This window comes from Ictidomys tridecemlineatus, chromosome 13 (genome assembly GCF_052094955.1).
Source record: "Ictidomys tridecemlineatus isolate mIctTri1 chromosome 13, mIctTri1.hap1, whole genome shotgun sequence".
Lineage (NCBI taxonomy): Eukaryota > Metazoa > Chordata > Mammalia > Rodentia > Sciuridae > Ictidomys > Ictidomys tridecemlineatus.
This window is the reverse complement of record NC_135489.1, coordinates 72785327-72857415: the sequence shown is the minus strand read 5'-3', so window position 1 is coordinate 72857415 and position 72089 is coordinate 72785327. Positions and strand designations below refer to the sequence as shown.

General features: G+C 35.8%; 1 protein-coding gene and 4 pseudogenes across 1 annotated transcript; 2 read left to right on the top strand and 3 right to left on the bottom strand.

The window, feature by feature from the left end:
• Window positions 1–917: 917 nt before the first annotated feature.
• LOC144369689 (grpE protein homolog 1, mitochondrial pseudogene) lies at window positions 918–1552 on the bottom strand (annotated as a pseudogene).
• An 8407-nt stretch (window positions 1553–9959) lies between these two features.
• On the bottom strand, window positions 9960–10811 carry LOC144369688 (complement component 1 Q subcomponent-binding protein, mitochondrial pseudogene; annotated as a pseudogene).
• Window positions 10812–28130: 17319 nt separating this feature from the next.
• Window positions 28131–31620, top strand: LOC144369911 (heterogeneous nuclear ribonucleoprotein U pseudogene; annotated as a pseudogene).
• A 1652-nt stretch (window positions 31621–33272) lies between these two features.
• Window positions 33273–35455, top strand: LOC144369910 (uncharacterized). Its single transcript, XM_078030407.1, has one exon. The coding sequence runs from the start codon at window positions 33635–33637 to the stop codon at window positions 35168–35170; it is 1536 nt and encodes a 511-aa protein (XP_077886533.1). The 5' UTR covers window positions 33273–33634; the 3' UTR covers window positions 35171–35455.
• Window positions 35456–50414: 14959 nt separating this feature from the next.
• Window positions 50415–52638, bottom strand: LOC144369687 (ras-related protein Rab-6A-like; annotated as a pseudogene).
• Window positions 52639–72089: the final 19451 nt, after the last annotated feature.

Sequence of the window (72089 nt, the reverse complement as noted above, 5' to 3'; positions counted from 1 at the left end):
AAAATGAATGATCAACTTTGAAATAGATGTTTCCCCCATAAGATGGGTAAGTAAAAGATGGACTCAAGGTACACATTCAATGACCTGAGAAAAAATTCTTGCAATTAAATTCTAAATGAAGCTCACCCTTGGGCCAGTCTGACACCTGACGGAATGTCCAGGGGCCTTGCTGTGCACTGCTTTCAGTGTTGCTGCAGTCCAGGAAGGCTTTCTGAATACTATTATGTCATGTTTACCCTACTTCTCTCAGCAAGTACCAGTTCATCCTATTTTGTTTTCTCAAATATTCAAAGATTTTATCTTTATTTCAGTATCTCTCATTAACATTACCTTTGTTCTTCTTTGGAACACCTGCCTGTGTTCCAAGTCCTTTTGGTATATAAAATGCCATTGATAAAGCTATTTTACTGTATAGATCTGGACACAGAAAATAGAGGATTCTGAAAACATACTCAATAATGAAAAGCAATTCTAACAGATTTTCTTAATTTTGCTTCAGATAAACATGAGAGTACCATGGCCTATTTCCCTCACTGTTTTGTATGTTATAGAAACATTTCAAAGAAGGACTGAAGGAACAAATTCATATGCTTGGCATTCCTAAATCTCAGATTAAATAGCAGATCATTTTATACAGAATAATTATTATATGTTTATTCTTTTTCAAACTATTTCCTGGAAGTTATTCACAATTATCCTGCTAAATTAAGCTTCTCAGTATGTGTCATATCTTGAATTTTGTCACCAGGTGATCTTCAGAGATGTGTCTTTCTTTGATTGGATTTTACATTTGCTTTACCATTTTATGGTTTAAATGCCTGGATATAGCAAAAATTAGGAAAAGACAGACCGCCTTTCAAGAGTTACAGCAAGTGACTTAAAAGCCAAAGACCCTGAGGTAGGCAGTTATGCTTCCTTCACCACCCCACCAGGACAGGCCTGAGGATGCGCCCATGCAGCTTGTACTCCACCTTGCTAACCAGCACCATCGTGCTGTCTCCTCGCCGTCTACTGGTGTGTGGAACAGTGCCTCATGTTCATAAGAGTCAAACTTGGCTCCAAGGGGGTTCAGCTTGAGCAAGCCGTGCTTTGTGAACACCTTTTGGATCTGCACCTCGGTCAGTACCAGCCCCTTATATAAGGCTTTTCAGGTGAGGGTTTTCATCTGTAATCTCTTTGGAACACTCTGCGTTCCTTTCTCCAGAATGTCCACAACCTCCAGCAAGTCTTTGCAGAAGCCCTGGATGCCATATAATTTTGCCTCTTCCACCAGTTTTTGGCTCCTCTGTCTAAAGTTCTCAGTATCTGCCAAAGCTCTTTTGTATTTTTCCATAGTGTCAGCTGCTATTCCAACTTGACCTTCTCTTCCAAGGATGCTCTGTCTTCTGCTCATTGTGACCCACATTCTCTTCCAGGCTGTGGGCATTGTTCTTTTGTTTTGTAGCTGTGCACAACAACCAAGGAGAGGGCCTCAGAGACAATGCCAAAGCTGGGATATTGTGCTGCACCAGCCTCACACACCGAGCCACCATGACTGCCGCTGTGGCCTCCATCATGCACATACCGGCCAGATTTATTCTTAAAAATACAGAAAAGATAAACAATCAAAAGAAGGAAACAAAAATACAATCACAAATCTTAAAATATTAGTATATTTTTTCAAAACACCACTTATGCTAAATTCTTTTCCATAATATAGATTTCTGTTTATTCTTGCCTCAGCACTTTTGCTATTGCACGTTTATAATGTGTCAATAACTAAAATTCAGATATCCATGCTACTCTACCTACTTCCCCTCCCCACTGCCCTTTGCTTTAAATTGCATTATATCTCTATAAGACTCTTGGAAAGAATTTTGTATCTATCACACCAACACAGGAAAAATTTCTGCCTGTGAGTTTTCTGTTGCTTCAACTTCCCTTAAAAAAAAAAAAAAAAAAAAAAACAGATTATACAAACCTTCTTCTGGGAGAAGCACCCACCATGTTTTTTTTTATCTGTTTGCTCACTTGTTTATTGTGATCTGTGCATCTTGTTAAGTGACACTCCCCTATCCCACCTATCTAGGAGCTATTAGTGGGAGCCTGCACAGAAAGGAGAAATAAGCTTCCTTAACCTAGAAATAAAGAACAAAGAAAGGGAAGGAATTGATAAAGGCAGGAAGGGAGGAAAAAAATAGGGTGGGAAGGAGGGAGGCAGGAAGAAAGAGGGATTTCTTCTAATATAGTCCCCTTTCCAGTTTTAGATTTTCACCACACCCCACCTCACCACCAGCCCATATAACTTAACCAAAGAATCTTTGTAGCCTAAAAAGAGCCTTAGTCTGACAGATGGCAGCAGAATGGTCTCTGAAATGGTAGCTGTACTAATAAGAGAAAACAAGAAGGCTTTCATTCTGCATTGCCTGCATGCTGACTCCACTCTAGTTTGATCAAAAATTACAATGATACTTAAAGTCTTTGTCACCACATTAAAATGCACAAAATTCTGTTTTCTAAGGTTATCAGTGTTGGTAAAATGTGATGCATAAATTGCAAAATTAAATTATTTATCTCTCAAGAGCTTATGAAGAAATTATATAGATTTTTTTTTTGTTTAGAGTTTTGGATTGAAAAAAAAGAAGTATTATCCTGATGAAAAAATTCTAAGATCTAATACTTCCTTTCTGTTAAGAAATTATCAAAAGCCTGAAAATAAGATAAAGGCCATATGTCTGTTGTTATTGTATTTTTTCCTCATTTTTTAATTGGTGCATTATAGTTGTACATATGTACATGGACATACAACTTTAAATGTCTTACTGAGCATTGTTTGACAGACACATTCAAAAATTCAGTTCTGTTAGGGATGTATTTCTGTCACACTTAGTATTTACTGTTTGATTAGGACCTAATTCTGGGAACATATTAAGTTATATTTTTTTTTCACTAAAGGTGCATATTTTTCTCTCTGAAAAAAGATTGTTTTATTGCTCTATATTATATTAATCAAATTTGTCTCTAACGTACAACTTAATTCAGCATCTTTTTGAGATGGATGATAAAACTACTGTTTATAAAGTTCTCACACCATTGTATCATTTTGCCAGTGTTCATTTTAATAACTAAAAGTCTTTGACATATTTTCAATTTTTTAATATTTATTTTTTAGTTGTATTTGGACACAATACCTTTATTTTATTTATTTATTTTTATGTGATGCTGAGGATTGAGCCCAGGGCCTTGCATGTGCTAGGCAAGCATTCTACCACTAAGCCACATCCTCAGCACATATTTTCATTTTTTATGTGTGTGAGATTCACATTTTAAATTTTTGAAATCATATTTTATTTTTAAATATATTTTATCTTTCATATATGTCTACATGCACAAAATGACTAAATGAGGTTATTCAAGCAGTATTAATAAAATAATTCTATGTTGGTTTTAATTCTAAAAGTGTATACATGTATGCATATATGTACATGTATATTTATATGTTAAGAACATTAATACCTTTTAGAAAAAACCTACACAACAATTAATGTCTGAAATGAATTTGCTGAAAAAATATTAAAGAAAATAAAATATATAGTTATATATTGTATCCTTTTCTGGAATAAATAATGTATAGAAACATTTTTCTGAAAAACTAAAACTTGGAATCTAGCTTTTGAGTTTAAGGCCTGGAAAATTATTTTAAAATTTTGTTCCCTCAGAGTATATGCAACAATTCTTTATCAATTTTTAATTCAAAATTTCAATACTTAGAAATAAAGTAGTTAAAAAAATATTTTATAATAGTAGTCATTCACCATGTAAAAATGTGGTTTCTGATTATTTCTGGCTTTTAAAATGTTACTGTGACATCATTGGATAATCTTAAGGGGTAGTTTAATTCTCTTTGAATGTATGGACCTCAGTAACAGATCTAATATTTTATATCTAATATTTCAAATATAAATTTATTTTTATAGCCCTCTTAGTTCCATATCAGAGTCTTAGAAAAATTTTTATTTAAAGAAAGTTATTAACAAGTAATCTTAGTTTGAGATTTTTTAACATTAATAGAGAATAAAAAAGGTCTTAGGATGTGTATTTCATATTTATTCCATTGTGTCAGTTATCATCAAATATCCCAAAAATCAAAGTTCTGTTGGCATGGAAACTGGTAGAAATGTACTGGTCAATTGTATTGGCCTTTATCAGTTTTCCCTACACACAATAAAATTTTTCAGCATTTGCTTTGTTCAGAAATTTTCTAGTTTATGTCAGTATGTTATTTAAAATGTAACTTGATCCACATGTGAAATATTAGCCAAATAGATTTTAATAAGAGGTATGAACTTCAAATTTGGTATGCATATTTTATAAAAACAAGAGTTATGTTGATGTTGTAGTAGTGGATTATGGCTATGATGACAAGGTTGGAGAACCTGATTCTAGACCAGCACTGTCTAATATGGTAGACACTGGCCACGTGTGAATATATGTATGCAAGACAAAATTAATTAAAATTAAATAAAATTCAAAATATAGTTCTCTATGGTACTAGCTACATTTCTAATGCTCAATATCCTTATATTGTTTCTGGGTATGATATTAGACAATGCAGTTATAGAAGATTTTATTCACTATGGAAATTTCCATTGCACAGTTCAGGTCTAGACTTGTGACATGTAATATGCTTCTTTCTCTTTTCAAATGTTAAAGATAAATTTGTTCTGATCTATCTTAAACAGTATGAGATTGGACAAATATAAGAATGCAAACTACAGATTCTTACTTTATTGAGCATGGAATTACTGTCTGAATTACACATTTATCTCTATATTAAGTACACAAAAATCATCTACTTATTCCTAGATTAAAATGTATAGAATAAAATTCATTCATTCATAAAACTTCTTACAATTGTTTCAATTTTGAATAACATTTTAATATTAATTAAAATTAATAAATATTCAATAAAAGAGATACTCACAGAAAATACATTTTAGATTAATTCAGAATTCACTTATTACCAACCCCCCAAAATTAGAATATGGATAATTTATCCCATGATATCTTATTTTTTGCAGACTGCACACATTTTTTTCTAATTTCCTTTAATATATGAATAATTTCCATTTCTGGACAAAATGTGGTTGTCCTTACTTAACTAATGACTAAACATACCCATCCCCAGGAATCTAACTGCAAGAATGAAAGTTAAAATCAGCTGTTGCTCCAGGCATCTTTTTACCTATCCATTCTAATCATAGTCAGGTGAATTAAACTGATAATAATTGCCATAAAGTAACTTAATTTAAAACATTTCTGATATTTAGACAAAGGAAAAATAAATTATCTATTATTTCCCATCTAGGCATTTCACATGACATCACTCCTGAAACTTAATCATGTTTTAATCCTTTTGTAAATCGAGTTATGTTTCATTCATTTTAATGGAAAGAAAGTAGAAACCCTATAGAATGTGTGAAGAAAGCATCTTTTGTATAAATTTATGGACTTAATGTTTGACATTTAATAACAGGGATTTGCATTAAAAGTAATACAACTTTCTGAAAAATTGTTTTTAAGCAGTCAACACAAAGTTCTGTGCCACTTGATTGAAAAACCATGGGAAGACAGAGAAGTTACTGATATGCTTTCATAAAAGAGGTAAGCCTACATTATATGTGCAGGCAAAGTTAACTTGGGTACTGAGCTTGAGACTCTGATTATATAAATGCTGTTTTAGGAAATAAGATACATGATGAAATGAAAACAAATCATCTAAATCCCATAGGTATCTCATATACACATGATCTCTCATATTAAGAGAGCTTAATCAAATAATATTAAAGCCAAGTATTTTAAAAAATGAAAAATAGAAACCAAAATTATAATATATATTTTTCATTAAATTATACCCACTTAAAAAACTGCTTCACATTTCAAGTGACAGATGAAATAGTGTAAGTTCATAATAATGTCTAATTACAGTAATCAAAAAATTAAGTTCTAAGTCTGAGAAAATGATTTTATTTCTTTAAAACGCATCAATTCCCATCATCTTTGTTAAATGCACTGTAATTTTTAACCATCTGTTTGAAACAAAACAAAAATATATGACCTGGAAAGATTTAGTGCTGGTATAAAAGACTGGTTAACTATCAGAAGTTAATTATCAATATAATTAACTACATTACACGACTGAAGGAGAAAATAGAAATGTGTTATCATTTCAGAAGATATTTGGAAAAAGCATATGATATAATAGACACTAAATTTAATTTAAAAAATAAAATCTTGGTAAACAAGAAATAGAAGGATATCATTCTAACCTTATGAAATATATTTAGAAAAAATCATATGGAAAATATCACATGAATAGTGACATTTTGGTTGTAGTACTATCAAAGCAAGAGTAAGATAATTGTGACTGTTAGGTCAAACATTGTACTGGAGATCCTTGCAATAAGACAAGATAAGGAATAAGGGCACAAGAATAAGAACAAAAAAGACAAAATCAAAAAGGTTTTCTTTAGTAGCAAGAAAGGAGAGCAAATTTCTAGGACAAAAGACCAAAAATTAATAGCTTCCCAGTACACAGTGGAAACTAGTTAGAAAATACTATTGTAACAGCAGGAAGTAAAAAACAACAACAACAAACATCAAGCAGGACTTTTGTTGTTGTGAAGGTTACAAACATTGTTGAAGGACATATAAGAAAACCTGATTAAATGTTAACATGCCCTAAGTTCACCAATGGGGGGACTCAATATTATAATTAATTATCCATTAACTCTTGTGGAAATTAAGGCAATTCAAATTAAAATCCCACAGGATTTTATATGCAACCAGATAGCACTTGACCAAATTAATAACTGTCACATGGAAGAAAAGAAAATGTAAGCACCTACCTCATAACAAAATTAAATTTCCAGTGCTTCAAGAATCTAAAATGTGAAAATTCTTAGAAGATCTCATGAAAAGGATAAAATTTTAAACTTCAGATATCATAATCATAACAGAAATATTAATACATATCTTCACCTATACTTCTCAATAACTTTTGTAGCCAAGCATTTAAAATTACGGAATCAATTGGAAAAGTAAAAAAAAATACATTGATGGTGAGTAGTATCTCTAATCAGAAGATTTCTATTCATTGAGAATTAGTTTAATAGGATATTCAAGCACCTAGTATCTTTATTAGTATCTATATTTTCTACACAGAGCCTGGCATGAAAAGCATAATATATGTCCTCTAAAAATTAAATATCTCTTTCTTCCCATGATATTAAATCTGCATATGTCTGTCAAGGCACTCCTATCCATTGGACACTTACTATTTTCAAAACAATGTAAACACCCCCAGAACACAAAAGTAATCTTTCACAAAAATGGGCATGAATCAGTCAACTGTGCTTGCTCACAGAAAACAATTACTTTTTTGAAGAGCATTAGGTTACAGATGAAGCATCCCTGTATCATTTTGCAGAAAGAATTATAAACATGGTCAAACTGAACATGCACAGAATATGACATTTCTTTGCATTGTTGTTTTAAGACAAACAAGGAAAACATTTTAAGTATGTTGTATGTTCACAAAATGATGCTAACATTGTAATCCTGCCTCAGAATTTCCATAGTTTAACAATCACCCTAAGAGAAATATATTTAAATCACATGAGCACACAATTCACAAACATGAAATACTAATGGTTAACAAAAATGGTAGGTTAAACTTCATCAGTATTCCAGAATATGCAAATCAAAACAAAGACTCTAAACCTATAAAATGATCAGAGCAGAGCAGAAGACATTCTTTGAAGTTCCTAGTGCAGACATATATTAAGTCCCTACTGTCTACATGGAATGTTCATCAAAATGGATATTTGAAAAGAAAATTTAAAATCATCTAATAGACAAATCTTTTATTTTTATTTTTTATGGCAAATGTCATGATTTTATACTACATCCATGTCCTGGTAGATGGGCTACAGCGAGAGTGCTCTGTTAATACAGTTCAAATATATTTTCTAAAAAAATAGTTATGTAGAAGTTTAATTTGTTAGAGATTCTATAAATAATGGTACGTTCTTAAAATTTGCTATAGAAAATTAACTTGTCACATAGGAAATGGAAGATCACCTCTTAAATTGTATTTGAGTTCAAAGCCCAAATAATCTCCCAATGCCCAGAACTAAATCTTCACAAATCCACTGTATGCAGTACTTTGGTACTTAAAAAATGAGGAGTTGTCCCGGTAAAATATAAAATGTACATTTCATTTTCTTTGGTTCAATCATTGCAAACCCCAATTCATGTTATATAGAAAGGCAGATCAGGTCAAATTTTACTGGGAAGGAATGGGAAACTAAATTTTGGTGCTTTTTGAAATTATTAGTTTCAAAAATACAGAGAAACATAACTTTTCTTAGTAGATGCTGTGTATGCCAACTAATGCATTGGCACTTTAGCTTCTAGCTCACACCAAATAAATGAATCAAAGAAAAGTAAAAATGCAAAAGTATATGAACAATATCTTTACCTTTTTTTGTATTTAGTTGCCAATTGGTTTCTCAGTGCAACATTTTGCTTGCCACCATTTCCTTACAGAGGTTAAGTCTAACAATATATTCTAATAACATAATTTCAATAAGAAAATGGTCTCTTGAGCTAGTGTTTAAAGTATTATACAAATGTTTTAAGATCCCATGTTAATATAATTATCACATCTGAAAGTTACTACCAGTGCTTTGGTATACAAAAAGAGAAACAAAACAAAACAAAAAAGCCAGTAATGGTTTAACAATACTACAAAACAGGTGGGTTAATCAGTGTACTCACTCATTCATGCTTTACACCACCCATCCCCCAAGAAAATAAAATACATATTTTTCATACTTACAATTTTTTTAAATTTTTGCTACCTAGATCCAATTCATTCTGCACTTGATTTGCAAAACAGTTTTTTTTTAATTATCTCATTGCTTCTTCATTTATTTATTTATGTTTTTATTGGTTGTTCAAAACATTACAAAGCTCATGACATATCATCTTTCATACCTTTGATTCAAGTGGGTTATGAACTCCCATTTTTACCCCAAATACAAGTTGCAGAATACTCACAATTTTTTAAAAAATCAAGAGAAATGTTTTCTTCAAAGAATTTTTCCCCCTCCATTTTTTTTTGCTCTGAAAAAAGAGAATTATTTGTTAGCAGCAGCATTTGCTGAATGAAACATTTCTTGAGATAAAGTTGCATGGCAGGTGGAGAAGAAATTTTGCCACCTGTTTGCATAGTCATTTGAATTTGACTGCTAAATCTTTCAAAGTATTTCCTTCCACCCTTAAGAAATTAATTAAAAACTGGAGATGGTAGAAATAATTTTCATTGTTTTCCAGATATATTCAAATTATGCATACAACATTGAATTCTAAAGATATTAATAACTTTTCTACTGTCCTTCATCACCCCTCCCAAACAAAACTTGAATGTTAGACCACAAGAATTTTTGCAAAAACACACACAGGCTCATCTTCTGTTATGAAGAATTAGGAGAATATTTTAAATAAAAATCAGACTTAGAATTTTCAACTCCTGAAATGAATTAACATCTATAAAATAAACTTGTCTTGTTTATTGAAAAAAATGGGGGAAAAACCTTTAAATCTTTGAGCATTGAAAGATCTGTCCTCCAACTAAAGTGTAAAATGTTATCAGGTATCTTTATATGAAGAAATTACAAATATCATACGAACCTCTTTTTTTGGAGATAAAAGAATTTTATTGTCCATCATTATGTTATACAAAAATCTAGAAATAATAGATTTATACGGGAAAACTACCAAATGAATAGTAAATGAGAGCATGATAGCAATAATTTAAATGTGCTTATTCTGCCCCACCCCCATGATGTTAGGATGACATCCAATTCAAAGCACACAGTCTGGTGTAAGGGTAGTTTTTGTTCACTGGTCAAAGCTCACCATAATATTAAGGCCTTTAAGTGTCTCTGATTGCTCCAGCGGCTCTTGACAAAACTTTTGAGGTCTTCAAGAAAATTAATGTACTCCTGGTGCCAGGGCTGTGCTGAGTTCCACCACCTCATCTGCAAAAGTGTTGTCCACCCCTCGGTCTGCAAGGAAATCCATTAGGTGGTCATACAAGGCTCAGTCTAAGGAATCTGTGTTCAGAGTGTAAATAGTCTTTTCATTCAGACTCGCCAGTGGTTTGAAAGTTAACTTCCTTAATAGAGAAGATGTCATTCTAGGCTTCCTCTTCTTGTCCAATCTCATCCTCTGGATACTGACAGTCTAGTACAAGAGCTTTCTAGCTATCGCTCTCAGTAATTTCAACCACACAACTGGGAGTGGATCAGTTTAGGCTCCTGTTCTTCAACCTTCTGCCCTTCTGAGGCCTCTTCCTCACCATCAAATGTTGTTGGGATTCTATTGTTGATGTTGAAAGTAATCTTTTCCCCAGCAACTTTCTGCACTGATTTAGCTTCTGTCCCATTCACTCCAGATATCTTGGGAATGGATTTATGCTTCTGGATTTTCTTTTCTTCCTTAATTTCATTTGTCAGGAATTCGACAAAAGCTTTATCTCCTTCCATGCGCAGCGTGCGGTAGCCAGAGCCAAGGGCCCAGAAGGCCGCAAGAGGCCTGGCTGCTGCTCCGACCTGGCTCACACAAAGAGCAGTCTTTAGGGCCCAATGCTCGGCCCCAGGTGCCCACTGCAGCAGTTGCCAGAGGCAAGAGCCGGGCGTGACAGCACAGAGGCAGGCTATGGCGGCACCGGGGGTTCTGGGAAGGCAGCACAGCAGAGGAAGCATCCCAAAATTGGTGGCACAAGTGTGGGAGCTGCAAAGGACAACCCCAGACAAGGCCTGAACCTCTTTCAAGAAGGCATAAATTACTTGTTGCTTAAGATGCTATAAAAAAAAACGTATCTCCTTAATGTGGTGTTTGCCTATAAGGATTCCAGAGAGACAAAGTTTTAGATGGTTATTTGTATTTTTAATGACATAAGTATAATTAGATATCTATCTGTGTGAAATGATTTCATTAATGGAAACCTGTACCATAGATGATATTTTATAAAATACCTGCTATCTTCCCAAAACTTTCTTTTTTGATGTAGCTATACCAGAGTCCACCAAAGATCAAGATGGTAGGATTATACTAGAAGATGATTTTCCAGAGTAGCTATTGCACATACTTCTTATATGTCTGTCAAATTTAAAATTGAATCACACTAATTAATAGCTCATGTTTATTTTAATATAAGAATAAGATCATTTACCCAGCACCTGCTATGTACCAGGCATTGTGCCAGGCACGTTGTAGTATGCTACTTAATCCTCATGACATCCCCATTCTAAAGACAGGGAACTGAAGCTTAGAGAGTTTAAGGCCTCACTATGAGTCTGATTTTGAACCCACTTCTGAACCCAGAACCCACATTGTTCCCAATGCACAAAACATAAAAATTAAAAATAGCAGATAGTAGAAACTATAAAAAGCAATTCCTGTTTCAACACTTAATTTATAAATACAACAAGGATATCTGAGAGATTCTGTTAGAGGCAAGTGATTTTTTTAGTTTAATTAATTCAGTATAAACACACCTGCTTTGTGTGTCAGGGAGGGGGATAGAGGAGAGGATTGCTAATAGTTATTCAGTACAATTAAATAGGGTAACTGTGGTTGACAAAATAAACTGAGTGTTTTGATGTAGCTAATAGAGGATTTTGAATGTTCCTAACACAAAGAAATGATAAGTGTCTGAGGCGGTAGACATGTCAATTACCCAAATATAAACATTACACACACACACACACACTGTATCACATATATGTGTACAATTACTATATCTTATTTAAAAATGAACATATATTTTTAGGCTGCGCACAGAACATGCCCATAATACCAGCTACTTGGGAGGCTGAGGCAGGATTGCTTGAGTCCAGGAATTCAAGATCAGCTAAACAACACAGCAAGACCCTGCCTCAAACAATAAAAATTAAAAATATAGTTTAAAAATAAAAAAATCATTGAAGTTATGCACTTTTACCACTCCATTTCCATAAAAACAATGCCAATGCTAAAAATTTCTATTGCATATTGAGTGAGGAGATTGAATGTCCTAAAATGTAACTCAGATTAAATATAGGGAGAATTTTACATTATTGGTATCAGCATTTGAAAGAACAGATTCCACATTCCAATGCCAACCATCACAATCACATAAATAGCACTATGATACAGATGAGAGAATTAGGCTAGATCAATGGAATGATAAATGACATTCCTTAGATAATTAGAATAGGATGAAAGTTAATTATCCAAACTGAAAAGCATATGCACTGAATATCTCAATCCTGCCCTTGAAAAACTTTAAAATTAATGTTTGAACCCTCTACTTACCATATTTCAAGAGTTTAGTTTTCCTTCATCTTATAAAATCCAGATTCTACTAAAACTATATAGAGTCTCACAATGTTGACCAATTAATTCTTTTTTTAAAAGTAGTTGGACACAATACCTTTATTTTTTTTTTAATTTTGATGTGATGCTGAGGATTGAACCCAGAGCCTCACACATGCTAGATGAGCGCTCTACTGCTAAGCCACAGTCCCAGCCCCCAAATAATTCTGTTTAGGAAGACTGATTTATCTATTATTTTTCACTATTAATATTTCTTGGACTATTCTGGTGGAAACAAGATATGTAGACAAGCAGATGGACAGATTGGTAAGTGGATGGATGAATAAGTGGAGAAATGGATGGTAGGTAGGGAAATAGAAATAAAAAATTAAAAAATTTTTAAAAAGATATGTAAGAATTCACTCTATTTCCTTAAAAAGGAATAAGCAAATAAGAAAAAATGAATTGATGAATATTGATTCTATATTGACTATGCAATCAAAAAAACAAACAAACAAAAAAACAAAATCTCAAAGCTCTTCTTGTCCTTAAGAAGCCACATAAAATAAGGAAGTGTACAAGTGACAGTGTTTTGTTTTTAAAATATTGGGTGTTGTATCTGTTGTATTAAAAACATATGGCTGATTTGATACTGAAGTTTTTCGATATTCATTGACATTAGAGATGCCTCTATGTGGGAAGATGGTGATATGATGTAGGTTGAGAGAAAGCATGTGCTTCCATTGCTGTCAACAGTCCCTCTCGCAATGCACAGAGGAAATGGTTACAATCCTCTGGCTGCACATAAACCCTCTACCACAATCCTCCACCCTACTGCTAACAGCATGCCTGCCCATTGAGAAGTGTGACTATACCTACAGCAACAGCTTGCCTTCTTCAATCCCAGAATGAAGAAACTGGAACAGGCATTTAAATCCCTCCAACACCCAGGCCAACTTTTTCTAAAGGAGTTCTGCTTCCAGATGATATGGTAATCAATGTGTCATTTTACTCCCATTATCTGTAGCTTACCAATTCTGAAATGTCACAATTGTGCCATGGTGTGTTTAAATTGAAAGTCATGTTATAAACAAATTGGGTTTCACCTGCATAAAATTTCAGTTTTTTAAATATTCAAACATCCAAGTTATCCAATTTTAGTGTTTATTATAAAGACAGATTTCATACACCCAAAAACCAATTAGAAATCACTGGGACAAATCCATTTGGGAGAAGGAAAAGCATTAATAAAGTACTTTTAAAAAGATAAAGAAAATCCTTTCCTTTTCTGAATTTCCCAGTTATATTCAACTTCACATAATTCATGACCAGGTCTTAAGGGAATGTTTATTTCTCTCTTAAAGTAAACATACATCCAACAATAAATATCAGAAATCACAACCTTCAAACTTACCAGCATCTCTAATTATATCAATGAATATAAAAATTTCAGTATCAAATCAATCATATGCTTTTAATACAATTGCCAGTATTGTTTAAAACAAGAATGAATAATATAAAAAATGGAAGACAGGCTCTCAACCTCATAAGTTTGGGAATTCCACTTAGTATTGTTCTCTCAAATTCATCTCACATATGGGGCTTATGGAAGCAAAGATTCTAAGTTGTCATTTTTCTCCTTTTTTATATCTGTCTTACAATTAAAGGTACATTACATTACATTAAAGGGTATTTTTTTCTTAAAAACTTTGTTATAAATGTGAAATTATCCTTCTGTATTTTATTTCCACTTAATTCAAGAATTTGAATGTTTGATACATATGGCAATATGTCATCAAATGATATGGTCATTTCTCCAGAAAGAAACATATATATTGCTGGCCTTAAGCTATTTGTTAGGAAAAGCAAAAATCCATACTATCACTTATAGTCCACTCATCTATTCAAAAACAATGATCATACTTCAATTTTATAAATGCAGTTTTTAATCCTAGAAATGGTATTGGATTTTTCTCCTAAAATGCCTTCCAGACCATTTTACTACACTCCTAGGAAACTATTTTAATGAAGATTACTACAGTGCTAACTTCTAGATCACAAGTAATTTCATATTCTAGCCACAGTAAATTGTGTTAAGTGAATAATGAAAACTGTTCTTTAAAAACTCTTTTATAAGTCTTTGTCCATAGTGCATTAATTCTAAGGAAGGAGTCAGTTGGGCAAAGTATTTTTGTGCCATGCAGTAAAACAATTAAAATTTCTTAATAAAATTTTTAATGTTTCCCTGGAAGCCAGACTGGTGTATGGGGTGGAAGAGAGATGAAAATTATAAATCACTGGGGAGTTTATTTCTTTGAGAGTAAGATTTTTTAAGAAATACCATGGGCTCTGGTTTATTAGGTAGAAATGACATCATTTATACAGACCATATCATTTGATGACATATTGCCATATGTATCAAACATTCAAATTCTTGAATTAAGTGGAAATTTAAATAAAAGATAATTGGAGCATTTTGGGTTGTATGAGTATGTGTTTTGAAAAAGCATCCTATTAATTGTGAAATAATTAAGTATAACCTTATTTTGTCTGAGATAGAAGCATTTATTTCTTCCCTCAATATAGACATTTAAACAATTGTTTCACACCTAAATTATAATTTCTGACTCTCAGATTGGAGATAAGAAGCAGACAAAGGAAGTCAAGAGTCAACCAGAAAGCGAGAATAGCAGGGAGTTGAGGTGTTAAGAGTCTGCCCAGCTAGTTGGAAGATGTTATTCCAAAGTTTACTGCACTCATCTCCATGAGCTATTTCTTGAAGTTATAATCACTTTTAAATCTTCAAAATCCAGTCTTTTCATAGACTCAAGATACTCTACAGGGGAATGCATTTCACTACGTATTTCTTAATGGCCATTCTGGAAGCTTGGTTAGTCAAAAGAAATTTTAGGAATCTCAAATGTATCTGATGTCATACATTCAAGAGAGACATACAAAGAATATTTTGGATTTTTTAAAAATAATTTTAGTTGTAAATGGACATAATGCTTTTTTATTTATTTATTTTTATGTGTTGCTGAGCATCAAACCCAGTCTCTCATGCTGTGAAGCAAGCATTTCACCACTGAGCTGCAACTACAGACCAAATATTTTAGATTCTAAAAGAAAATTGTTATCATCAAAATACTTGTCATCTTTGACCACTGATTCTTCCCCATCTCTCATGTCTAATCAACTTTTTTTTTAAATTTCAGATTGAACTCGGGGGCACTTAACCACTGAGCCACATCCCCAGGCCATTTTTTTTGTATTTTGTTTAGAGACAGAGTCTCACTGAGGTGCTTAGGGCCTCAATAAGTTGGTGAGGCTGGCTTTGAACCTGCAACCCTCCAACCTCAGCCTCCAAAGCCACTGGAATTACAGGAGTAAACCACTGCAGACGGCTTCAACTTTTAAGTACTACATCTCTCTAGAAAGTTTTTACCCTTCACCTCCTCTTCACTGCCTCTACCATACTTCTAGTCTCTACTAAAAGTTACTTGGATTTGGTTATGATTACAAATTTCATAAACATTGTGGCATAGCTTTACATATTATGATTATATTTATAGCTTTGACTATAAAATGATTGATTGTAAATCATTCCCTTGCTCAAAACTATGCAATGACTCACTACTCTCTAAAAAACAATCAAATCCTACACTCTTATATTTAAAGTTTCTTCACCAAGCTCTCTTTGACTGATTCCACATTCCAACAAATGATTCAAAAGAAATTATATATATATATATATATATATATATATATATATATATAATTAGGGAATAAACAAAAATATAAATTAATATTTCAACATAATAATTTTTCCTTTAAAGTACATTGCTTATACATATTCACAGCTATGACTTTTTGTCTATTGCTAACCAAGTAATGTGGAAAAACCATTTTATTTAAACATTTTTAGTAGAAAATTCATTTCATGTAAATCTAATATCTGCTAATCTTATAATTTAACTGCATTGAAGTACTTTAAGTATAAAAACTTCAAACATAAGTAAATGTGGATGATTTTTTGAGTACTAATTTTAAATATATTTCTTCTAAACCCTAGTCAGGTTTCTTTTTCTCCTAGTCAGCCATTCTTTTTATCAAATTCCTCACATCAAACACACTATCCTTTAAGTGCAAGCATACTAGCTTCAAGATATAAATTTGTCTCAAATAGTTTTCTCTGTTTTGATAAAAGATGTGAAAATAACTCAAATAACTCCTAATTTTAAGAGGAATTGCAACCTTCCAGCAGATTATAACATTATTTTCTTTATCAAATTACAATTTGGTGCACCATAACTAAGTATTTTTGTGACTGCCAAACTATTTCTAATGGAACTACTTCCAGTTTGTGCTTGCATCTGAATATTTATCATCAACAATGAATAGAATCGAAATTTTGTATCCATTCTTTAATAGGAGAGATACCCTAAATTATTACTCTTCAGTAAGATTGTGATATATATATAAACACTGCTACAGACTTAAAAACTAGCCTCTCTAAATTCACTCATACATTCAACATTCATTCAGTAGCTGCTACATGCCAGGAATTGTATTAGGAAACAAGAAAAAAAAAAAACAGCAGTCAGGATACTTGCTAAGAGATCAGCATCAAATAAATAATTACTTTCCAAAAGATTAACTGATATAATAAGATAACATTATCTACCAACAAATATCATGTTGTATAATTCATATAAACAATAATAACAATTAATTGCAAATTTTGTTCCCAGTCCATTAGGGTATCAGTTCATATTTGAATCTTACAGTAAACTGATCTTTAACATTAACTTGTAATACAGGTGATGAAATGGTATTTTTTAAAAAACGAAATATAAACTAAGATTGGGTTGAATCATCAAATAAAAATGTACCTAGGTGTAGGAAAAGTGATTAGGCATTTCAAAGTACAACCAAAAGAGTGATTTATAAGGTGCCTTTGAGCTCTTGGATTCAAAGAGCTCGTAACAATATAATTATGCTCTTTTTAAGATTTCAAGGTCTCATCTCATTGATTGGTGAAACACTCTATATTTTTGAAACCAGAAAAATGAAAAATTAAAATAGAAGATGATACAAGGAACCTTGAAAATCATGAATAAGAATCATTTAAAATTTTTGAAACACCTGCAGTGAGAGATTTAAATGTGAGAAGGAAGGAGTCAGAGGGATAGTATAAGCATAAGTTTAGCACAACTATCCACATACCCTAGACTCAGCTTGCCACTTCATCCATTATTCTCCTCACTTATGGTTCTTAAACTTTTGGTACTCAAAAATACAGTATTTGAACTTTTTGCAATCGTAATCAAGCCCTTGCAATTCCCATGATAAGAAACAGTGTCTAGAGAGGTAGGCAAATCGATTTGAGTTAAGAACTTCCCTACATTCAACTCCAAGTTGAGAAATGCCACTTTTCAGGCTAGAGTCACTTCCTGGTGAATCAGGTTTAAAAGCTCAGAGACAGTAGCATACTTGCTCATCACTTGTTATTTTACAGCTCCTATTTCATTCAACATTAACTGAGTAACAACCCAAATTTTAATATTGTCCCCACTCATCTGCCAAAGACCAAATATTGAAGGGCCAACAACCATATAATTGTTTGCCACTGTTATAGAATTAGGTAAATATTTTTAAGATTATTGAATTTCTTTCCTTTTCAAATTAAAATAAATCTATTTTTAAACTGACATATATGAAGATTTTTAAAGTGTTTGCAACAATCTGTGCCATTTCCAGAGATGTGAGGGAACACTCAGGTTGTCAACTATTATTTTATAGTGGCCTTTGTTTCTTCTAAATTATTTATTGGTGCATTATACTTACGCATAATAGTGGGATTCATTATGGCACATTCATACTTTCATAATTTGATCAATCTCATTCCAAAGTACCCCTGATTTGCTTGCTTTCCCCTATTGATGTCCCTTCTATAATTATTATTTAAATGCAATATATATGTATATATATATATATATATATGTACATATATATATATACACACATGTATATATATATAAATATATATATAGTATATATAATGCACATATAATGTATTAACTTTATATATACATGCAGGATTCTCTGTGGTACATTTACATAAATCAAGCATAATTTGGTAGATTTTGTTTACTAGTATGCCCTCATACATTCTCCTTCTCCCTCCCTCTCAAGCAACTTCATCTATTGGTTTCCATTCTATTTTTCTTTTTGAATTTTTTTTCCCTATCTCTAGCTTTTTCATAAAAGAAAATATTCAACACTTGACTTTCTGAGTCTGGCTTATTTTGCTTAGCATGATGTTCTCCAGTTCCATTAATTTGCCAACAAATGCCATAATTTCATTATTCTTTATGGCTGAGTAGAATTCTACTGTTCATATATACCACATATTTTTATCCATTCTTAGGTTGATGGGCACCTGTGCTGGTTCCATAACTTGGCTATTGTAATGTACATAGCAGCCTAAATATTTTTTCTGATTTTGAACCTTTTTAAACAAACTGAAAATGTTTTAAGATAGAAACATAGATTCCTTCAATTTTTCCTTTTTTCAGTAATGGAGAGTGAACTGAGGGGCATTCTGTCATTGAGCTACATTCCTATCACCACCATCCATTTTTATTTTGACACAGGGACTCACTAAGTTGCTGAGGTAGGCCTTAAACTTGTGATCCTCATGTTACAGCCTCCTGAGTAACTAGGATAACATATGTGCCACAACACTCAGCTGAGTCCTTCAGTTGTTCAATACAATTAACACTGACCAACTTATATTTTGCACTCACTTTTGTACTTTTGAAAGTTCTGATGTCAATGGAGTAATTTTGAATACTTCTATTTTTTACATCAAATTTTATTAAGAATTTTATGATTTTATTAAAAATGTGGCACTACTACTTATTAACTTAAAAAAAGATTTGGATCATACAAATTATCACAAAGCAACCTACATCTGAAGAAAGCAAAGAAATACCAAAGTTTTAATGCCTAGCATCTTACTTTTTACTCATTTCTGCATTGATGTGATTATGCAAAAATAAATGTAATTCCTGGAAAGAGTTGTGCATGCCTTTATTCCCAGCAGCTCAAGAGCTGAGGCAAGATTATCATAAGTTCAAAGCCAGCCTCAGCCACTTAGGGAGTCTCTAAGCAACTCAGCAAGACACTGTCTCAAAGTAAAAAATAGAAAGGTCTGAGGATGTGGCTCAAGGTTTAAGTGCCTCTGGCTTCAATCCCTGATACTCCCCCCCCAAAAAAAAAATAAAAGTGTTGGGGAAGTACCATTCAAATAGAAGAGACATCCTTAGAGTAAAGGGATTGTACTTATATGTAAACAGGGAGAAGACTTACTTTAAAAAGTTTTGGGATAACATCATGCAAGTTGCTTAGCACTTTTACAGTTGCACTCAATAAAGAGTATTATGTTTAACTAAGCTAAACCAGCACATTTTTACATTGGGAATAAATATGTCTCATATGAAATTGAGAATATCTGTTATACAAGATAAATTAATGTTTTAAACTGGTTTTGTTTATATTTCCCTTATTGAAGGATTTTTTTTAACTTCTCAATCAATAGTTTAAGAAGCACTCTCAAAACAAATTGGGTATTTTCTTGTCTTACCGTATGATAAATGTGAAAAAATGGATAAAAATAAAAATAATAGGAAACTTCATCATAGCAAGTTACTCCAGTAAAGAAATTTCAGTGTAAGTGGAAACAAAATCATTTTATTTTAAACTAAGATTTCATGCTGTATTCTGGGACCAAATTATTGCTTTTTGGAAAGCAATATGTTTACCCTTATATGATATAAAAACATCTAAAGAATAAATTTTTCCCTGCCCAACATGAAGGATGGCATTCTATTCTTCTTGTTCAAAAGAATACCATTGGGGTAGGGGAGGGGAAGGGGACTTGGTCGGGCTCGGAGGGAGTAATTTCCCCATGGCCCGCGGCCCCCTTCCTCCCCCCCCCCTGTGTGCCTGCAGCTCTCTAAAAGCCCGTGAAACAAGAGGAAATAGCTGCCTTGGACGTGGACAGCCAGCGGCGGCAGCGGCGGTGGCAGCCACGGCAAGTATATGCAGCAGCTGCAGCGCGGAAAGGGCGCGGTGGCGGCAGCTGCAGCGGCGGCCCAGAACCCTCAGCCGTCACGCTTGCTCTGTTGGCCGCTACCTGCAGGAAAATAAGGCCGCCATCGCCGACGACGACGAGGAGGAACTGTTAATACTTCTGCCACCAGCAATCAGGATATTCTTACCAACACTGAAATACCTTTACAGCTTATGATAGTTTCTGAAAATAAGACAATGGAGTAAATATTACACAAATACTTATTCATTGTGGTTATTTTTATACAGTAGTGAGAAGAATATTGTTCCTAAGTTCTTAGATATCTTTTTATTGATGTGCAAACATTTTTGGATTGACAGTAACTTGGTTATACATGACACTGAAATGCCTTACTTTGTATGATATTCCATAGTATATTAAAATGCTAAAATTGCATGGGTTTTGTAGGTACTTTTGGAATCTAGAAAAAATGAAATTTTACCAAGTTATATAAAGAGAAAATTGAAGTTAACAATGCGAATGGTAGTCTAACCAAATGCATCAATCCTGTGTGGTTTAGTGTAAAAATGAGAACATGTTGGTATTTATCTATTGTAAGATTAAAAAAAAAGTAGGTGGGTGAAAGAAATCATGTTATAATAAAAATTTTTGTAATTTTCTTGATGACTGGAATTTTTATTATGCATAACTGACAAATCAAGTTTCCAAGCAAATGCTACATAGTGTAGGCTTTACTTAGCTTATCAATTTGTCATTTTGAAGCTAATTATTTTAATTAGGTTAACTATGTACAATATTTTAAGCATTACTCTTGTAAGATTTTGAAAACTACATTTTAACATGAAACTCTAGGGATAGTCACCTTTTAAATCCTGTTGAAAAGCCATGTTTAAGATTTAATTTGCCAAAATAATGTCTTGTTAATATTCTTTCAATAACGAAGTTGGGCAATATAACCAATGTTTAAAAAAAGTTTAAAATGTATAGGTTGAGGCATTTGGGTGCTAAGAAAATGTTATAGTGAATTAGCCCTTTTCTTGAATATTGGAGGACCAAAAAAAAAAAAAAAGAAAGAAAGAAAAATAAATAAGGTGTATTGCGTCTTAGCGGTGATTTTTATCCAATCTTGTTTCCAAAAACCATGTCTGCCAGGGCCTTAAAAGCCATCATGTAAATTACCAATAAAGTATAACATATGCAAACATAACAAAATCACTTCCATAGTGACAATACTCCAACCATATGGATATTAGTCATAGAAAACTAGACGTTTTATGATATTTTTTAAGTTTTTTTGTTTGTTTTTTTTGTGTAGGTAGTCAGTCTGCACTTAAATATCAACCATTTTTCTTTTTTTGCTTCTTCCCTTAAAATTTATATGTATCCAATACATTTAATTGAGAAACGTATGTTTTTTATTATGCTGTATTTTCTTTTTATTTTTTAATTATTGTTTATATTTTCAATTAAAAATGTACAAAATAAAGTTACATTGATGGTCTTGTAAGAGCTATACAATTTTCCTAAATGTATACCTATAACTGCAGCAGTTCACCTACTTCAGAAATTTGGAATTCTGTTCATTTGTTATCTTTAAGACCACCTCAGATTTAAAGGCTACCTTATTGTATGTTTCAAGTGTATTATAACAGTGTGGTAGTTAATAAAACACTATTTTTAAAAAAACAAAACAAAACAAAACAAAAGAATACCATTAAGTTTAGGCATAAACTTCATTTCTATGCTGTACGATAGGCACTTTGAAATTCGGTACCTATCTCCTACTTATTTCTCCTCATTTATTCCAGACATGATTTGCTTCTATAATGTTTTCATTGCCCTTGCATCCATCATCAATACTAAAATTACAGTAAACAAAATTTTATTTAAACGATTTGTCTTGGTTCTGAATTTTAACAACAGTAAAATAAATAATTTAATTCTTTATAAATAAAGGTAGTACAGGAGATGAAGAAGTGTCTTTCTGAATGGATGCAAATCTATATTCCTAATACTCACAAGAGTTATGCCTGACATATAATAGTGAGTAACTGCTAAACATTTTGAACTTAATATAAGCTGAGTGCAGTGGCACGCACTTCTAATTCCTGTGGTTCCAGAGGCTGAGGCAGAAAGATCTTGAGTTCAAACCAGCCTCTGCAATAGTAAAATGCTAAGCAATTCTGTCTCTAAATAAAATAAAAGATAGGACTGGGGATGTGGGTCAGTGGTCAAGTGCCCCTGATTTCATTCCCTGGTGCTCAAAAAAAAAAAAAATCATGTCTCTCTCTCTCTCTCTCTCTCTCTCTCTCTCTCTCTCTCTCTCTAATTTGGCTCCACAGAGGTCTCACCTATATATGCTAAATGTCAAGTTGAATGTTTGGAATTCTCAGTAATTCTGGATTTCCCATGATGGTGTGAAAATTTACAATTATGCCTTTATTTGCTCTAGGAGAATGATGTGGTGTTTGGGAAAGTGGAAGCTTATGTAAAAGCAAGACACATATAACCACAAAAATAATGAATCTACATAAATTATTGCCAAACAAAATTATTTGAAATATCTAAAAGCAACAAAAACACTAGCTATCCTTAAGATTTAATAGTGTTTTGTTGTTGTTGTTTGATAGTGTTTTTCAGTTACATTAAATGGTGTCAAGAGGTCTTTAAGATATATGCAGGCTGGGGTTGTTGTTCAGTGGTAGATCACTTCCCTTTCATGTATGTGGCACTGGGTTTGATCCTCAGTACCACATATAAATAAATAAATTAATTAATTAATTAATTAATTAATTAAATGAAGGTTTAAAGAATATATGCAATAGGGCTGAAGACAAAATTTTAACTTGTACTTGCACATGCCTAAGCAGCTGAAAGAATAAACACTGACAACAAGGAGCAAGCAATCCAATCATAAACCTCCAAAACAAAAGTGTGCAAACTCTAAATTCATGATGGACAAGTATAAATTCCATAGTTAAAAATTAGCATAATCTCAGGATATTTTAGACAAGCAGAAATCTGTTTTAAAGAGAGAGATGCCTTTTCCTAGTGGGACCATACAGTGGATCCCATTTAAATGCATATTACACATAAAGATTAATAGGTGAGGATAACTGGGAGAGTATAGGATCTGGAAACCATGGCACATGAGATTTTCAAGCTCAAATGTAATAGAGAAAAAAATTCTATATAGCTATGTTGGGATCAGGAGATTTGAATATAGGAGGAACTGATTTTGCTCAACAAAATAAGAGCTGTCCTTGAATGAAAATTGCTGCCTTAGTGAGGCAGTGAGCTCTTTGTCACTGACCATATTCAAGCAGGAAATGTATTACCATCTTTGAGAGGTATCACAAAGTAACTCCTGCATTAATTAAAGAGAGTGTAAATTCTCCAAATGATCTAAAAGATCACTTGTATCTCAATGATTTTTTCCATTAATAAATGATAAGTTAACCCTTCTGCAAGTACACACAAGGCATATTCCCAAAGAACATGCTAAAAATGTTACAGACTGACCAAAAATAGTTCATAGGTGTTAGCTATATTATTTCTTGACACAATTTTATGAGAGTGTGCATATATAGTACAAACAGATTAAGCAGACTCAAAAGTAAAAGTTTGTAGTGACTCTGAGAGGAACTAAATATTCTTTCTAATTTGAGATTATCAATTTAAAAAGTTTATTCTACTAAATAAGATTTCTTAAATCTTGATATATTCAATGAATTAGAAAAAAGACAATCTTATTGGAATAAAATGTCAAAATTAGAAAGCACATTTTTATGATGTCTATCTTTTGAATCACCTACAAACAAGAAAAATTTATAAAGTTTGCATAATTTTTCACAGGAAATCTAGGGACTTCGCTTTATTGATGAAATAATTGAAAGCAATTGCTATAAAATATTGTGCTATTGGCATTTATTATAAAATATAGTTTAACTTATTAAACAAAATAATTGAATACAGGAAGCTCACTGAGTACAAGTGCAGAGACTAAAGGAGTCCAAAGCTAGTTCACTAACACTGTTTGTCTTTTAGCTTAAGAAACAAAATTCTAACAAAAACATCTCACATCAATCATCTTTCTTGCTAAAATTCACTGTGATACTGCACTGGCTAATTCTTACCTAACAGATAGTCATACTATTATTGTTAAAATTTGGTGCTTGTGAAGAAAAGATAAAAAGATTGCTAGTGCTAATCTTGTTTATTTCAGTGAGTCTTTAGAATCTAACAATGCATTAACTCCATAAAATTGGCCTGAAGGAATCATTTGCTGTTTAAAACAGTGAATATCGAAATACCAGAAAACAACTTAGATATGATTGGCCTTTAAGCTTTATTACTTTAGGCAAAATGACAGGGTAGTTTGTATGGTTTGCAGCTGTCAAGAACAGAGTCTTTGCTAATGCAGTTTACAATGATAAGGAAATTCTTCCTCAGGCTACCCACTGTTGAAAAGATTGTAACATAAACACATGTCACCAAGGACTTGATTTCTAGTTAGACAATCCCTTAAGAAATTTATGATATACCATCCTGCAAGTGTTCAAATCTGAAGTTGAAAGATTATATCTACATAATAATTATCCCAAGTCTTTTGTCTTAATATACTCTATTTCTTCTGTATCACAAATTGTACTATTGTAATAGAGAATCTATTTTCCTTAAAATTGTTGAAACATTTCAAGTATCATTCGTGTTTTTAAAAAGAGAAAACAAATTGGTCTTTAAATGCACAAAGAAAAAAATAGCCTTTCTCTTCATGGTGTGCAGTAAGTGAAATGTTTTGTATTTTAACTTTCACTAGCATAGCAGAACCACCCTATCTATAGCATCAATAAAGAGCTACAGCTAAGCATCACCTGCACTAGGTTTAGAAAAAGACCATAAAGAGTCTTTATATTTTTCTTCATTTGCTCAATTAATGCAACACATTTTTGCAACTTCCAAGCACACCTCATATTTATATTTCAGTCTTGGAGAAAGTACCCAATACTTCAATGAAAATCTCATAATGTGTTTTAGACAAGTTACAGAAGATAATGATAAACATTAAAAATCAACACTGATGCCATACAATGTACATACAAAATTATTTATATCAACTGTGATGAATCCTATATTCAAAATATTTAATGTTTAAAAATGATTTTACAGGTACATTTCTAGTAGATCACAATTTTTCAAGCAGTCAGAATTTATTCCATTACAATGCAAAGAGTTTAGGCAAAGAAATTGATTTAACCTATATTTGGCAGCCAATCAGTTGTGAGAGCAAATGCACTACTTGAGTAAGTAATCTAACTTAGTTTTCATAATTTTAAATTTTATGTTAATCGTAATATCAATTTTGCATGTAGGAGGTTTATGTAATATACAGAAATACTGATGAGAACATGTTAAATAAGATGTTTTTATTTCATTCTAAGTGAGGCAATGAACTATGATCTAAAATAGTAAAAAACTACACAATTTTTTTAAAAAAGACCTGCTTTAAACTCCCTAAGCAAGTGTTCCCTATATGTAATATTTTCTCTTGGTGTATATGTACTTAACAATAAATATTAATTCTTTTGTAAAGAAAACTAAGTTAGGCACACTTAAATATATATATAGATTGATTTGAGTCAAAATAGTTTAGCCTCCCATCAGGTCTTCTAACATATTTTTCCATTCTACCTATGTGTATCACCAATGATCAATATTTTGCATTGTAAAACCTGTGGTATTTTCTGGATTCTATCTTCTAAATCAGTTCACTCATATCATTAGGTAAAAGAGGTAAATACTTAAAAGGAAGAAAGTGATTCACTGAAAATATTTTATTAAGTTGTATATGGACTTGTGGCTTGTATTGAAAGACCCCCAGATTCCCCAACCCGGAATGGACCACGCGAGACACTGGATGCAAACCGCAGGAGGATTTATTCTCACACAGGTGCCCGTGGGTGCACAGCAAAACCTCGGCGGGAGCTTCGGTGACTGGCACACCCGGGCTCGGGGGTATAGAGTTTTTATAGGGAGCGGGGGTCAGTTTTCAGCTTAGCATAGCAACAGCCATTCTATAGGTTCCTTGGAATTCAGTCCTGGGGTCACCTGGGGGGTAAACTTGTTTTTTTTTCCACTTTACGTTCTCAGAAAAGAAACCCATAAATTACATCCCGTCCTTATTGTTCCCGTTTTTACCCTCATTGTTCCCGTTTTTACCCTCATTGTTCCCGTTTTTACCCTATTTCCTCAGGCTTGTCTTTCCCAGGATTATCTATATGGAACATCTGGCGGTGGCATTGTATAGCGTTTGGAGTGTTACATGCAGTCGGGGAGTGCTACGTGTGGCTGGGGAGTGCTTGTGGGGAGTGCTTTGTGAGGCTGGGGAGTGCTTATGCATGGGGACTTTCTAGAGGGCGCGGGGGTTAGAATTCTTAAAGTTGGGTCTGGGGCCCTGCAGTCTCTCAGTATGAATTAATAAAATATGGGCATATATTCGACCATCCCTTAAAAGTGACAAATCAGCTGCAATTGGAGCTGTGATTGGAATCTTTTGAACAGTATGAATACTAGAAACATTTATAACCTTTATGAATTGGAATCTGTTGATTTTAATGAAGTTTGTTTATGATAAAGTTGCTTCTGGTAAATCTTGGTGATTTCTCACCAGCATGATTCATAAAGTCCTCCAGCATATGCTATTTTCTCACATAATGTGAGACAGCTCAACTAACTTGTCACCACTTTTAATTTATGCTTTTGATAAAACAGCTTTTAAAAATCAGATATAGCTGGGTATTTTTTTCCAAATATAGTCTAAATTTTTTACTTCATAAAAAAGTGCTTAACACCTATAACAGGTAAAATAACTTATAGCATCAAAAAGGAATATGAAAAATAATCTGAAAATGATTCTGAAATATCCTCATTTTTTCCAGTGCTTTCCAGGGAATCATTTCTTTTGGACTGAAAGCATAAACACACTTCCTCAGCAGCTAAAATCCTTTCAAAGAACCTGACAGATGTCACTGTGTTTCTGAATCTAACATAAAAGAAAAACTAAGTTAATAATGGCAACTCGCGAGACTTTTACAACACAGTTAACCTAAAGCAGGAAAAAAAAAAAAAATATATATATATATATATATATATATTCATTTTTTTTACTCAAAAGATTTTCTTGCACTAATTTTGTTTTTTTTAAAAATGTCCAGCCTTCCTTGACTCCTTCCTCCACCAAAAGAAAAGGTTTGTGAATACTACTTTAAAAGAATGTTTTGTTTTATCTCCTAAAATTTGTTTTTAAAACTACATTTTATGAAATTAACAAGATGTTGGAAAATTCTAAAAAATCTTGGATAGACTTCTCAATGCAGTTCACTGTTTTTTACTTAATATACATTTCTAAAATAATAACAAATAGAATATTTTTCCATCCTCTCAGATAAATAACTGCTCAAAGTATAATCTGCAGGAATTTGAACTTAGGCGCTGTTCGACAACCAGGCGGGTCCGCTCTGCAGCACGAACCCTTCTCCAGCCGCAGCTGCCGCCCGGGCCGAGGAGCAGCCGCCGCCACCAGTGGCCGAGGGAGCGGAGCAGAGGTTGAACCAGCACCTATCGGTGAATCGGGGCCCTCACCATGAGTTTCTCGCCTGTGCCTGTTAATGTTAAAAAGCTGAAGGTGTCGGAGCTGAAAGAGGAGCTCAAGAAGCGGCGCCTTTCCGACAAGGGCCTCAAGGCCGAGCTCATGGATCGACTCCAGGCCGCGCTGGACGACGAGGAGGCCGGCGGCCGCCCCGCCATGGAGCCCGGGAACGGCAGCCTAGACCTGGGCGGGGATTCCGCCGGGCTCTCAGGAGCAGGCCTCGAGCAGGAGGCCACGGCCGGCGGCGACGAGGAGGAGGAAGAGGAAGAAGAAGGGATTGCCGCGCTGGACCACGACCAGATGGAGCTAGGGGAGGAGAACGGGGCCGCGGGGGCGGCCGACTCAGGCCCGTTGGAGGAGGAGGAGGCCGCCTCGGAAGAGAAGAACGGCGACGATCAAGGTTTCCAGGAAGGGGAGGACGAGCTCGGAGACGAGGAGGAGGGCGCGGGCGACGAGAACGGGCACGGGGAGCAGCAGCCTCAACCGCCGGCGACGCCGCAGCAACAGCCCCCACAGAAGCGCGGGGCCGCCAAGGAGGCCGCAGGGAAGAGCAGCGGCCCCACCTCGCTGTTCGCGGTGACGGTGGCGCCGCCTGGGGCGAGGCAGGGCCAGCTGCTGGCGGGAGGAGATGGCAAAACAGAACAGAAAGGCGGAGATAAAAAAGAAAGGTACCTGTTAAAAGACCTCGAGAAGATCATGGCCGAGGATATTTTGAGTACATCGAAGAAAACCAGTACAGCAGAGCCAAGTCTCCTCAGCCACCTGTTGAAGATGAGCACTTCGATGACACAGTGGTTTGTCTTGATACTTATAATCGTGATCTACATTTTAAAATATCAAGAGATCGCCACAGTGCTTCTTCTCTTACTATGGAGAGTTTTGCTTTTCTTTGGGCTGGAGGAAGGGCAGCTTATGGTGTGTCAAAAGGCAAAGTCTGCTTTGAGATGAAGGTTACAGAGAAGATTCCTGTAACGCATTTATATACAAAAGATATTGACATTCATGAAGTTCGAATTGGCTGGTCACTGACTACAAGTGGAATGTTGCTTGGTGAAGAAGAATTTTCGTATGGGTATTCTCTGAAAGGAATTAAAACATGCAACTGTGAGACAGAAGATTATGGAGAGAAGTTTGATGAAAATGATGTTATTACATGTTTTGCTAACTTTGAAAACGATGAAGTAGAGCTCTCCTATGCCAAGAATGGACAAGATCTTGGCGTTGCCTTCAAAATTAGTAAGGAAGTTCTTGCTTGACGACCACTCTTTCCGCATGTTCTCTGCCATAACTGTGCAGTTGAATTTAATTTTGGTCAGAAGGAAAAGCCATATTTTCCAATACCTGAAGACTATACTTTTATCCAGAATGTCCCCCTAGAGGATGGAATTAGAGGACCAAAGGAGCCTGAAGAGAAGAAAGATTGTGAAGTTGTTATGATGATTGGCTTGCCAGGAGCTGGAAAAACTACCTGGGTTACTAAACATGCAGCTGAAAATCCTGGTAAATACAACATTCTTGGAACAAATACCATTATGGATAAAATGATGGTGGCAGGTTTTAAAAAACAAATGGCAGATACTGGAAAACTGAACACACTGTTGCAGAGAGCCCCACAGTGTCTTGGAAAGCTTATCGAGATTGCTGCCCCCAAGAAACGAAATTTCATTCTGGATCAGACAAATGTATCTGCTGCTGCCCAGAGGAGAAAAATGTGCCTGTTTGCAGGTTTCCAATGAAAAGCTGTTGTAGTTTGTCCAAAAGATGAAGACTACAAGCAGAGAACACAGAAGAAAGCAGAAGTAGAGGGAAAAGATCTACCAGAACATGCAGTCCTTAAAATGAAAGGTAACTTTACTCTACCAGAGGTGGCCGAGTGCTTTGATAAAATAACCTATGTTGAACTTCAGAAAGAAGAAGCTCTAAAACTTCTGGAATAGTATAAGGAAGAAAGCAAAAAGGCACTTCCACCAGAAAAGAAACAAAACACTGGCTCAAAGAAGAGCAATAAAAACAAGAGTGGCAAGAACCAGTTTAACAGAGGTAGTGGCCATAGAGGACATGGAGGATTCAATATGCGTGGTGGAAACTTCAGAGGGGGAGCTCCTGGGAATCGTGGTGGATATAATAGGCGGGGCAATATGCCACAGAGAGGTGGTGGTGGCGGTGGAAGTGGTGGAATTGGCTATCCATACCCTCGTGGCCCTGTTTTTCCTGACCGAGGTGGCTACTCAAACAGAGGGAACTACAACAGAGGTGGAATGCCCAACAGAGGGAACTATAACCAGAACTTCAGAGCAAGAGGAAACAATCGTGGCTATAAAAATCAATCTCAGGGCTACAACCAGTGGCAGCAGGGTCAATTCTGGGGTCAGAAGCCATGGAGTCAGCATTATCACCAAGGATATTATTGAGTACCCAAATAAAACGAACTGATACATATTTCTCCAAAACCTTCAGAAGAAGTCGACCTTTTTCTTTAGTAGGCTAACTTTTTAAACATTCCACAAGAGGAAGTGCCTGCGGGTTCCTTTTTTAGAAGCTTTGTGGGTTGATTTTTTTTCTTTTCTTTTTTGTACATTTTTAATTGCAGTTTTAAAGTGAATCGTAAGAGAACCTCAGCATTGTGCACGATAAGAGAATGTGTCAGTATTTCAGGGTTCTACATTTTATCTGTAAAATGTGACTTTTTTATCACAACAAAAGTAAAATGTTGCTTTGTACCTGGTGTCTTTTATTAAGAATTTACTCCCCTATTTCTCACAGATAATAACAGTCGGGAGTCATTGTCACAATATAATAGAAATGTTAGCAACCAGATTCATGTAAGGACTAAGTGGTCCTCATGAATTGCATTAAGACTCTGTACTGCTCAATATTACACTCCATCCTCTCTCTAGTTTGCTGGGTAGTAGTGGAGGGGATAAGCTAAATAGTAATTTCCAACAAAGACTGGGAAGACTTTTTCAGTTTAAATGACAATGGAATTGGCATAATTGGGAATGAAGCTAAAACTTGGAACCAACATGGAGAAGATGGAGTGTATGTAGAAGGGCTGTTAAAAATGTAAAACTTGGTTGCATTATTTGTGGAGGCTCAAACTTGTGAAGGTTAAATACCATAATTTTTCCATTTGTTCTGCATTTTGATTCTGAAAAGAAAGCTGGCTTTTCCCATTTCTTAATAAAAAACTTGTTGTAAATCCAGTTGTCTAATGGGATCTATATGAAGTTAGCTATGTCTGTATGCCCTTCTCCCACAAAATACTGTATAAGTAGTGTGCTTGTAGTAGTTAACTCCACCATCTTTGTAAGCTAATAAAATTGTGAGTCACCCATTTATATCTTAATTTTTAATCATGTCAGTTCTTGAATGGGTATCTCCTTAGCCTGCTGATTTCTTTTTCTTTCTAAAGAAAGTGGGTGGAGAAATTAATTTAGACGTTTGTTTGCAATAAAAAGAATTCATTTTACTCTTGTTTTGGGATTCTTGCCATCAAGGTTCAAAATCCCTTTGTACAACTCCCAAGAGGAGAAATTTTAAGTGTGTGCTTTCTGGACAGCTTTATTCTTTACTCTGTACTTGGAACATTTAGGTTTTAAAAACTTAAATGTGTACTGATTGATAATATGAAGTAAAGTTTGATTTCTTCCCTTCCCATCCCCCCCCCAGACTGCTTTTAACATTTAATGAGGGGAAAAGGTACTGGCTGGGAGAAGTTAACGCTCACTGTATCATCTTTATGAAATGCTAACGGCTGTCCTCAACTGATAATTTTATATACATATTTATGATACATGAAACTCCAGGAACAGATGCTTTTAGAAGCCATCATGTAAGCCAGTTGTTGATTTCACTACTACACAACACTGCTAACTTAACTGTAGCTATGTGATAACATTAGATACCCTAATTGTAATTTTATTGGGTTTGCACAGAACATTTAATCTTCTAAAGGACCCTCACTGTGAACTGAGGAAGCAGGAGTCAAACTGTAGAACTAAAATTTGACTTCAGTGTAGTTTTATTTTTGTGTTTTAGGCTGTTTCTGGTAAGTTCAGGTTTGCTATATTTGAGTGTTTAGGATTTTGTTTTAGCTACTGTAAAATCAGATTTTTAAACTTCATTTCATACTCCTAGGAATTTTTTTGATACAAGTTAGTTTTTAGATGGTGATGTAGGTTCACTTGAAATTTTGGGGATGAAGATTTGATCACAATAGAGATATTTTAACAATATGAAGTAGGTTTTTGTATGTTTAGCAATTACTGCTAGCAATCACTGGCACGAGTTAACTTTTCAATATACATTGTGAAGGAAGATTGCATATACTTAATCAATGAGGAAGGTTCCAACTTTAATGCTCATCAGTTTAGGTGTCCTACAGTTTATTTGTGCCTTTCAAAAAGTCTTGAGTATACCTTGTAGTTAAATTGCATAAATTAATAACCGAAGCAGGAAAAAATGGTCAGATTGAAAGACCCCAGCCTCAAAGCCTTAAGCTTAATGTTAAGAAATGTGACCTTTTGCTCTGCAGTCACAAGATGCTTCCTCCTAACCCCCCATGTTGCAACCCATACTCCCTCAGCAGCGCATAACCCCCTCAATCAAGTCTTGCACAAAGCAACCGCAAGATGTCCCAGACAGTCAAGAAACCACGAGATGTTCCAGAGGGGCTGACTTGAGCAAAAGAGGACAAAAATAGGAATACGTGGGTGGGGTCCCCAAAACCACTCTGCCCCCTGTGACCACTTCTGGGGGCTTGAGAGGGGGGCCAATGAAATAGTTGTTACTGTGCCAAGCTGTCTTGGGGTCTCGAGGGGGGGGGGGGGGGCCAATAAAATAGCTGTTACTATGCCACGTCGGAATCTTGTCCCTTGCAGCCTATAAAAATCCTGTAACCCCAAGCCGATGCATGCAAACTGCCTAAGCCACGGCTGAGGTTCTGCTTTGCATCCATAGGCGCCTATGTGAATAAATTCCTCCTGCTGATTGCATCCAGTGACTCGCGTGTTCCATTCTGGGTTGGGGTCTCGGGGGTCTTTCATTTGGGGGCTCGTCCGGGATCACCGGAACGACCCAGACCCAGATCCGGAGGACACTCGACTTCACTGGGAGGTAAGCCGGCAAATACGAGCTCTCTGTCTATATGTTTGTCTCTATGTTTAAGGTCTTGCGCAGCGTCTGTATTCTGAAGTCTACGCGTAGCTCAGTATCTGAAGGCAGCTTGAGAAGGAGCTAATTTGAGGTTTGGCTCGGACTTCTCCCCTGCCACCCTGGGAGACGTCCCAGGGATCCGAGGGGTCCATTTTTTCGGGGCCCCCAGTGTATCTGAGGGATACACTGTCTTTGTAGGCGAAAGAGAAGTACTAACTTCTCCCAAGCCATCTGAATTCGGTTTCTGCCGGCACCGCGCAGCGCTCGTTCCGTTCGGTCTCGTGTTTGTACTACTGTGTCTGTCTGTCTACTTTCTGTCTGAAAGAAATATGGGGAACACCCTAACTACCCCTTTGAGCCTTACTCTAGATCATTGGCAGGACGTCCAAAAGCGCGCAAACAACTTGTCCGTGACAGTCAAAAAGAAGAAATGGAAAACTCTCTGTGCCTCAGAATGGCCAACATTCAATACCAGCTGGCCTCCTGAAGGAACCTTTAACATTGATTCTATTTTACAGGTGAAGTCTCGAATCTTCATCCAAGGTCCTCAGGGACACCCTGATCAAATACCCTATATTATTACTTGGGAAGATTTAGCTTCCACACCACCCTCCTGGGTGGCTCCTTTCTCTCCTCCTAAATCCCCTTCTTATTCTTCTCCCCTCGAGCCCTCTGCTCCTCTCCTTCCAGTTCCTCCTCCTCCGTCACCTCTACCCCCTCAAACCTCCCAACTTTACCCTGTCCTCGACAAATCTGAAACTTCAACTAAGCCAAGGGCAACACCAAAGAAGGTTTTGCCACCAGAAGACTCAGCCCTAATTGACCTGCTATCTGATGTGCCTCCTCCTTATCAGCCCCAGCCCTTGCCAGCCCCTGGGTCCAATTCACCTTCCTCGGAGGAAGAAGAAGACAACCAAGAGGGTCCAACTGCCAGTGCTCCCCCAGATCCATCCCCCATGGCGGGACGACTCCGAGGACGACGGGACCACACTGCACCAGGGAACACTTCTAAAGTTCTCCCCCTGCGGCAAACGGGGGGTCCCAACGGCCAATATCAGTACTGGCCATTCTCAGCCTCTGACCTCTATAACTGGAAAACTCATAATCCTTCCTTTGCTGAAAACCCTGTAGCTTTAACCTCTCTGATTGAATCTATTCTAGTGACTCACCAGCCAACATGGGATGACTGCCAGCAACTCTTGCAGATACTCCTCACTTCAGAGGAGAAACAAAAAGTTCTTTTGGAAGCTCGCAAAAATGTGCCAGGGGATGATGGGCGACCCACCCAACTCCCAAATTTGATTAACGAGGCTTTTCCTTTAACCCGGCCAAACTGGGACTATACCACTGAAGCAGGTAGGAACCACCTACGTCTCTATCGCCAGTTACTCATAGCGGGTCTCCAAGGAGCAGGGCGTCGGCCCACTAATTTGGCCCAGGTAAGACAAACTATTCAGGGGGCAGAGGAGAGCCCAACAGCATTTTTAGAAAGACTAAAGGAGGCATACCGGAGGTTTACTCCCTTCGATCCTGATAGTGAGGACCAGAAAGGAAATGTCTCTATGGCTTTTATTTGGCAGTCTGCCCCAGACATTAGAACTAAGTTGCAGAGGCTGGATAATTTGCAGGATTTCTCTCTAACAGATTTGCTGAAGGAAGCAGAAAAGATATTTAACAAGAGAGAAACCCCAGAGGAACGAGAGGATAGAATCAGGAAGATGCAAGAAGAACGAGACCTTAAGCTTAGAGAAGAGTCAGACAAAAGAGAAAGAGGACACTGGGTAAAGGATTGCCCAAAGAGACCCCCCAACCCCAAGAGAGGTGCAAATCGGGCCTCGCAGTTACTAGCATTAGATGAAGACTGAAGGAGTCAGGGCCAGGAGCTCCCCCCTGAGCCCCGGGTAACTCTGCGAGTGGGGGAGCAACCTGTGACCTTCCTAGTGGATACGGGAGCCCAACATTCAGTGCTGACGCAAGCACCAGGACCCATAAGCCACAGAACAACATGGGTCCAAGGTGCCACCGGGAGCAAACCATACCGATGGACTACTGAAAGAGAAGTACACCTTGCCACAGGTAAGGTTTCTCATTCGTTTCTACATGTGCCTGATTGTCCGTATCCACTATTAGGAAGAGACCTGTTAACCAAATTGAGGGCCCAAATCTATTTCAAAGACGGGGGTGTCTCTATTACCGGGCCAAACCAGACCCCTTTGCATGTATTGACTTTCAAACTAGACGATGAATACAAACTTTTTGATAAGTCCTCACTACCTATTAAAAACATGGATTATTGGCTTAGTTCCTACCCAGAGGCCTGGGCAGAGACTGGAGGAATGGGAATGGCTAGACAACAACCTCCACTAGTCATACAGCTAAAAGCCACTGCAACTCCCATTAATATTAAACAATATCCTATGTCAAGGGAGGCCTACCAAGGCATCAAGCCACATATCAAACGCCTCCTAGATCAAGGCATTCTAACACCTTGCCGGTCGCCCTGGAACACCCCGCTGTTACCGGTTAAAAAGCCGGGGACTAATGATTATCGACCGGTTCAGGACTTAAGGGAAGTTAACAAAAGGGTAGAAGACATTCACCCCACAGTGCCAAATCCCTACAATCTCCTCAGCACCTTGCCTCCAACCCATACCTGGTATACTGTTCTGGACCTGAAAGATGCCTATTTCTGCCTAAGACTGTCTCCCCAAAGCCAGGCCCTTTTTGCATTTGAATGGAAAGATCCTGAGGAAGGGATCTCTGGACAGCTGACTTGGACGAGACTACCACAAGGATTTAAAAACAGCCCAACACTCTTTGATGAGGCTCTGCATCAGGATTTGGCTGGATTTCGGGTAAGAAACCCTTCCTTAATGATGCTTCAATATGTGGACGACATTTTGTTGGCTGCAACCTCCAAAGAAGACTGCCTGACAGGTACGAAAGAATTATTGCAAACCTTGGGACTATTGGGGTACAGGGCATCAGCAAGGAAGGCCCAAATCTGCCAAACAAAGGTTACCTATCTTGGCTATGAACTTTATGATGGTCAGCGCTGGCTGACAGCTGCCAGGAAAGAGACTATCTCAAATATACCAACCCCCCAGAATCCCAAGCAGCTGCGGGAGTTTCTAGGAACCGCAGGTTTCTGCAGACTCTGGATTCCTGGGTTTGCTGAGATAGCAGCTCCCTTGTATCCACTGACTAAACCAGGTACTTCCTTTACCTGGACTGAGGAACATCAACTGGCATTCGAACAAATTAAATTAGCCCTTCTGTCAGCCCCTGCTTTAGGCCTGCCAGACATTACCAAGCCTTTTGATCTGTTTATAGATGAAAAACAGGGCTATGCAAAAGGGGTCTTAACCCAAAAGCTGGGACCCTGGAGGCGCCCTATAGCCTACTTGTCAAAGAAATTGGATCCAGTGGCAGCCGGATGGCCACCTTGCCTCCGGATGATAGCAGCTGTGGCTCTTCTGATTAAGGATGCCACCAAACTGACTTTGGGACAGCCATTAACCCTATTAACCCCTCATGCCATTGAAACCATAATTCGCCAGCCACCTGACCGCTGGATGTCAAATGCCCGACTCACCCATTACCAGTCTTTGTTATTGGATACTGACCGAATCCAGTTCGGCCCCTTGGTGACATTAAATCCGGCAACCCTCCTGCCGCTCCCGGAAAAAGCAGATCTTCACAACTGCCAGCAGATTCTTGCAGAAACACAGGGGACCCGGCCAGACCTCACAGACCAACCAATGAAGGATGCGGAGCTAGTCTGGTACACAGATGGGAGCAGTTATCTGCTCAATGGAGAACGACGAGCAGGAGCGGCCATCACCACCGAATCTGAGGGATCAACTTCTTCGCCAGACAGCAGAAAATTGTCAAGCCTGTGCCCAGGTAAATGCTGGTAATAACAAGATTGAAACCGGAATTCGAATGAAAGGGCATAAACCTGGAACCCATTGGGAAATAGACTTTACTGAAATCAAACCAGGTATGTACGGCTATAGATATCTTCTAGTTTTTGTTGATACCTTCTCCGGATGGGCAGAAGCATTCCCGACTCGACATGAAACTGCTAAGGTGGTTGCAAAGAAATTATTAGAAGAAATTTTTCCCAGGTATGGGGTACCTGGGACAATTGGATCGGATAACGGGCCTGCCTTCGTCTCCCAGGTAAGTCAGATGGTGGCCAATATATTGGGGATCAATTGAAAATTACATTGTGCTTATAGACCCCAAAGTTCAGGACAGGTAGAAAGAATGAATAGAACTATTAAGGAGACCTTGACCAAATTAACGCTTGAAACTGGCACTAGAGACTGGGTACAGCTCCTGCCTTTAGCCTTATATCGGGCCCGAAATACCCCAGGCCCACAGGGACTAACCCCATTTGAGATTCTGTACGGTGCCCCACCCCCTGCTGTTAACTTTTATGAAACTGAAACCTGTGCCTCCCTCGCCCCATCTATGCAGACTCATTTGCGTGCCTTGCAGCTGGTTCAGAACGAGGTCTGGAAGCCTCTAGCCGCAGCATACAAAGAGGAACTTAAAACCCCATCGCTGCCACATTCCTTCAAAGTCGGAGACACCGTCTGGGTACGCAGACACCAGAGCAAGAACCTTGAACCACGGTGGAAAGGACCCTACACTGTCCTGCTGACGACTCCTACTGCAGTCAAGGTGGACGGCATCTCTGCTTGGATCCACGCCTCTCATGTAAAGACTGCTCATCCACTGGAATCCACCAGCACCTCTTCAGGATGGAAATTGCAGCGCACTCAAAACCCGCTAAAGATAAGACTCACTCGCTGCTGATTTTATTCACTTTATGTCTAGCTCTCCCCATGTCCATGTCAGCTGCCGGGCACCAGATGTATAACCCTAACCAGCCTGTGAGCCAGACATGGCAAATACTGTCAGGGGCGGGAGAAATAGCTTGGGAAATAACTTCCACTGAATACCCCCTTTGGGCATGGTGGCCCACCCTAGAGCCTGACCTCTGTCAGATGCTAGCTGGATCAGAAGACTTTGATATTCCAACTACTGATCCTGCTAAACCAAGAGAACCAGAGGTATGCACCAGTAGCGGGCGTTGCATCTGTGCACGTTACCCGGCAGGATGTAGGGACCCTAGGACTCGGGCAGCCTTAAGAAAAAGTCCATTTTATATATGTCCAAAGGATGGAAGAAGTAGATCTCAAGCACGGAAATGTGGGCAACATGACAGTTACTATTGTAGGGCTTGGGGATGTGAAACTACAGGGGATGCTTGGTGGAACCCAAGTTCGTCCTGGGATCTAATACAAGTAAAAAGAGACAAACAAAGTGATGGACCCCCGCTAGAAACTGACTATTGCAAAAAACAATACCGCTGGGACAAATTTGACCCCCTGTGGTATGGGGACGGGCCATGCACTTCATTTGCCTGCAATCCCTTAAGTATAACCTTTACCCCGGCAGGCAAGACATCTAGAGATTGGTTACAAGGGAGACTTTGGGGCCTGAGGGTATACAAGCAAACTGCCTATGACCCCGGGGTCCTATTCAAAATAAAATTAAAAATAAATACCAACCCCCAGCCGTTAGGCCCCAATAAAATACTCCCAGATCAAAAGCCCCTTCCTCCAAGAAGACAGAGACCAATACCCTCAAGGGTAACGCCTCCACTCAATACCACCCATCTAAAATCCCCACACCCGACCATGCTCGCCTCCCCCACGTTATCAGGGTCAGGAAAAAGACTGATAGACCTAATTGAAGGAGGATATGAGGCCCTTAATTTTACCCAGCCCAATCTCACTAAGTCCTGCTGGCTTTGCCTTCGGGCAAGCCCTCCCTACTACGAGGGAATAGCCATTAATGGGACCTTTACTTATGATGCTCCCTCTAGTTGTAACTGGGGAACAAAACACATGTTGACTCTGTCTGAAGTAACCGGCTCAGGGACATGCTTAGGGCACCCCCCCCTGTTAGGGAACAACGAGCTCTGTGCACGTACTATAAGCAAGTTATCTTCTGATAAATCTAAATATGTGGTGCCCTCGACAGGTCAATACTGGGCATGTGACACCGGGATTACCCCATGTGTTTCAATAGCTACCTTTAACCAATCAAGAAATTTTTGTGTCCTAGTTAAGATCTATCCCAGGCTACTCTATTATTCTACAGAGGAATTTGAAGAACATTTCATGGGGAGGACCCGATTCTCCCGAGAACCTGTTAGCATTACCTTGGCTGTGCTATTGGGGGCAGGAGTATTGGCAGGGGTTGGAACTGGGGCTGCGGCCTTAATTGAAAATCCCAGACAGTTGGGGATCTTAGAGGCCGCAGTACAGCAAGATCTGAGGGCAATAGAAACCTCTGTAACTGCTTTAGAAAAATCTTTAACCTCCTTATCTGAAGTAGTATTGCAAAATAGACGGGGTCTAGACTTATTGTTCTTAAAGGAAGGAGGGCTTTGTGCTGCCCTAAAAGAAGATTGTTGTTTTTACACAGATCATACAGGAGTAGTAAGGGAATCCATGACCAAACTCAGAGAAAGACTAGATGCACGGGAAAGATCCCTGCGGAGTTCTCAAAGTTGGTTCGAAGGCTGGTTCAATAAGTCCCCATGGCTGACTACTCTTTTATCTACCATAGCTGGACCCTTGATCATCTTGCTGTTGATTTTAACGTTTGGACCCTGTATTTTTAACAAATTAATGCAATTTATAAAAGACAGGCTTTCCATAGTACAGACCATGGTCCTTACCCAGCAATACCACTTGCTTCAACAACAGGCTGAATCCGAACCCGAACAGGCAGATCTATGGATATAAGATTATATCCCTGATAAAAGAAAAGGGGGGAATGAAAGACCCCAGCCTCAAAGCCTTAAGCTTAATGTTAAGAAATGTGACCTTTTGCTCTGCAGTCACAAGATGCTTCCTCCTAACCCCCCATGTTGCAACCCATACTCCCTCAGCAGCGCATAACCCCCTCAATCAAGTCTTGCACAAAGCAACCGCAAGATGTCCCAGACAGTCAAGAAACCACGAGATGTTCCAGAGGGGCTGACTTGAGCAAAAGAGGACAAAAATAGGAATACGTGGGTGGGGTCCCCAAAACCACTCTGCCCCCTGTGACCACTTCTGGGGGCTTGAGAGGGGGGCCAATGAAATAGTTGTTACTGTGCCAAGCTGTCTTGGGGTCTCGAGGGGGGGGGGGGGCCAATAAAATAGCTGTTACTATGCCACGTCGGAATCTTGTCCCTTGCAGCCTATAAAAATCCTGTAACCCCAAGCCGATGCATGCAAACTGCCTAAGCCACGGCTGAGGTTCTGCTTTGCATCCATAGGCGCCTATGTGAATAAATTCCTCCTGCTGATTGCATCCAGTGACTCGCGTGTTCCATTCTGGGTTGGGGTCTCGGGGGTCTTTCAAGATAATACTAGGCAGGCCACCATAGCTCCCAGATTAGCAAGGAGTGGGAACAGATGGGAGAAAAAAATGCTGTCTGGATATGTGTTAAACTTCTAAGAAGCAGTTTCATGATTAGGGTTGTTTATACTTGTATGAAAAATAATCTTAGTAGTTAAATTTAGAAAAGGGGATGTACCAACTAGGCAAGCAAAGGGGAGGAAAATAGGTAAGTTAATTTCAAGAAATGTCAAGTTTTTGCAGATATAAGACTTTGTCCTTCACCCCTCCTAGTTCCTGCCCTCAATCCATGGCAATACAAAAAATAAAAAACCTCAAACAACACTTAGTTCTGAACAAATCCTGACTTGGGGGAAAGCTTGACCTTGCTTTTGGTTCAAGGAGTGCTTTTATGTAGCAAGTTTTGCAGCTCTTAGAATGTAATGTGTTGAGCCAAAAATGCGGGGGGTGGGGAAACAGCTCAGTGGAATAGAGCACTTGTCTTACATGTGCAGGGTCCTAGGTTCCATCCCAGAACCCTTAAAAAAATGTTGATATAAATATAGACATTTATAGGGAAAAAGAAAAAACAATAATGCAAGATAGAAAATAACTGTCAGCATAGATTTCCTTGGTAGGTTATATAATTGTGTCTAGCCTTTGAAGGGCTCTGGCTCTGACCTTTACAAGGGCAGTGACCAACTTACACCCTTAGTGGCCTTGTGTCCAGACAGCAAAATAAAATCCTATAATGGAAGATTTCAACGGCAAATGACAAGGGAGCAGTCTTAAAAAATTTGAAAGCATTTTTTTTTAAAGAAACGTAGCTAGTAGTATTTTGAGAATTTTTTTCATCTGGGTATTTTATATTCATGGATACACTTTAAAAATTTGTTCAGTTAGGTGAAATGGATAACATTGTCTGTAAATTGTAGAACTGAGAAATTTTTTTGGTCAAAACTAAAATGAGCTTTAAACAACTTTTCCATAATTTCCTTCCCATATATAACTAAAATCTTGTTTTCTAAAAAGAGAGAATGAAACTTATACCCAAGAATAATTCAATTAGTCACTCCCTAGTCTCCTATCAGATGTTTCCTCTTGGAAGATAATGCAATATTGTTTCTGGAGTTTTTTTTTCCTCTAAAGTTTTTGAGATGGTTTGAGTCTAAAAAGTCCATAATTCTGCAACTGAGATTGATTGAGGTAGATCTTGAAAAACTTTTTTAATGTTTTTAGTAATAAAAGCAAGGAGATATATATATTAAGGGTTAGCAATACATTATAATACCTATGCACTGGAACTCACCTAAGCATAAATTATAAAGGAACCATTAGTAATTTCTATTGGCAATAAAAACTAATTAAATTATGAATTGCCTAAGTTTACCTAAAATGTTCAGTAGAACTACAGTACTCTTCATATGAGGATGACTTTTAGCTTGGATTGGGGAGAGGCATAGTTGTCATTCCTCCCAAGTTTTTATATTTAAAAAAATAGATTTAGCCAGGCTACTGCTTTTTTTAACTTTTTAATACTCAGGTTTTTTTTGCTTAATACTAACACTACTAACAGGTACCTTTGTAAGAGAAGCATAAAACACTATGCATCAAACTAGTGCTGGAGTCACCTTTGTTTTAACCTTGGTATTAAAAGTAAGCCCTTTGAGAAATTAGAAGTGAACTGTAGTACTTTCTGAAGTAATATTCATCCCTTAATATTGGGTAGACAAACATTAAACTAGAGGTCACCAGCTATCCTTTTGCTAAGTATATACTAGTTTATTTGGTGTTAACACATCAGTCTGAGATTGTGCAAAACAGGACCATGGGAAATAAGAACTTAGGTGGGAAATAACAGAAAGTTTGGCACTTAACATTAAGAACATTTTCACATCTTTGCTCTTTGGCTAAAAATATAAGGTGATTTAAGTTTGACTCATTTCTCTAGGAACTTATTTATTTAGGTCTATATAGGTTGGAGATTGAAAGGATTATATTAATAAAGCTAACCTTGAATTAATCATAAAACCCCTTTGTATCTTATGGGGTTCCCATTGTTGATAAAATAGCACTGAAGATAAGTGATAGGTTAGGGCATCAGTAATCCTTGCTTGGTTAGGTGAGCTTTTAGCATAACTTAGTTGTTAGAGCAAGGAACTTAAGGCATTACTTTATAATAGCCTAATTTCCTTTAGAATATAAACCTAAGGTTTCTTTTTCATGCCAGGATTCAGCATACATTTGAGGTATGGGGTTTTGGCTTTTTAACATCTTAATCTGTGGGTACAAGAAAATATACTGTAGTTGAAAGAGATGAGGTAATGACACATGAGGCTAGCCTCTGGAAAAATGTTTTATAAAGGCTTAGTTCCTGTGTTGCACTGTTAAAATCACCATGCTTGGTGATGGCATAATCACGAGCATGTTCTGCTCGATAATATGCAGTACTGAAAGTTACTCAGGGATTGCAGGCTAAAAAGCTAAAAGTATCTGATATGCACTGAGTTACTTTTTTTTTTTCTTGACAGTCCTATTTCATTGTACTATGGGAAATAGAATCAGTTTTGCCTAGTAAAATGTATGTGGCAAGCACTTGAAGCATTGCTACAAATGGATATTAGCCAAAAAATTTAAATGAAACGACCACTAACAAAGATGGCTAGAATATACAAAACTGTGATGTAAATAGTGTTAAAGCCTACAGAGAAGACGAAATGAATACTTAATGATCAGAAGTTATTTGGCAGTTTCTAAAGGTACCTAGTTAAGAGACAGTCATGGACAAGTACAATAATAAAAGGTTCCAACGTACTTTATTTTTTATTTTGGAAAAGTATAATAAAGAAAAAAATGCTGATTTAAATTTCATCTCCTTTTCCTTAGTCTGTCCATGTGAATGTGCTGTGTGGAAGAATAAAAGGGCCCAACTAAATGTGTTCACAGAAGTGAAAAGATACAACATCAAACTTATTAATATTGACATACAACTACAGTATAAAAGTCTTGATTAAAAGATTCATTTTCTGACCAATATGTTAATTCCAAATGTTTCAAATTCATCAAAAATACTGTAGAAGACAATTCCATATACAACCCATCACCACCATCAATCATCAGATTTTAAGCTATTACACAAAAGAAATCAGGTTTTAGATAAGTAGAATTTTTTAAAAATCTCATGTTAAACATTAAAGTTTTCTGATGCAATGTCTTAGCTATACCTTTATGCTTTCACATCAGTAATTACTTAAGCTTTAATCACTTTAAGAGAACATAAAATAAACTAACAAAAAACAAAACAAAGGTAAAATGTGGGCATGCCAATTTCTTTAATGTCAGAAGCATGAGGAATTTCTAATCTTATAGGTTTGGGGACATTGCTATTTAGGGGTTTCCCCATTTTGTCACAAGATAGGTTCATGAATTAAATCCCACATTGATATGATACCTAACTCAGTGCCTATCACATAATAACCCAATAGGAGGCAATTTTGGTGAAATCAAGGCAGCAGAGAGAGGTTCTTTCTTCCTCCATGCCTATGCTTACTTTTCTAATGAAAGTTTTATAAAGTAAAGATATGAAAAATAAAAAATAAATAAAATATTAAAATTGCAAACAATATTCTTAAATAGTTCCACTTGCTGTTTGCATGATAGAGCCTGTGTGTGCCTGGCAGGGTGCCCAGAATAACAGATATACAACAACTTTATGATCAATGGATGTAGGGTGTGTGTGGCTTGTTCAATAAGTGACTGCTGAATTGAACTGAGCAAGGGAAACACTTAGCTCAGACAAGAAAAGGAAATGTCAGTAATTAGTTTTCTATGTCGAAATAGTATTGTTAATGCTAGAAAGTAAAAAATGCATTTCATTGGTTTTTCAGCAGCTAGACCAGTGAATAATACACAATAAAATATTATCCCCTAAAACTAGTCATTTATACAGACTGGAAATTGAAAAAGATGAAAGTGTACTGTTTGGATTATTAGGTCTCATTGAATTATGGCTGCAACCTGTGGTGATTAAAGACTAAACCACAAAATCTAATTTTGTCAATAACTGCTCCATTAGATGTGAACAAGAAAATAAAATAGCAAATTCCACCAAGAAACTCACTGCCCATCACTAATACCCAGTATCACAAATGGTATGGCAACCTGTCAAGAGTAAAGTATGCAAATGAGATGCCCCAGCGTCTAATATTAATGACTCTTTAACTTTCAATATGTAGGAAAATATATACATTTGATTAAAGCCTATGAATCCTGTTCCAATTACAGCATTATAATTTAGGCTTAAGAAAGTGTCTGATATGTCTATCTCCCCCACTACCTTGCCTCTTCCTTTCTGCAGACTGGGAGGGTAGAAACATCAAAGGTATTAACATAATGAACATTATAAAGAAGAAAACAACAGGGAAAAAGTCTATTTGCAATATGGTTTACCATGCATAGCTTGGGGAGGAGGGCAGAATCTCCTGCAGCCATGTGGGTTAACAGACGCAGATAATTAACTTCTATCTCTGTTGTGTTCTGGGGGACAGTTGAAAGGGCTGGAGACTTTTACTAAAAAGAAAAATGTTGTTTTATAAAGTAGTCTTGGTGTTTTGCTAACATTGGATTTGAATTTTGAAATACAGAAACAATGTATAAGATCTTTGGGCTACTTGGGAATACAAGAACACAAAAGCCTCAAAGAGCTTTAATCTTAAAGGAAGTCTGTTCAGGAGCCACAGAGAAAAGTCAGATGACTAGGGAACTGGACATTAACAGTTTTAATAAAAAGTAAAATAAAAAACATCAGATACAAATAAGATTTTGTATTAATCATTACAAGTCAAGATTAAAATAGACACCCCATCATTTATAATCCAAAATTTAGAATTAATTGTGCTTTATTGCTTTAATCATCTCAATATTCTACTCAAAAACCTTCTCTACTTATTTGTGTAGATGTATTTTGTAGGCGCCACTTTCAAGGACCCCTTAACTGTAGCTCCTGCCTTTGTAATCAATCCTATTTTCCATTACAGGCTGTCCCAGATTTGTGCACAAATGAATAACAATACTTACCAAGAACTTCTGTAAACCTATGAAAAAAACTACACAACTTGCAACTCTGGAGAAAAATACACAAGAACAACTTGGGGGAGAGAGGTGAAGAAGAAAGGGAACTATGAAAATCTTTTAGCCAATGTTTCCCTTATGAAAATATCTTACGCAGTGGAACTCTCTTTCTTCAACCCTTATCCCACCCCATTATTGGTCTGTACTACAGTCAAAAATTCCAGCAATTACAAGTTCATTTGAGCTGAGCTAAGGAGTAGGCTGTTAAAATTATAGGAAATACAGCTGCCAGAATGAGGTAGCTATCAGTCATTGTCACATTGTCCTGAATGAATTCAATCAAGTCTCTTTAAATAGCAAAGAGCTGTTACCCTGAGGGAGTGGGGAAGGCTGGAGATGAGACCCAGCACCCTCAACTCTACTGCTTTTTTCAAGGTAGTTAGCAGCACAGAGGTCTTGGGATATGACAGAGAAACTAAGCTGTAGAACCAAGAAACTGACATGTAAAAAGTGGTGTAGAGAGGGCCATAGGCTAAAGACAAAGCTTGACTTCCTCTATCACTTTATCTTCTTGTCCCAAATCCATCACATCTTTTCTGAACCTCTGCTTCTACAGGCCCCAGAGCTCAGGCCAGTGCTGTCCTAGGCCACTTCGACTACTTAAGTAGGTTAATTACAGTATCTTAGGCTGGCTCAGAAATCTCATTATCATGTATGTAATCTCTAAAGTCCTAATAATTTATAAACATATCCTTAGAACACACACTGTTTATGGGAACTACTTGTCATTTTCAACATATAACTCCTACCCAAACACCCTAGTTAGACTGGTGTCTTCTGTTTTGCAAATGTTACATGTTTTTTATGTCACCATCCATTGAATTCATTAAATATCTCCCTTGCACAGATTGTGGCTGCCCTTCTTTTCACACAAGTTTTAATTTTTCTTCAATTCCAAATCAAGCTCTACCTTTTTGAGGCCTAATTAGATTACCCCAACACTCACCAAATACTTCTTTTTCCCTGAACTCTTACAGCACTTACCACACAATGTTCATAGTTATTTATTCTTCAGTGTGTTCACCTTAACTTTCTGAGTATAGACTGTGAGCCAGCAGTCCACAGGCAGAAATCATCCATTCATCTACTTAAGCATTCAATAAGTATATACTTTGTACCAGCAGCTTTCAAGGTTTCATAGCCTAAGGATCATCAAGTAGTCACAGGACCATGAGATGTGCTATAATTGGGGTATTCTCAAGGTGACATAAATGCCGGTGGATGGCTCTAACTGGACTAGGGTAGTACAGGATTGGGGAAAGTTTCAAAAGATGTCACCTGAGTTGAATATATGAGACTAAGCAAAAGTGTATCAAGAAGTTGTTAGCCCTCTGAATTTGGATGGGATGAAGCAAGTAGTTAGGGTAAAATTGCAACTGTGACTACATAAGGTCTTATACTAAGGCAGTGGGATTGGGGGACATTCAAAAATATTTTTAGGAGGTAGACTGTACAGGACTAATAGACCAAAAATAATGATAATGGCTATCATTTATTCATCACTTACTAAGTTCAAATCAATGTTAAAAGCACTTTGTCAAGGCTGGGGTGTAGCTCAGTGGTGAAGCATTTACCTCTTATACACCAGGCCTTGGATATGGTTCCCAGCACCATAATAAAAGACTGCTTTATCCACTTAATCATTTGACTTAATCCTTACTGCAAATTTGTAATGTAGATAATAGTATTCTCATTTTACAAGTTGGAAAACTAAGATAGTAAAAGCAAGTGATGTTACTAACTTTACATGACATATAACTAATGGAACTGAAATCTGAACCAAGGCAATTGAGCTTCAGAGCCCACATTCTTAAGTGCTTTAGCATACTATCAAGGGAACCCAGATAACTGTCAGAAAGTACAGACAGAAAGTAATACAGTGCATAAAACTTAAATACACTGCTTGTGTATTTAAATACATTGCAGCTCCTCATCTCTAACTTTTAAGGCAAATTGTTCTCTAAAATAGTGTCCCATCAATACCCCTTCTACCAACCAACAATGCCTAAAGTTGCTATCTTTGGCTTTAGTTCATTTCTCTCTCTCTCTCTCTCTCTCTCTCTCTCTCTCTCTCTCTCTCTCTCTCTCTCTCCATTCATTTTCTTGAATGATACTGGTAACCAAACAGGTTCCTGATCTTGATCTCAGTCTGTCTGAGCACTTGGCACATTTAGCCTCTGCCTAAAATTATCTATGAATATGGTTTATCATCTTTATTAGATAAAATTTCTGATGGCAAGAAACAAATTTTGTTCAACTTTGAAATGAACAACAATTAGTACTCAATATTTTCTCATTAAAAATTAATTGGCTTGAACATAAAATACAGTATTTCTTGAAGTTTCTACTGTTTTCACTCATCTCTTAATTGTTTTCATTTGTCATCTGTAGTATTTTTATTATTTCTTTTATATTAATCCTTTTAAACTTAAAATTTATCTTAAAAAGAAAATTTATATTCCTAAAAGTAGAAAATTAATATAATTTACCATAAAAAGAAAACCATGAAATATGTAATTCCTAAATCAAGTAATGCTTATACATACCCTAACATCATTCTATTTATTAAACATACCACACTACAGGATAGATAGATCTTTGCATTTATTAATTGAGGTAAAATTTTCATGACATAAAATTTATGGTTTTAAAATGAATAATTCAAATTCAGGGCATCCAGTGCATTCAGAATGTTATGGAATCATGCCTTCTATCTTTTTTTTTTCTTTTAGCAATAACATTCTATTATAAAAGCACTTTACAACTCCATCTCATCTTTGAGTATAAGTTACAGGTATGTGGGCTAATGATCACCTGAAAACATTTCTCTATTCAGATCCATAATCCAAGTTCTCTCTGAATATTACAAGGTGACAATAAATGAGAAGTGAAGGAAGAAGAGGAATAGAGGGGAGCAAGGTATTGAGTTAAGGGTTTTGTAGCAATGAGGAGACAAGGAAGTATGAAGTTATTTTGTTGTCTTTTCTTCTTTATACTGTGTTAAGTAATGCTTAGAACATAAATTCAGCAGGCTTTTCATGAGCTTTAGCTCAGAAATTTTCTCCCTGCAAACAATGTATTTACATATATGTTTATTAACTTACACAGCAATCTCACAGTAACTAGTAAAGATTAAAAGGGTGCACTCCTAGTATATTTGTTTGCAGTGTTTTAAGAAAAATGCATATTGCCATGGTGATGAAGCTCTAAATGACTCACCAAAATATCTAAAAATTCAAATCTAAAAAAAGTCAAAGAAATAAATATCACCAAAGAAAAAAAGATTAATTGTAGCTTAAATATAAAACTAAATCACTAGTTAATTAATCAAATAATATAGATCTAATAAAAAGCAAAACCAGCTTGAAAGACCCAACATTGTTAAAAAACGCTAAAAAATAAAGCATAAATCTGCATAATATTGACTTTTATTTCCATTCTCTCCTTTCCCTTTTCAATGTTCTTATCTACCTCTAGGAGCTTACAAAAAATTATTTCCATTTTAATTTTGACTTAAAATGTTCAGAGTAGGGTATTTGCTATTCTGTGAGGGTTTTGTGGGTAAGCTTTAGATATCATTATCTCTATTTGTCATAGTTTCGATCAAGTCATCAAATTTAAATACTTCCACTGTTTCTTAAAGGAATTTGATTTTCACAATGCCTTGCCTGCATAGCATTTTTTTAAAAGAAAGAAAATACAAGCAAAATCTGTTGCTTAAAAGGGTGGTGGTATAGTTTTTTGTTTTAAAACAAACAATAGCTATATCAACAATTTTAAAAACTTGGGAGAAATAGTTAATTGGAACTGATTTTATGATGAATAATTAAACATTAAAAACCTGTTCTGAAGCACTAGGTTATTTTTTTTCTCCCAGAGTCTAATAAAGTATATGTGAAAAAGTCAATTGTCTTGGTCAGAAATAAATTTTATGCTCATCTACTTATAAGTACTCAGTATGTTCATTAGGATTAATTTTGAGGATATACCAGAACCCTTTCCTCATTTAAGCATTGTCCACCATGTTTTGACCTCAAAAAGGATCTAAGTAATTTATATCAGTGCTCAAGAATAATTCTGGACATCTTAGCCTAAAGCAAGTGGCTATCTGTAAAACTGAAGGATAATTCCAATGGGTTTGCTGCATTGCCACCTCCTGTTTGTTTTGTGAGAGGATGAGAATAGAGAATGCAGATAAGAGAAAGGTAAGAAAAGCAGGGAAAGATCAAATAGGTAGGGTAAATGCTGCTGAGAACATATTGCTCCTTAACCAAGCCATGCTCATATTGTTGAGATTTCCATCATTTTAAAGTACATTATCATAACATTAAAAAAAGAAAAATGTTAAGAAAATGTATCTGATATTTAAGGTTATCACTAGAATATGCTGGAATCTTTTGTTTCTTTGTAAAATATAAACAATGAAGGCACTGACTTTTTTGTGCATGTAAAGCTAATGGATCATGTCCATGATATAGGCAGCAATGATGAATTGCAATGCGTTATTACAAAAGGGAATATTACAAAAGCCAATATTCACACTGCAATCAATGAGAGTAAAGAAGCCAAAGCAGTGAGCTTCTGGAGAAGGGTTGAAGATGCCATGAGGGATTAGCAGGAACAGCTTCCTTCCCTGACTGGATGCTCCTGATGCTTTTCCAGTTTAATGTCAATCATATCTTCTCTACTTCTGTCCTGTGTGCTTTCCATCCCAGGCAAAGCCGCTGCTACATGTCAGAAGAGCTGCTTTACATTGTATCCTGCTTTTGCTCTGGTTTCAATGAACATAACATTCAGCTCTTTGGCTTTCCTCTCTCCTTCCTCAATTGAAACTTGCAATATGTCAATCAATGGAAGGGTAACTGATGTGAAACAGCAATCTGTATACGGGGTAAAGTTGGGAGTTCATAACCCACTTGAATCAAACTGTGAAAGATGATGTATTAAGAACTGTGTAATGTTTTGAACGACCAACAATAAAAAAAAAGAAAAAAAAAAGATGAGTAAGAACCTGAAGAATCCCCCCCCCCAAAAAAAAAAAAAAAAAAAAGAAACTTGCCTCTTGTCAGCAAGATCTGTTTTATTTCCTACTAGCATGGTGATAACATCACTTCCTCTTTCTGTTCTGAGATCATCAATCCATTTTGTATTTGCTGGAATGAGTTAACTTTTGTCATGTCATAAACAACAACTGCCAGAGTGGAGTCACGAATGTAGCTAGGAATCAAGCTCCTGAACCGCTCTTGACCTGCTGTGTCCCATAACTGCAATCATACTGTTGGATGTTGGATCCTCCAAGTACATGATTTTTGATAAAAAGTCAATGCCAATTGTTGCCTGATAAGTGTTGTCAAAACTGTCATTCATGAATCTGGTGATCAGGGACGCTTTTCCAACGCTCTGCTCTCCTAGGAACACCAGCTTGAATTTCTTTAGCAGATTCCCGAAGTCTCCACCCACGGACACGATGGAGCCTGAGGAGCTGCCACCTCCTCAGCCCAAAGACCTCCCAGATCCACGTTGCTCCAGCCAGCTGATGAAAAAGGCGAGCAGAAGGGCGGGCCCCTGCAGGGCGGGCAAAGGAGCAAGGCTGGAGGGCAGCAGGATCTCCATAGCACACAGCCGCCTTCCCGCAGAGTAGCCTAGCACCCAGTGAGGCCAGCCTCAGCAAAGGGAAGGAGGGCTGTGTTGGAGGCTGCCAGGGGTTTCCAAGGGGCTCCAGAGGCTAGCGCATTCTCTTTCCCTCAGAACCCAGCCCAGAGACTAGGGTGGGAGAGGCTGAGGGTGGCAGGGCTGGAACCACAGATGCATCTGGAACCTTTCACACGCAGCGCCCCAACTCCCACAGCTGCAGCTGCAGCAGCCCAACCTGCCCATGCCTTCTATCTTGTTACAAAAAATTTTCACCACCCCAAGAGGAAACTGATCCCCATTCTCCCCTGTCTACCCTTTGGCTATTGTGAATAGTGCTACCCTGTACATAGTTCTACATAGGTGTAGATTTGTTTCATTATCAATTTTCAATTCTTTTGGTATGTATCTAGGAGTGGCATATCCAGATTATAAGATTAATTCTATGTTGAAATTTTGAGGAAATATATATATATATTGTGTGTGTGTGTTTCAAAATAACATTTGGGGTTAAAAAGAATCACACCAGAATGTATGTCCCTAAACTTATGGCATACAATGAAATACGTTCATTCTCAACACGCTTATGAAAAAACAAACTTCAAATATTTTTATCATATTTGTGGGATAATAGTTTTCTTTACAGCTGGTCACTCTATAAGAGTAGTAGATGATTCAAGCAATTACTAAATTTGGTCTCAATATCTATCTAAAGATACAAAATTGATTTCATAAAAATCATTCCCTTGTATTAACATTTCCCTCACAGAATATACCTTTATATTTAATAAATATAAAGGTATATTATATACCTTGAACATGTTGACTTGAACAATAAAATAGGAAGAAAAAACAGAGCACAGTTTTGATTCCAATTCACAATTGTGTGTAAATATGTTGTATATTTAATTATTACCATTTTATGAAAATAAGATTTTACTGTATCCCTATAAAAATGCAGTAGCAGGGCCTGAGTTGTGTCTCAGTGGCAGAGTGGTTGCCTGGCATGTGTCAGGCACCACATATAAAAATAAATAAAATAAAGTTATATACAACTAAAGATATTTTTTAAAAAATGTAGCAACACTTTCTCAGGCATACCTGAGCACTGCATCAGTAATTTATCACCTGGTCTGGATAGGGTGCTGACGCCTGCTCTCATCTTAACTTCAGCAATAACATTCATATAATAATAAATATGGCACAACCAAGACATTCTCTTTTCTAATAAGCATTAAAAGAAGAAGCAAATTCAAATTATGTGTGTTTGTCTACTTCCAGTAATATGTATACCACTCTTCAGAAAATGCTGATCTAAGAGGGGCTATTTTTTAAAAGCTGCACAAGCTATCCTCATCCGTTTTATGGCCAAAGAAAGAGGAAGTTTCCACCTCATCTTCAAATGGAAAAAGTATGGACTCCTCCTAAAAATTGGAAATAAATATGAAGGTTCATATCTTTTAAATTCCCAAGAGAAAAGTTAAGTGTCTTTGGGGAGCATCTTATAGAATCCCAGCCATAAAGACAATTACCATAGGGAGGGATCACAATCACTTGCACTTAGCAACATCTTCCACTGGGTGATGCACTCATCCTGTGATTTCCAATTTAAATAGTATGCTATATTTATCCCTATATGCAAAAAAGTATACAATTCAATGTTATTTTTTAGTAAATTTACTGAGTTATGCCAATATCACCATGCTTTGGATTTGAACAGTAAAAATCTCCAATTTAAATAGCATGCTATATTTATTCCTATATGCAAACAAGTATGTCAATCCCTAGAATATTTCAAACCCAATTAATTGGTGAACAAATCATTTTCCTTGTTTAATATGGAGATTATCATGTCATTCTTCTATTTATCCTAATTGTGAGGTAAAACATATTTAACGATGTTTCCAAGTGCAAGTGTCTGTTAATGTATACAAAAATAGGATATGCCTAAAAATTGTATAAAAAACAATTTTCTATCTGAAGACTTTACTGTCACAACTAACGGGTGAGTTTCAATTAAATAATAAAACATCTGCATTTAAACCTGACCTCAAAGTATTTTGAAAATCAGTCCAAGACATATTAAAATAATTTAAGAATACAAATATCGAGGTCTGGTGGTGCACACCTGTAATCCTAGGGGCTCAAGAGGCCTAGGCATGAAGATCTTGAGTTCAAAGCCAGTCTCAGCAAATTAATGAAGCCCTTAGCAACTTAATGAGACCTTCTCCCTAAATAAAGTGTTTTACAAAGGGCTGGGGTTGTGGCTCAGTGTTTAATCACTCCTAGGTTCAATCACCTGGTACCAAAAAAAAAAAAAGAAATGTAAAGTTGAATTTGATAATATATGTAAACTGCCTAGTATCAGATCCATTTATGTCACAGCCATTTAAGAAATGGCAACTTAGATACTGCAAGATCACCTGGCTTGCCTTGCCTTGGAATTCATGAATCTTCTGGATTAAGCTCCAATTGTTGGGTCTGCTGTACCTTGTTTTATTCCCCTACTTTAGCACCAGCCCATTCAGCCTCATCTGATAATTACATATATTTATATATAAATATGTTTTATTAAGTTATAAGCACCTCTGAAGGAACCTCAAAGCTTTTAAAATAAAATGTAATTTGAATTTTTAAAAATAGTTTTATTGGATTATAACTGATATATCATAAAATTCACCTGGAAAAAGTATACAATTCAATGTTTTTTTTAGTAAATTTACTGAGTTGTGCCAATATCACCATAATAATTTTAGAAAATTTTCATGTTTCCTCAGAGATCTTTCAAATCCATTTATTCTCAGTTCTCACACTGTAGATTTTGTAAGGAATTAGTTTTTGCATTTCATTTAAGAATGGCAGCCATGATATGGAGAAGAGATATAAGGAACCTAAGCCCAAAGGCTATCATCTCTCTCTCTCTCTTCTTTCCTCCCTACTTTTCATCTATCCAGGTTATATTTATTGAACACTCAGTATGTAACAGTATGCCCAACTGTCCTCTGCCAGTTCAGTGCCATTCATGAAAAGGGCTGTCATGTATAGTGTGCTAGTGTAATTTTGTTGTTAAAATACCTAAGTTTCATTTTAGTCTACAGGACACATTTCTGAAATGGTTTTATATATAATTTAAAATTTAGGGCTGGGGTTGTGGCTCAGTGGTACAGCACGCGCCTAGCATGTGCAGGGCCCTGGGTCCAATCCTCAGCACCACATATAAGTAAATAAATAAAATAAAGGTATTGTGTTTAACTACAACTAAAAAGTAAATATTTTTAGAAATTTAAATATATAGAAGAGAAAAACATTTAACAAATACAAGTAATGTCACCTTATTTTACATGGTGCACTTTAATATACTTGATTTAATTAATTTATTATCTTTTTATCTCTACCTTCCCAAGAAGGAAATTGAGATTGAGCAGATACATTTCACAAAGCAGGCAAAAATGTGATTTTAAATTTAGAACACTATAAATAACTGACACAATGGCTAAGAAAAATATAGTTTTTAAGCAAGAGTTAATTATAGCCTAGCTAGGATAAAGTACCAAGTCTACTTTCTGGACAAATTTGCTAGGATAAGAATTGTATATCTGTGTTATTTTTATTGTATTGTTTCATAGTATATAAATTATTTCTCAAAACAGCCATTTGACATGTTAAAGTGTCCTCCTCATCCAAGTATTTTCATGACTGCTAACTTATTTTGTACTTGTGGGGTGGGAACTATTAGCTTCATTTGATGAATAGGAACATAAACTACAAATGCCAAAGTTAACCTAAATTCACATAGATATTTGTGCCCTTCCCCAACACAGACCAACCTCCAGTCTTATGTTCACAATTCTATTTGACCCAAACAAATACAACCAAGACCTTTCTGGCTAGAACCCATCCCTTTAGGAAAATCCTAACCCACCATTTGACATTGTGAATGGATTTAGACTGCAACCTATCCTGCTCTAATCTCTGAAAATTGTCACAAGATAAATTTGATTATTTCAATTAAAAAAGCATGTTTGGGAATCTTGCAACATTCAAAGATTATAACTGACAATGTATTTCCTTGCAAACAAAATGGAAAGGGACATTATTATTGGCTAGGGATGAGTATAAAAGTAAAGTTACACTCACTTCAATAGCTTTCAAGGAGTGTTCCCTATGCTTTCAGATTTTGTGGACCAGTGAAATTTCAAAAAACATCTTGGGGTCCTGTACAGGGTAGCCAACTTAATTTTGCAAACTAAGAACATTTTAAAAGGCAACCTCTCATCCACAATTTCAAAATTCAAACATTTGAAAATCAAACGTGCCTTTTTATTCTTGCCTGTAACTCATTTACATTCAACATCTCAACTAACCCTCCTCATCTGGCAATAAAGCCTGACCTGAACTGACATGAGGCTATTCACAGGCTTATTCTCTCATGTAGTATAAATATTCTTATGTTTCACTGCAGAAACACTACTGTAGTTGATTAGGGAGTGTCCTCTCAGACCCTACTGTGGCTGTTATGTCATATAGGATACATGGACTTTATTACCTTTCCAGAATCCAAAATGAACCTAAATTCTGAAACATACGTTGTCTCAAGTATTTCACATTATGAGGGTACAAATTCACAGTAACTGGTCATGAATGTTTCATTAAAAGAAAGGGCAAATTTCAATTTAAATCATCAGTAAGTATGAAGGACACTCTTAGAATAAAGGATAATCCTTTATATTCAATAAAAATTTAGCTTTCTGAGGAAAAATCAAGTTGTTGCTTTTTATATGTCATTGCAGATGACATTAACTAGCATACGAGAATCACTGCCATTGGAAAATGTCCTACTCAGATGGCTCCACATTTAAAACATGACCTTTGGAGCTTTATTTATACAATGAAGCAGGACAGATAGGATAAGAATGAATTAAGCCATGTTGTGGCTCTTGTAGGACACAGATAAATTATATTTATACAGCAAAAGAACCTTTGTGTGTACAAATTGGAAGTGCTTACAATGCTGGACCTGATCTAAGTAAGTTCTCTGATTTGAAAAAAAAAAAAACAGTGCAAATGAGAGAACATGAATATGTATAGAGATAAATCTAGAAAACCAAAAGATGTATCCTGCTTGTCAGAATACTGGGAGAGATGGAGGAAAAAATCACTAGCAAACCATCTTTTTGCATCAGAATCTTATGGCATTTTTATATTGTTTATTTCTACACTACCTATTCTCTGAACAGTTTGAGGTATTGACAAACTGGATACTTGGACATGTCTAATTTTATCCTAGCAGATACTAATGAATTAAGTGTCCTGAAGTTTAAGAGAAATAATTAAGTCTCTGCTATAAGGGCCACCAGCTGCATCTATAAACAAGACAATAAGTTATTCAGTTTGACAACATTTAATGAGTTTCTACATGAGAAAAATCACTAGGCTACCTACAGGAAATGAATGGCTAGATAAGAACACTTAATTTTCCTCATGGTCTTCATGGTCTAGTCAGGAGACAGTATTAAAAAATATTACACAAGTAAATTCTAAGTGTTTTAATAGATGTGTAATCAAATACTATGGGACAGAAAATCATGTGATTTTGATTGGAGGCAAGCTGCACAGTACTAATGTTCAGTAAGAGCAAAGACACAGAGGAGGGTCTGATTAAAACTTCAGAGGCCTAATTACAGAAAAAGGTTATGGTGTCTCCCTCATGTGTACATGAAAATATAAATAGTTCTAAACTGTGACTTAGTTGTAAAGAAGTCAAATAAAGATTTAATTTCTTTGGTGATGAGAAATATAATGCTCATGAAATATCAAATATACATTTTTTCACCTCATTGTTTGGTACCTATGCCTTGAGGAACACAGCATTATTGCAGAAATAAAAACAAAGTGGCAACTTGAGGAAGGATAAATGATGTGATAAACTAATCCAAAAGAAAAGTGGCAAAACAGGTAGTTTGGGAGTTCGGTAAAGTGCTTTCTATAACATGCAAAGGACATGAGACTTTTTAAAAACTCATATTCTTAATTTTAAATAACTAGGAATAGATTACAAGCAATAGATTTTTAAATTACCTTCATTCAAAAATGGTTATTATGAGAAAGCAGTAGGAGATTTCAAATAATGCCAAAATTATCTGAAAATTCATTTTAGTCCCAGCAGCCTCATTTATTAAGCCATTATTTCTATAATATAATTAGGTAGAAACTAAACCAGCAATAATAATAAATGAGTAAACTATTGTTGGATTTTTGTTGTTGTTGTCATTGTTTGTATATTTTTGAGATGAGATATCATTATGCTACCAGGCTGACCTCCAAATTCTGGACTCAAGAAATTCAGCCTCCTTAGCATTTTGAGTAGCTGGAACTACAGGTGTGCACCACCATGCCCAGCAAGCTAGTTAGTATTAGTTTGAACAGCACTCAATTTGGCAAGCAAAATTCCCATAAATTATAATAAAAAATGTGGATGTTGCCTGCAGTAAATCACTATTTATAAGAACAACCACAACAAGAACATGTGAGATACCTGAACATCCAATAGAAGAGTAGTAATCTTTAAAAATTCTGGTAGTGAGAGAATAGGTAACATCAACTTAAAAATTAAAGGATAGAAACTGTTCTTTTCATTTCCTTTCCTGAACAGTTCAGTCAAAATCCTGTTATTGGGGCCCAGCAAAGCAGACATGCCCTGATAGGGGGACTAGGGGAGACCTGGCACAGTAAGTTGAAGCCTGAAAAAAATGAGGAGGATATTCATTCTGGGAGCTGGCAGCTGCAGCCAGGCATAGACTATTGGAGGCCAAGAGTAAGGAGGGTATTCATAGAGGTGGAGGGCAAGAGTGCATTAACAGAGTATTGTTGGCCTACATCAGAACCAGTCAAATATTGGGAAGCACATTTTTTAATGTTAGTTATTGAGAAGTGAAAATATGAAAAAAGAAAAAATTAGAATGGTCTTGAATTAGAACTTGAGGTATTAGAAAGAACTCATGGTCTTCCATGCATAAACATTTGGAATTACAGATATTAATATGTATATGGGTATGTTCCCTAACTCTTCTACCAATTGGGCTTAGGAGCAGCAATACCCCAAATATCAAGGAGTACTTGTAGTACACAGATTTTGGTTCCAGAAACCATTCTCTGCTAAGGGAAAAAGTACAAAAAAGTACAGAAAAAAAGTTCATTTTGTACAGAAAAAGTACAAAATGAACTTAGAGGTTAAGAACAATGATAGATACATGTTTAAACTACACAGAAACAAGTTGAAAGGGCCTCGGACTGGCCAAATCTGAGAGCATTTGGCACCAAAATAAATAACATTGTAACTCTTTGAATGAGGCTGACTCCATACTCATAGAAATAATTACATGAAATATTAAAAGTTTGATGAGGAATATTCCAAAATACTCCTTATTGACCCATAAATAATGCTAACTAGAAAGATAAGAAAAAAATAGCATTAGAGATATCTGACCAATACCACCATAATCAAGTTTTTGTCAGTATGAGACAAATTAAAATCAGGTGCCAACTGATAGGATGCATTGAAAAGACCAGATAACCTGTGCAATTCCTGAAGAAACAAAATCCAAATATGATCATAATGGACCTTTAAGACTAACAGAAGCACTGGGCATATAGCTCAGTTGATAGAGTGCTTGCCTCACATGCACAAGGCCCTGGGTTCAATCCCCAATAAGACAACAACAACAACAAAAGACTAACAGAAAGTGAAGAGACATTCTACAAAATAATGGCCCGAAGGTTTCAAAAGTGTCAAGGTCATGAAGGTTAAGGAAATATTGGTAAGTGTCCCAAATGGAAGATAATAAAGAGACATTGCAATTAAATGTAATACAGGATTCTAAACTGGAACTTTTTGTTGTCAAGAACTCTTTGGGGATAATTGGGAAAAATATGAAATTAGCTTTGATCAGAGTTTAGTGATGTATTAATGTTAATTTCCTGAATTTGATGGGTGAATTCAGGTTATCTAAGGAGAATGTTCTCATTTATAGGCACTAGAGAATTTTAGGCTGAAAGGCACTGTACTATCAACTTGTTCAAAATGACTTAATCAAAAGAAATATTCTGTGTACTAATCTTACATTTTTTTGTATATTTGAGATTGTTTCAAAGTAAAGTTTTACAAATAGGAAAACAGCAACACAAATTTCATATTTATGATAAGGCGATTACAAAAACAAATGACATTTGATTGCTTATTATGTTCCAGACAGTGTTTGTAATATTTTATAAACACACTTCCTATATTATCACATAGAATGGTACCTAAGTGAAATGAGGACTCAGAAAGATATTACACAAAGAAATGCAAATACAAAATAATATGTATAATATAAGTTTTTGTGGGTTTTTTTTTGTAAAAACTACTTTATACAGAAGCATTTTATATAAATATAGATAGAAATGTTAATTGTAATATTAAGATATTCTTCACTGTTTAGATTTTGTATAATTTGTATTGTATTTCTTATATGTATTTTCTAAATTTATAGAAATCTATAAATAAATAGGAAGAAAGACCTACTGTAGAGTAGAGGAAAGAAAATGGGAAGGGAAGAGGAGAAGGGGGAAGTACTAGGGACTGAATTGAAACAAATTATAATCTATGCTTGTATAATTATGTAAAAATCAACCCTTATATCATGTATAATTATAATGCATTAATAAAAAATAAAAGTAATAGCCATTTACTTACAATTTACTTTTTAAATTTCCTGTTTAAGTTTTTGCTAGAAAGGGAAATGTTAAGATTATACTATTCTTTTTTTAAAACACTTATTTTTTACTTGTAATTGGACACAATACCTTTATTTATTTTTATGTGATGCTGAGGATCCAACCCAGGGCCTCACATATGCTAGGTGAGCACTCTACCACTGAGCTACAACCCCATCCCTGTAAGATTATACTATTCTTAAGAGAACAGCATCATACAAAAATACCTGAGTCAAATTTTACATTATTAAAAATTAGGAAGAAAACAATGACTGAATGAAATATGCTTATATTTTTAAAGTAGTTAAATTCTAATGGTGTTATTAAATTTTATCTGAGATTAGCCACTGTCTAAAGTTGGCAAACCTTTCAGGATGGACTTAAGTCCCGCATTTAAATTGTCATAACTAATGACAGGCACAGAAACTAAAGTCCAATTCAGGTGTAGAGCTTATAGGAAAAAGAGAAGGGGATCACTTTTTCCACTCATTTCAATCTGAAGGGAATAGTAGAAGGAAAATGAAGTGCTATGGAAAATAAAATTGTTGAAATATCAGACAACATGGACAAGAAGACAGAGGAAAACTTTGTTGTCTGGTCATATACCTTTAAAAAGCAGGCATATTAATTAAGGGCCTGAATTACTTTGTGAAACCATATTCCTGTTCATATTTACAGTAACCATTCTTTGTCCACAGTTCCATGACTCACCACTATACAGTCAATTAAATACCAAATAAATGATTTTTCCCTCCATATTCTCAGGGAATATGAGACAAAAACCACAAATTCAAACATATTTACAAAAACATACCAAGACATACCCTGAACTTCTGCATCTATCCAAAATGTCATCTGATGGTGGGTTAAACTATGATCACATTCAATGGCCTGTCCTGTCTCACCTCTGGTCTCCTTGAGCAAACTCAATGAAGCTGCCATGACCCAGTGATGATCAAGTACTTTCATTCTCAGGAAAGGGCCCTTCCTGGTGCTTTCCTGGAATTTGCCAATCCACAGATCAGTAGATATCAAGAAAGTATAACTCTGCACTTGTTGAGTCCAAACAAGTAAGCAGACTGGGACTGTGTGTGGCTCTGGGTGCCTAGCTACCTGGGTTCCAAGTTCAGAGAGTTCCATCAACAATGAAGTTGGGTGGGGTCACTACCTTCAAAGAAGTGAAGTGAGGTCACTTCCTTGGCAACCACTTTCTCCTACCAGGTGTTTCCAAGGGCCTCATGGGATGGAGGCTGCACCCATCTTCCTATGGCATTTTCACAAGTTGACAGTTACACCAACGCACCTGGCATCAAGTATCCTGACAGGCCTGGTTTTGTCCATCTTTCCTGGGTTGCTTCAGACACATCCCCTCATTCTGACCATGTTTTTTTTTTTGTCCTGGAAGATGACATTAGGCATCTTAGAGCCTACAGAGCAACCTTAATATTCCCCAGAGATCATTTTGGCATCTACCTTTGAGGTTCTCAGCAGGTGTATAGTCCCCTACATACCAGTACTGGAAAAACAACTTTATTCATGAAATTAGATTTAGGTAAGGGAGTAAGGTTAGGATTAACATGCCATTTTTGTTTGGGTTAGGAGTCACTTTAGTGGAAGAATATTGGTATGGGGAAACATGAATACTCATAAGAATGTATAGGTGAAAATATGTATGAAAACATACAAATATGTAAGATCTGAAACATAGAAGGGCATTAGGTATGTAATTTAGACACTTATTTTTTAAGTTAGGGGCTGCATGGATGTCCCATAGAAGTCAAATAATATATGATAATATATGAAAGTGTACTGAATGTGCATGTCAAAATCCACTGAAACATTCAGTTTGTAGGTTTCAAATGTAGATTTAGGAAGAAGAATGAGTTTAAGATTAGTATTGATTTTCGTTTTCAGTAGGGTTTGTGTTAGATTCTGAATGTGAATGTCAGCATACAGAACTCAAAAGGATGTACAGGAGAAAATATGTTTGAGAACAGATATACATCTTTAAGTTCTGAGATAGCGAAAAGTATCATGTGAGTTATATGATCATGAATGTTTTTAAATTGGGAATAGCAGAATATATATAATATTACAAAGACACAAAATATATATGCAAAAATATCATTGAAATTTCAATATATTTATGAATATAACCATGTATGTTTATAGCCATACATGCTTTTATTTAAGATTAGGTTTTGGTATAAACATCAGTTCAAGGTTAGTTCTGAATATTGTGTCAGTAATTTACTATTATTAAATAAATGTGTGCATTAGGTAACATGAGTATTTATTCTACTATACATGTGAAAATGTTTGGAAATCCTATAAATTAGTGTTTTTAGATAGAAAAAGTTGTACTGTGAGTTCTATGAATACCAATTTTTAACTAGATGATGCATAAATATATCATATAACGAATATATAAAATATTTATGGAAATTCAACATGGATGAATGAAATTACATTTTAAAATATATATGGAATCTGATATAGATGAAAATTGATTAATTCAAACTATTTATAGGTGTAGTGGTAATATCAGGGTTACTATTACATATTGAGTTTGTTTGAAATTTTTGTAGAAAATGAATATGTAGGGTTGTGGTTGTGGTTTGGTGGTAGAGTGTTTGCCTAGCATGTGTGAGGCCCTGGTTTGATCCTCAGGACCACCTAAAAATAAACAAATAAAATATTATTTAAAAAGAAAATAAATATATATTTTGAAAACCATGTATAATTATAAGAATATTCATGTCAAACAGAGTAGAAAAATATGGATGACTAGATATGTATTAAAACAAGAAATGATTTAAAGTGAATCATACGAATACAAAGTTTTGAACTTGGAAGGAATGGATATACAATATAATCAATATATACTAATTTAACCATTTTTAATTAAAATTATAAGTCAAAATACACATCAAATCTCATATGAATATATATGGATTTGTGCTAAATTAGGTATAGTTACAGTGGTAATATTAAGGTTAGTATTTAATATTATAAAGGTTACTGCAAGCATGAAGGAATGAATAAGAATATCAGGAAATATGAATATTCCTGAAATTGAACTATTGAAAATTTGCATGAAAAGCCATTTAAATGTACATGTAATAACTCAGGTTAGTGTATAATGTTACTCATATTTGTAGATTGTACATATATCATATACATGAGTATATAATAATAGATATGAAATATGCCTTTGATAATTGAATATGTATCATTCAAAGTCCACATAAATATTGATTTTATACTACATGCTCTTATGTAAAAAATTGTTTAAATATGGTTATCACACTAGGTTAATCTTCAGTTCAGCCAACTTTTATGGTTTGTGTTCTGATAAGGAAATTTGTATCTTCGAACATTAGAGTACTCATAAGAATGTTCATGTGAAAATATATATGAATATATATATATATATATATATATATACACGTTCTGACCCTGGGTAGATTGTAATGAGAGTCATGATATTATGCATTTCTTAAATTTGAGGATACATGGATACATATTATAATGAATATGTGACTAGTTATATAACTATACCATTGATAATGGAAAGACAAATGATACATAAAACCTCATTTGATCTAACTGTATTCCCATTATATTAGACTTATTTTTAACATAATATTAGGATTAGTAGTCAATATTTAATAGAGTTAATGTTAGAGAATACATAGACCATAAAATTTGAATATTCATAGAATGTGCATGTGAACCAGGTGATAACACAAAAATACTTTCAAAAGCCATTGCAAATAATGACATAAAATTGTCATTATCAAAAATTAGACAATTATAGCTAGAAGGAGGAGGATATCTGCAATGGCATATCTGGAATGGGTAATGCTCAGGAGCTCACCATGATGAAGGAAGTGGAGAAGAGTGCTAAACTAGGGTAGAGGGCAAACCTTCCACAAACATGGAGGTGTGCTGGCCTAATAGTTTCTTGAGAGCCAGCCTCTAAGCTTTGTTAGTTGAAATGGATGTTGCTGTGAGGAGTGTGGGCTCCCTTGGATGGATCTCCTTCAGTGTGAACTTTAGACATTCTTTCCTATTTTCCAATGTGCATGAGGAAGCACGGCCACTGGTGGCTGAATGGTCTTGGGTAAATATATTATCTAGGCCTTATCCAAATATACAAATAAATATGTTGGCCTAGAAGCCACTGAAGTGCTATGAAAAACTCCCTCCAAAGAAGAGAGTATTATGGCACTAAATTCAGGATTAATTTTTCAAGCCCCTAGACCTCTATCAATTTTGAATTCCAATAACAGTATTAATGAATTAAAAGTTTTTCTGATTAACATTTTTATTTGAATAACAAGTAAATATAAAACTAATGAAATTTGCTTCAAATGATCTTAATGGTGATAGTATATCCAAATCCCTTCAGCTTTTTTTAAAATTTTTTTATTCTTATCTGTTATATATGACAACAGAATTCATTATAATTGATATTACATTTGTACAGCACAATTTTTCATCTCTCTGCTTGCATATAAAGTATATTCCCACTACTCATGTCTTTTTTATACATGCACTTAGGGTAGTGATGTTCATCTCATTCCAGCCCAGCTTCTTTTATAGAAATGAAAAAATGAGATTATTTGTGTATCTGCACAATTATTAACACAGGTTTTTATGGAAGCCCCACATCTAAAGAAATATTTTGCCCACATAACAAATTTACTTTTCCCTATATAACATTAACTTTCAATTTCCATACATTTTAAATTTCAAAAACCTTTTATGACGTCTTTAGCTTTGGGGAAGCAGCTGATGGCAATTGCTGTATTAATAGGGAGAAAGGGAACTGTGGCCAAGAACACAAGGGCAACTTACTTTCACAAAAAGCATCCCATAAAGCTGAAAATAAATAATTAATTTAACCACAGAACTTTTAAACCCACAATCTTAAATAAAAGTATTTTCTAAACTGTGGGAAATTAAAAATAGCAACATTAGTATGTTGATTTTAACAATATAAATCAAATGTTAATGTGCATTTAAAAGTATCTACTGAAGATTTAAAACTGCATTAAACCTTACTTAGGTGAAATTATGCTAAATTTTGTGTAGAGCTAATTACAGAGGGTTGTTTATATATAATAGAGAGCTAGGAACAGAGGCCATCCCTTTATGGTACATCTAGGAACACAGTACTTCCTTTGTCTCTGTCCCATTTTTATACAGGAGTATAATGCCAATAATGTTTTCTAGATAAGGTGACATTCAAGGTGAGACCTGAGGGATAAGTAATGCCAAGAATATTTTCCAGATAAGGTGACATTCAAGGTGAGACCTGAGGGATAAGTATGGAAGGTCAGAAAAAGCCATTCCAAGTAGGAAGTCATGACTGTTTCAAAAGTAATTTATTATTATTTATTAGCCATTCATTCAACAAGTATGTATTGAATAACAGCCATTTTAGCATATATATGTCTTAAAAAACTCTGCAAAATCTGGGTTCAACAGTTCATTGTTTGAGTTGTTCTGAAACTATGTGCAACAAAGCTTTTTCATCTTTACAATTCTTTCCTCTTTGCCTCAAAGTGAGAATTTTCCTTTGTTTTTTTTTTTGTCTTTTTTTAGGCCCTATATTAATATATTTTATAATTATGTGTAAAATTGTTAAATATATTATATAAAATACATTACAAATGAATTTGGTGTTTGTTTCATCTAAAAACAAGTTTATTCATAATAACATTGTAAGATAAGTAATCTAAAACAAAAATAATGAATTCATGAAATTTCCTTATGAAGTTCAGTGCTGTGAATAAGGAATCATAAAGATTTATTTATCCCTTAACTATTATGATCAATAAAAACAATCAGTAAGATAACAGTATAAGAAAATATGAGAAAGCAGGTCTTTTCATGTTATATAAATTTTAAAATTGAAAACAACCACCTTTTATCAACAAGCTTTTCCTTTAAAAATAAAAATAATACCATGCCACTAAAACTTTCAGGAATCTAATCTGAGTATATGGGAATTCATTTCAGGGCAGTGATGAAAAGTTGCAACAAAAGCAAACGAGGAGTGTAAGCTCAGGGAAAGAGATTGGAAAATGTGCTCTTTACTTCACATGCTCCCATATGGAGAGATAAGGTTATATTTCAGCCTCCTGTCCACCTTTATTCAGTTGGGTCCAGAAGAGTAAGAGAGGCTCACTGATGAGGGATTTGAGGAGACCCAAGACAAAAATGACTTAGTCTATGGCTTATTTTCTAAGAAGCTTTCCTGAACAGAGGGTCCCTTCTGGACTATTAAGAAGCCCATAATCTCACTGATTAATGTTACTCTAATGTGAATGTTAGGAAACTACAAATACATCTATATCTATCCTCTTATATTTTACAACTAATAGTTGATATTTGACCTCCATGTTTTTGATCTTTGAACTTGCCTCTCCATTACTTTCATACCATTACTGAGTTTGCAACTTTGCACAAGACACTAAACCCACCCTATCTCAATGCACAGAACAACTCATATGTGAAATGAAGATAATTTTTGAGGGTCAAGTTAGTATTATTAATATTTAGAAGTTCTTAGCCTAATTCAGTATATAGCAAGCACTATTTAAGTGTTATTAAATAAATAAATATAATTTATTCTTTTACGACTTCAGCATATCCACGGTTTATCTCATTATGTCTTTGTTATATAAAGACAGAAATTTGGAAGGTGCTCAAAGCATAACAGTGAGTATAGTGTGAGGCCTTTATTATAGGGAAATAGGAGGAGGAGTTAGACAGCTGTTGCTGCAGGCTGGAAGAGGTGAGATGCAGATAGGAGCTTAATGAGCAATTCTACAAAGATACAATGAATATGGCATAAAGATTGCTTTGGGAAATATTTCCTATTGTTTACAACACTTCCACATAAGCCTTTCATAAACTTACCATTAGGTACAGGTTTTCATTGTGGTCAGTTTACTTTATCAACAACCTATAGGCAGCTTCCATATCCTTACACACAGGCATGTTTCACATGGAGTGGATGAAATGGTGGCTTTCAATGTGAAGTCTCCATGTCCAAATTCTGAAACCCATACAGATTACACTGTTAAGGAAAATATTATCTTTGCATTTGTAACAAAGTAAAGGGTCTTGAGATAAAGAGATGACCCAGAATTATCTGAGTGCCATAGCAAATGACTTGTTACTCTAAGAGATAGGAAGAGGAAAATTTGGGACAGACAGAAGAACCAATGTCACCCAATGTTATCAGCCATAAAACAAATACATGGATACTGAAGGGCCAGAAATTATTAATGAGACTTTAGAATTGGATAAAAGTTGAAGACTGGAAGAATTTGGAGAATCATGACTAAAAAAGCATCTAAAGGGACTGTTGGTAGATAGGGAGAGATATAATTTGTTCAGACACTCATAACTAAAGCCTTTTTCTCAAAATATGCTCATTGTAGAACAGACATGTATCAACATCTTAGTTGTGATGAATACTATAAAACTACCAAAGCATTTCCACCACTGACACACAGAGATTTAACTGACACAGACCCTTTAAGATGTACATACATTGAATATTATAGAAACTTAACTTCCCTCGAGGCCATTTACCCCTTCTACTTCACTTCACTTAAATCCAAAATTACTCACAGAATTCAGACCTAATGGAACACAGGCAACATACATATATGAACACATTACACAAAAACCTATATTTTATGCAAATGGGATACAGAATTAAAATTCCTATCACTTTTCTTTTCACCTATGTTCCCACAAACCTCGTGTATAGAGATAAGTAACAAGCAATGCATTTTAATATACACATACCCCAATGGGGACAATCCCTAAGAACCTCCTACACAAACCAATTACATAATCAAACCATATTATTCTGAGAAAAAATTCCATCATTACAATCATTCAGCATTTATGTTCACATGTCTTGAAGATGTATGGAACTTCATTCCAGGGAATTATAATGAAAATACAACAGTATGGTGTGTAATAGATTTTCCTAATCTCCCATACTATGGTAAATTTGACTTATTACATGGGACATCAGTTTTTAAGATAGATAATGGCTCATTTCCAACAGCTGAGACATGGTCAGACATATTAATATTAGGTACACGAACATATACATTTCCTATAATTATTACAGATCCCATACCTCAGCCTTATAAAATGGTGAAACAAATTTGGTCATCTCTAAAACAGAGATGCCTACATTGGGATTACCTTTGCTTCAAAACAATGCTCATTGACAGGTACACTGCACAGTTTCTATCCTCAGACACCCTGAAGTACAGCCTTATACAAGAGAAACTTCACAAGCATTCTTAGGATATTCTTGCTTTAATTACAATCAAGAATTTATTTATGTATAGGAATATAAAAGCAAACAAATTTGGAGACGTACTTCAAGCTATAGATACCAAATATAATTTATTTTAAAAAATAGCATAAAATGCCACATTCACACATTTCAATAATTTCTCACATTATGATAATAAATAATATCTTTTCAAGGATAAGAAGGAAAACTATACATTAGCATCAGCATGTATAAAATTCAACTTAATAAACTATACAACAGAATACTTAACTTATAATGTTTCATGGAATTGGACACACACATGAACACACAATGGTACACATTGTGACTTACCTAAGCCACACTCCATGCTTCTAGAAAATAATCTAGAAGCATTCTTTGACTATATCGTACTTCCTAATGCATCATTAATAACACCATGTAGCCCACAATATGATCCCCAAACAGAAACCCGGACATATAACAAAATGTTGGTCATGTCTTTTCAAGAACTAATGAAAGTAAAAAGACTCATGAATACATCCTATAGTATAGATGACAATAAATGCACATTCAGATTAACTGTATTCTTTATGTGTGACCAAATACCTGCAATAAACATGTACAACACATTAGACTTTAAAACTCCCTTAGACATAAAAACAGACAACCAACCATGCATAATACCATACCCAGACAAAGGATCAGACCATAAACTTAAAATAAGTAGGAGCTGTATGGGTAGATGATTATGAAACACCAGACATACTGATGGAATCACTATGGAATATAAAAATGAATACACCTATTTCTATGCCAGGTATAAGATAAAAGCAGAAGATAAAAGGCTTTTATCATGGTGGAAAACAGCAGGCATGAATTTTGATAGGGTAGCACAATATAGAGTAGATCATATTAATATGCCATACCATTTCTATATGCTACTACCACAATGGAATAAGCCATGGGAATTAATTCAATATAATTTTGTTGTTTATGCACCTCTATTTAACAGATATCTAATTACCAAAAGATCATGGCAAGGAAAGGAACATGTATTACCTATGTCCTTTGAAAGATGTTATATCAAGGAACACCTCCAACCATGTATAATTGACAGAGGAGGTATAAATGCTACTATTTACAGCACATTACCCTTCAGGAGTGAAACTATATAGAGAAAGTCCAAGATTAATCACAGTCACCAGAGCACCTTATATAATACCAAATATACAAATTTCTCTACAAGTAATTGTAAATCCCATAATTCAGAGGATCACATTAACTATTGACACAGCAATATATGCTAAGGAGCTACCCTCAGGATACAACATGGCACATGCTAAGGAGCTATATAGGAGATACCATCAGGATACAACATGGCACATTCCAACAATACAGAGACCACACATTAGGAGAACAAGAGAGATTTTAGAATGGATCGATATAGCTGGACTAGCATTAGGAGAAATTGTTAATGCAAAACATAGAGGACTTGGATGTTAGAATTACAGCCCTGGAACACATTGGAGACAAAGAAATTCATGGAATAAAAATGACTTCTAAATCTTTATATACAATAACAGAAATTATACATCAAGCTTAACTACAGAGGCAAAGTATAGTTCAGACACTAACAGCCCCAAACAATATTATGATGCTTTTATACAGAAAATGAATAAGACAATGAACATAATAGCATTCAAATATGAATGTACACAATTGGAACTGTTATAAGAACAGACCAGAGCAGACTTACAACATTTGCTGAATACAGGACAAGGTGAACAATCAAACTCATATACAATTATACTAGATCCCATTAGAGACACATGCTGCACTTTGTAAATTATCTTTACTAAAAATTCTGTTCACAGATGCATACACAGCATATCATGGATGCACACTATACAGGAAAATAGGAAACACTTTCATAAATCACTAAGATCAGGCATTATCCTACATGGAACAATGTTACCAGAGGAGTCAGTGATACCAGTTGGCACATCGACTTACCTATACTTAGGACATATTAACCATCATTAGTTACATATATTTAATGTCATATAATTGACCCACAAGAAGAAGTAATACAATTGGGAAATAATCTTTTGCAGTCTGTTCACCTAATACCTTTAGCATAACTTATCCTTGTAAATACATATGCCCTACAATACAATGACAACTACACAAGACACATCTGACAGAATCTCCCAGAGTGAGGATTATTAATATTAATACTCTGGATATCCTGACACCAATATATGTTTTGGTGAATGTAAAACAACCCATGAAGCAAGATGCCATATGGTATCCAACACATGGAAGTTGAATTTACATATTAATTCATGTAAAAATATAACAGCATTCTCAAATCAGCAGATACATATGAAACACACATTACAAACTAGTATATTATTTGATGAAGATGAGGATAAACCAGACATACAATTGGAACATATGAGGGAACTTCAAAACCAGATTGAGCATACTGTAGACCAGTTACAAAGACAGGATGACCAAATAATATTGGATATAGCAAACCTTAATAAAGCAAATCAAATTTTCTCACAGATAGTACATGTAATGGGAACAGATTCTTTAGTGTACAAACATAATGTAGTTAATAGACGGGAAGTCAGGCGGCGGAAAGAAGTCGGGCGGCAGGAAGTCGGGCGGCGCTGCTGCCGCTGGCATGTGGTAGAGCGGTGGTGCTGGTCTGTAGACTGCCTGGGGCCAAGAGGACAGATGGGCCCCGCCAACCTCTGCACGTCGGGGCGCTCCATGGCGGAGTAAGTGTGCACCAGCATGAGGCGGGTAGTGCGGGGTGTGAGACAAGGCGGCGGCAGAGCTATCGCCCAATGGCGAGGGCTGCTAGAAGAGGGGTGGGAAGCGGACACAGCTGGCTAGGGTCGCGGTGCCGCACCTGGGTACCACCCAGCCCTGAGCCCAGCCGACTTAAAGTCCTCACCTGTGAGTACCCTGAGGCTGGTCCAAGGAAGCAGAAAGGACCTGCTGCTGATGGCTCTTGGAAAAGTCGGTCAACGGGGGTACCCAGAGCCTGCCCCACTCCCTCGAGAGCAGCCTGCTGCATGCATTCCAGGAATAATGGGCCGCCTAGCATTTCAGTGAGTTTGTGTGTGAGCGTGTACATGTGTTTTACCATGCTCAACTCCGGTAGTGGCTGTCCATCACTGAGGCTCCTACAGAGCACTTTATGCTTGGCAGTGATTTAATTACTGTTGTTTCAGCAACAGGAAGAGTGAAGTCAACCAAATGTGTTAATTTTTGGAAACAAGGCAAGTGCTTTTATTAAATTTAGAACTAAATATTTTGAAGATTATACAGTCAAAAGTATTAATTAAGTTGGAAAAAGTGCCTGCCAACAACATTTTTGGTGCTCCTTTGGGAGGAGACAGTTGGAGGTGTTACTGGAACTATATCAAGTTCAGGACATCAAATCTAATTGTGCTTAAAGAAACCCCATTTTCCTGAGCTTCATATGAATGATGAAAAAGTCCTGCTTCATAAGTAGGCAC

Excerpts from the sequence above, each read along its gene's own strand:
- LOC144369910 (XM_078030407.1), top strand. The coding sequence starts at position 33,635 with ATGGGGAACACCCTAACTACCCCTTTGAGCCTTACTCTAGATCATTGG.